Source organism: Phodopus roborovskii, unplaced genomic scaffold (genome assembly GCF_943737965.1).
Source record: "Phodopus roborovskii unplaced genomic scaffold, PHOROB, whole genome shotgun sequence".
Classification (NCBI taxonomy): Eukaryota; Metazoa; Chordata; class Mammalia; order Rodentia; family Cricetidae; genus Phodopus; species Phodopus roborovskii.
Window position 1 is genome coordinate 1 of NW_026126147.1, and position 72,089 is coordinate 72,089.

At 41.1% G+C, this 72,089-nt stretch overlaps 1 protein-coding gene, 1 long non-coding RNA gene and 1 pseudogene across 3 annotated transcripts; 2 read left to right on the top strand and 1 right to left on the bottom strand.

Annotated features, from left to right (window-relative positions):
- Positions 1–6: 6 nt before the first annotated feature.
- Positions 7–11,149, top strand: LOC127218514 (uncharacterized). 2 transcript variants are annotated; one of them, XR_007834201.1, is made up of 5 exons: positions 7–933; positions 1,592–1,740; positions 1,831–1,908; positions 7,405–7,468; positions 10,470–11,149. It is a non-coding gene; the product is annotated as an uncharacterized LOC127218514 (long non-coding RNA). The 2 variants fall into 2 exon arrangements; XR_007834202.1 differs by having other exon boundaries at positions 7–927.
- Positions 11,150–26,960: 15,811 nt separating this feature from the next.
- On the bottom strand, positions 26,961–27,839 carry LOC127218515 (polycomb group RING finger protein 6). Its single transcript, XM_051179546.1, has one exon. The coding sequence runs from the start codon at positions 27,837–27,839 to the stop codon at positions 26,961–26,963; it is 879 nt and encodes a 292-aa protein (XP_051035503.1).
- A 16,821-nt stretch (positions 27,840–44,660) lies between these two features.
- Positions 44,661–45,486, top strand: LOC127218516 (40S ribosomal protein SA-like; annotated as a pseudogene).
- Positions 45,487–72,089: the final 26,603 nt, after the last annotated feature.

Genomic DNA, 72,089 nt, shown 5'->3' on the forward strand with positions numbered 1-72,089 from the left:
ATACTGAATATGTGATCTGGAAGTGTCTGAGTGCTTTTTCCAACAGGACTCAAAAATGATCTCTGTTCTATTGGATGCTTATTTGGTCAAAAGAAGTGTCCTCATCTTACTTGGGTATTGCTGAATAAAGTGTGAGTTTTTTTTTTTAATAAGCATTTGGAAGCATTAAAGTAGCAATGTTTAGGAAAATAAAAATACAGCTGTTACTTAACCACGTATATGGAATACCAAGGTCCAATATCTGGAAGTCAGTAGTGTGGCTTTTAAGGATACATCCTTTAGGGTAAAAAAGCATCAGTATATAAATAAGGAAGAATAAACAGGATGCTCATGCAGCTTTCTTTCAGTGGTAAGTAACAAGAAATAATCTGTGTATCCATCAGTAGAAGAATGTTTGAAAAAGTTTGTATATTCGAGTCTTTGGTATAAAAGATGCTATGATAGCATGCTACATTAAGTAGCATAATCCTATGACCTCATTTTTTTCCATGTATGTATGGGGTGACAAAGGAACGTTAAAATTAACTTTGTTTTTTTTTTTTTAATTATTTTGACGGCTGTGTATATTATGAGCTATTTAAGAGATAGACTAAAATCAAACATTAACATTATAATTGAAGTTTTGCTCTCTCTGTCCATGATTGCGTCTCACTCTTTGGTCTTCCCGTAAAGTAACTATTATTTTTAATTTAGTGACTATATTTACTTTTACCTCCTCCCCCCCCCCCCCCTGCACTGGCTATGGAACTCAGGGCCTTGTGATGCTAGGAAATCACATGATGCTACCACTGAACTATATCTATGTCTTCCCCCCCCCATTTTAAAGAATTATTTCTAATTGTGTATGTGTTTAGGTATATGCACATGAGTACAGTTGCCAGTGAAAGCCAGAAGAAACCATAGGATCCCTTGGAGCTGGAGTTACAGGTGGTTGTGAGTTCACCTTTTGAGACTTGTAACTCCCCTCTTTTTTTTTTTTTTTTTTTTCTTTCTTTCTTTTGAAAACAAGTCTTATGTAACTGAGGCTGTCCATGACTCTCACTCCCCATTTCTAGCTCCCAAGTGCTGGGATTACAGGTTTACACCACCATGCCCAAGCTTGTATTTCTTATTTCAAAACGTTACTGTGTTAACCCTGCCTGCTCTTGAAGTTGTAATATTTCTGCCTCAGCTCCCAAATAGCTGAGATTACAGACCCAACTTCTCCATTTCTCCATTGTTTTGGTGACATATGAAGTTGTAGCATGGTCAGTCTTTTGCAAAGTAGCACACAATCCCCTGTAACTCCAGTTCCAGGTGATCCAACTTGTCTTCTGACCTTGGGTACCAATTACATGATACACAAACATACATGTTTTGCCTGCATGTATGTCTGTGTGAAGGTGCCAGATCCCCTGGAACTGGAGTTACAGCTAACCAGGGCATGTACTTTGTAATTCTTTCTCTCCTACATCTTTGTATGTTTGAAAGTCAGGACAGGCATAATGTAACCTGTAAAAGGAACTCCAGTATATAGGCCATTACTGATGTGGTTGTAAGATATGTGGGGATTTGGCATGTTCTGAGTGCCCCCGACTATTCTGTCTTTTAGTACCTCTCTGCTCCTGGGTTGTGAAATTGCTTTCCTCCCTGATTATCTGACCCTCTCCATGTAAGTGGGATCTGATGACAAAAGAACTGTGGCTTGGATATTGCCTTTTTTTACCAACTGGAAGGTGCAGGCTGGAATTGAGTCAGTGGGTATGCCCTTTTTCCATGTCCTGTAATCCTGATATGCAGTTTGCTTTGAGAGAAACCTTGTTCAGTACAGAATGTTCTGGTGTATTGCAGGATGGCTGAATATATTTGAAGGTGGTTGCAGCTACTTCCCCTCTTGAAGCATATCTTCTTTGATCATGAAAACCTGAGGTAAAAGTCATGGGGTACCCATGCCATGTTGTTGTTGTTTGTTTGTTGCGACAGGGTTTCTCTGTGTAACTCTAGCTGTTCTGAAACTCACTGTCATCCAGGCTGGCCTTGCCTCCCAGGTGCTGGAATTAAGGGTGTGCCTGGCTAGAGCGACAGTTTTCAAGCTCTGAGCATTCAGAACATTCAGAACCCTCTATAAATTTTTAGCACAGCTAGTTAGTTTCTGTAAAATTACTGCTAGGACTTTTGGATTCCTTAGCTTCTGTAGTCAGTCTAGAGAGCATCATGCTTCATTAATGCCCTTTTTTGTTTTAGTTTTTCAGCATATAGATGATACTGAATGTATTTTGTTACACATTCATCATTTTGCTATTATAGCTTTATAATAATGATGGTTTTCCTACAGTTACATAAACGAGACATTACAAATTTTCATTTTATTTCAGTTTGTTTTGAACATATTAGTATATTGATTTTTCTTTTGAGACAGGATCTTATGTAACTCAGGCTGGCCCCAAACTCACCATGAAGTTGAGTCTGTCCTTGAACTCCTGATCCTCCTGTCTTCATTTCCCAAATTCTGAGGTTACAGATGTGCTCTGCTGCACACAGCTTTCACATTGATTTTTATTAGTGGCTTTGTATAGTACCGGTTTGAGTAAACAAGCTACTGTTTATTTGTTACCCTTTTTCATTCTTTGGGGTTTTCTTTTTCCTTTTTTCAACCTCCTCTCCCCAGTGTTAGGGATGGAACTCAGGATGGAACATGCTAGGAAACAATCTACCACTGAATAACATATCAGCCCTTAAAAAGTTTCTTTTGAGGTAGGGAATTTTCCTGCCTCAGCGTCTAGAGTAGCTAGGATTATAGAGATGTGCCACTGCACCTAAGTTGCCTTGGGATACTCAAGACAGTTGTGGACAGTTGTGTCTGTGGCTTCAGTTTTGATCAGTCTTCTGTGGTTTTTTGTTTTGTTTTCTCTCAGTCCCTCTTTTTTTTTTTTTTTTTTTTTTTTTTCAAACCTTATTGCATGGACTAGAACCACCCCTGTTCTAGACCAGCAGTAAGGGACTTCTTTGTTTTACTACTATCTCTTCTCTTTCCTTCCTCTCTCTCTCTCTCTCTCTCTCTCTCTCTCTCTCTCTCTCTCTCTCTTGCTCTTCCTTCCTTCCTTCTTTCTTTCTTTTTTTTTTTTTTTCTCAAGACAGGGTTTCTCTGTGTAGCCCTGGTTGTCCTGAAACTCTCCTGTAGATCAGGCTGGCTTTGAACTCAGAGCTTCACCTGCCTGTGCCTCCTGAGTGCTGAGACTAAAGTGTGGCACTACCTCCCGGTGTTTTATTAGACTCTTAAGTGAAATATTTCACACTTTGAGCATTGCTAACTTCTATGTGCATACCCTTGGTTATGGTAGCATTTCCTTCTATTCCTAATTATCTGATATATGTATGTATGTATAAATAATGTTTATTTTTATGTGCATTGCTATTTTGCCCTTATGTATGCCTGTGTGATGGTGCCCTGGAACTGGAGTTACAGATAATCGTGAGCCACCATATGGGTGCTGGCAATTGATTCTTGGTCCTATGGGAGAACAGACAGTGCTCTTAACCCCTAAGGCATCTCTCTAGCCGCTAGCTGAGAGTTTTTAAGGAAGATTTATTCAGTTACTTCTATGTATATTCGCATGAGTTTATGTACACCTCAGGCATGCATGTGCCTATGGAGACCAGCTGGTATCTGATTCCCCATTAATGAAGTTAGTAACACTGAGGAGATAGAAGCAGGAGAATCAGGAGTTCAAGAGTAGACTCAGCTACATGGTGAGTCTGAGACCAGCCTTAGTTACATAAGTCTCAAATCAAAGTCAGTGAACTCATGTGCTAGCAACAAAGCATTATAAATAGGAATTTTATAAAGTTTTCATTTATAGAACCACAGGAAAAGCATCACCACTACAGTGCTTCAATAGTAAAATGATGAATGTGTAACAAAGGGCAGTCAGCACCAGTTACAGCTGCTGGATATGGTTTCTGGGAACTGAAGCCCACTCCTCTGCAAGAACAGTAATCATTCTTAATCACCGAGCCATCTCTCCAGCTCCTCCTCTGACAGTTTTTCATCACTAGAAGTCCAATGTGCTATCCATTGTGTGACAGAGTCACATTCCTTTGACAGTTTTTATTCTGAAAGAACATTGGAAGGGGGCTGGGGAAATGGTTCATTGGTAAAATGCTTGTTGCATGAGTACCAGCAACTTGGGATTGATCTCCAAGGAGTACAAAAACACTGGGCATGGTGGCTGGCAACTGTAACTCCAGCTGTTGGGAGATGGTTGTCAGAGACAAGTGGATTATTGGAGCTCACTGGCCAGCCCAGCCAAATAATGAACTTGTCTCAAAAAACAAGGTTGAAAGTGATTGAAGATAACACTTGACTTCAACCTTTGACATTCACACTCACAAACGCACATACTATAAACATTTATACACACAAAAATCACACATACATGTATATAAATAAACAAATAGTGATTTTTTTTTTCAAATGATTTGTTGGTATGGTTGTGTTTCTTCTTTCAGCTGTTGATATGGTAAATTTATTTTACAAGAAAATTACAAACCAGGACTGGAGAGATGGCTTAGCAGTTCAGAGCATTGTCTATTCTTCCAGAAAACCCCAATTTAATTCCCAGAACCCACATGGCATCTGACAACTGTAAACTCAAGATCTGACACCCTCACACAGACCTACATGCAGGCAAAACACAAATGCACATAAAAGAACTTAAAGGAAAAAAAACAAAGCTACAAAACTGCTATGCAATTAGAGTCCTTTATTAGCCAGCAATGGAGAGCAAGCTCTTGCTCCAAAGAATTCTCAACACCGAAGCTCAAAGGTAGAACATTTGTTAAGGCAAAAATCACAATGATGTCATTGTCAGGTATGAGTCAAGGGAACCTGGTAACCTTTGTTTTGGTTATATAGTCAACAGATATTTTGGTTATTAATCTAGGGCATGGTCAGGGTCATGTTGCCAATGTGGACATGACTTTTCAGGGTGTTAGGGACTGAAAAGGTGCCTGAGCAAAGCAGAGTTAGGGGAAGATCAGAACAAGAGAGCATTACCAAAGACACTCGATCAGTACTTGGGATTAAATCAGTGGCTTGGAGCAGCCTATGCAAGCCCTCTACCAATGACCTATGTTCCCAATCCATTTTTTAAATTAATTAACTAATTTTTGAAGATAGAGTATCACTTTGTAGTCTACCCCTGAAGTCTCAACGCTTCTGCCTCAGCTTCCCAGTGTGAAGATTATAGGTATGTTCCACCATGCCTAGCTCATATGGATTTTTTTTAACAGTTCAACCTCCCTTGTGTTCTGGCAATAAACTTCATTTGCCTGTGGTATGATATACATACAGAGACACACGCATGCACACACACACACCGGCACACATACATGCATACATATATATGTTTTTTGAGACAAGAGTTTTTCTGTATAACAGCTCTGGCTGTCTTGGAACTCACTTTGTAGACCAGGCTGACCTCGAACTCAGAGATCCACCTGCCTCTGCTGGAGTTAAGGTGTGTATCACCACTGCCTGGCTTAGCATGTTGTCTCCAGCACTGGATTAGTAGATGCTGTCACGCTGTCTTAAAAAAAAAAAAAAAAATCCCAAGCTCTAATTCCTTTTGCACAGTATTTCATTTCATGTTCTGGTACAGGTTTTGTATCAAGAGCTACTGATCTGCATTTTTATTTTTCTTGACTTGCTTGCATTCTCTCTGGTTTTGGTATCTGGGCAAACTGAACCAATAGTTGAGAGGCAGCTTTTGCTTTTCATTTGTTTAGGTAAGCTGATATTTTTGTTGTGTGTTTTCTTCTGGCTTTAAAGACAAGAGTTTTACTGTGTAGCTCAAGGTGTTCTGGCAATCACCATATTGGATGATCACTAAACTTGCAGCTATCCTCTGGCTCAGCCTCCTAGATGCTGAGCTTGCAAATAAGAGCCACCATGCTTACCTGAAGAGCTGGTGTTTGAATGAAACCAAAGCCTGGTGATTTGCAGTTCACAGTGGAGCCTTTTTGTTAGGAACCTGGTTCCAACAGTAGACAAAACCTCCTGCTGATCTTTTTCTTTTAACCAAACTCTGATAATTTGTTTTCCAAAGAAGCACTTCCTTTGTCTTAATTTAGTAAACATTAACAATATCATTGCCTGTAGGATTCATTGGTCACACTTTGTGTTCTGTGTTCTGATAGCTAATCTGTAACTGCTGATGTTCATAAATTATTTTTTCTTTCTCTTGATAGTGGTCATTTTTTGCCTTCCTGCCCTGCAGCCAGAGCAAGGGCATTTCCTGGTTTCTGGTCAAGAACAAAACTCAGAGCTGTTGCTTTTAGGGTTCATGCCCTAAGCTGCTTGAGCATCTTCTAGCTCCTGTCCTCACCAACAGTCCCAGGCTTCCAGTGTAAGCTGTGTTCTCTCAAGTCATTTTCTGTTATTGAGGTTCCTGTTCCTTATATAATTCCTATCTGGTTACCTTGTATATCTGACTTTTTTTTTTTTTTCCTTTTGCTGAAACCTGGAAATTTCAGGTAATATGCGGCACTGGTTTATTTTATTGGAGGGTTTTTCTGAGATGAGGTCTTACTCTGTAGTACAGGCTAGCCTAGAAGTCACTAGTAGCTAAGGCTGCCTCGAACTCACAGCAGTCCTCTTGCTCAGCCTCCAGAATATGACCCACATCCTGCCCAATGTAGTGCTTTTGAGTACTGGTTCTTCCTGTCCTTTAAGTATGGTCTACTTTCTTCATGTAGTGATTTGACAGGACTTCAACTAATGTGTGTTTTACTTACACTGCATCCCTTAGGAGGGAACAGCATTGAAGTTAAGCTTAATCTCTGCTCTTGCTATCATATCTAACCATTAGTTTGTATTAGTTACAAGCTAATCTATTGTTTTTATCCCAAGCACTGTGTGTGTGTGTGTGTGTGTGTGTGTGTGTGTGTGTGTGTGTGTGTGTGTGTGTGTGTGGTATGCTCATTCATTTGGAGTTCAGAGGTTGACTCCAGGTGATTTCTTGTATGGGTGTCGTGCCTGAATGTATGTCATACCACTGTGGGCTTGGTGCCCCCTTGGATGCCAGAAGAGGAAACTGTATCTCCTGAAACTGGAGTTACAGGCAATTGTAAAACACCAAATTGGTGCTGGGAATGAACCTGGATCCTCTGGAAGATCAGCCAATGCTATTTATTGCTGAGCCTTCTCTCCAGCCCCCACCTTATGTTTTTGAGACAGGGTGTGGTAGTTTGAATGAGATGCCCCCCATAGTCACAGGTGTTTGAAAACTTAGTCCCTAGTTGATGGCATTGTTTGTAAAGTCTAAAGAGGAGCCATCTTGTTAGAGGAAGCATGTCATTGGAGGCAGGCTTGGAGGGTTTAAGATCTGCACCATTTTGACTTCTCTGTGTCCTGCTTCCTCTCAGCTGCTGCCCCAGCTGCCAGACCTGCTGCCTCCGGTCCACCATCATGGACTAACCTGCTGGAAATGTAAGCCCAAATAATCTCTTTCTTCTATAAATTGCCTTGGCCATGTTTTCTCACATTAGAAAAGTAATTTAATACACAGGGCTTCTCATTAAACCTGGAGCTGGTCACTTCAGGTATACTGGCTGGCCAGCAAGCCCGTGGAATCCCGCCTGTCTCTACCCAGTATGAAGCCATGCCCACCTTTTACAGATGTGCTTGGGATCTGAACTCAGGTCTTCATAGCAAGCACTTTGCTCATTGAACCCCTCCCATGGCTCTTGGTAAAACTGTCCCACAGGGTGATTCAAATAAATTTATGTTCTTCTGTCAAGGGAGTATTTGAAGCCTATAAAGGAGCCCAAGAATGGCCATTGCCAAATATGGTGCTCTGTTATGCCCACTATATTAAATGAGAGCAGAAGATACTAGAAAAGTATAATGGTCTGCTTATAAAGCCCAGACCTGCTGAGGAATATAATAATTACCTCTATCCCCTATTTTAACTTTCTTTTTTCCTTCAAGACAGGGTTTCTCTGTGTAGCCCTGGCTGCCCTGGAACTTACTCTGTAGACCAGGCTAGCCCTGAAATCAGAAGGCATGCACCATCATCCCTGGATCTTCCTTAGGTTTTCATTAAACTGATTTGTGTCACAGGGAAAAGACTTTGATAGCCCTTAGCTGAACATCATTGCCTTATTCTTAGGCTTCATTCAGTATTCCAAAGAAAACCATTCACAAGCAGTTAGTTGTCCATCTATAACTATGGTTCTGCACCTTCCTAATGTTGCTACCCTTCCATACAGTCTCTCATGCTATGGTGATCCCCAGCCACAAAATTCTTTTCACTTCTACTCCATAACTGTAATTTTGCTACTGCTGTGAATTGTAATGTAAATATTTTTGGAGGTAGAGGTTTGTTAACTGTGCCCCAATCCACTAGTTGAGAACCACTGGTCCACAGATGCAATAGAAAGTCCCAGCCCATTCCCTGTTCCTCTAAATTAAGTGAAGCCCCATAAATATCACTTTACTACTGCCCCTTAAACTGTATACCTCCCTCACTTTCCTGCTCCCCTGTGGAAAGTGGGGTATATGTAAGCTTCTGTAGACTCATGGATCATTTACCTTCCATGATTGCTTCCATGCGTATAACAAGTTTGCAGGCCTTTCCTCTTATTTGATCTGTTACTTCCTTATCGCAAGCTTTCATATAGGGCAGACTGAGTGATGAGTCAGCCTAGTTTTCTTTGCCAAACCGGCCCATGGGTCTTTATTCTTTAGGTCATGGCTTTCAGCTAGGTAGAACTTCCTGTTTAGTCCTCACTACCAACTTCTTTATTGTGATTGGGAGCATCCTTAGGCTTTTGCTTTCGCCTCGTTGTGCTCCAAATCAGTTTTCTTGAGGGTGCCTTTCTGGGCTTTGCCTTCCTGCATCCTGGGCTCAGTCTGCCCCATTACTCTGGACCTGAAGTCAGAGCAAGTGGCTTGCTTTTCTCAGTGTGATACCCTAGCTTTAGAGGGTGTTTGACAGGGAGTCATAGCCTCTTGTTTCCTAAATAATTATGTCACCCGAGGTGCCATGCTGTCTCTCAGAGGTCTTGTTCCATGTAACTGTCTTCACTCCTGCAGTATTCCTTAATTTTTCAGTGTTTTAATGACATTTGTCAACCTTGTGACTGGCAGAGAGTGTGCCTCATCTGCTTGATGTATTATGTCTTGGTCTTAGAAATGATGTTCCTGGATCTTATGGTGGTGCCCTACTCCATACCCTTGGACCCTGCAGCCTCCCCTAATTTTGAAATCAGTATTTATTTCTAGCTTTTCCCTGGGGCTTTTCTTGTCTATTTATCAGGGTTAGATAGCTTTCACACCGGGCCAGAGGCTATAGTGATTTTTGTCCTCTTACTGAATAAGGATTTGTTTTGTCAACAAGAAGTAGATCTTGGTAGTTTTTTTTGCAAGTCTCCCCAAACTGTTCTTGGTCCTGTGCCTCATGATGTGCGGGTCAAGGGTAACTCCTCAGAATTCTCAGCAGTCTTCTGTGCAGTGTGAACACATAAATGAAGAAAATCTCTGAAGAGTGAGCAAAACTCCTCAATTTTTGCAATTTTTATTCTTGTGCTTGTTAGCACACGTTCCTGCTAATGGGCCACTTCACTTGAAGTCCTAGTGAAGAGAGGATCAGCTCCCCTGGAACTCAAATGACAGGTGGCTGTGAGCAACTATGTGGGAGCTGGGAATGAACCCTGGTCCTCTGCAAGAGCAACAAATGCTCTTAACCACTGAGCCATCTCTCCAGCCCCTAATTACCAATTTATTATTTACAGTCTCTCCACTTTTTTCCCTTTGTGATAGCGTCTTATGCAGTCCAGCATTGAACTCCTTTATCTAAGACATACAAGAAGTCCTTGATGAAGTTTCTCAGGGTCTAACAAGAATCTAGGCCTGAGAGTGGAGAACTGACCCACAAGTTTAGAATGCTTGCTGCTTTTCCAGAGAATTCAGGTTTCGTTCCTCGCTGAGACCAGTTTTGGCAGGGGGTGAGGGTGGGTTTCAGGTCCCATACCCGTTCCTAGCACTCACAATTGCCTGTAACTCTAAATCCAAGAGTTCTAGGGATCCAACACACTCTTCGGGCCTCTGCAGACACCAGACACACACATGGTACATATGCATACATGTAGGCAAACCACTCATGTACATAAAATAAAAATTGAAAAAGAAAAAAAGAGCTTAGGATCAGGTAGGTGTTGATTCCTTGGCAGAAGTCACTCTCCAAAATAGAAGAGGCCTAAATCACTTGGCAGTGAGAAGGGGACTTTGACTCTTTGGGGGAAAGCAGCAGAGCTTTTCTGTCAATCATTCTTCCTGGGTTCGGTTGCTATAACAGAACTGACTGAATTTTAAAAACTGGAAGTGGTTATTGGAATTTTGGGACAAATGGTTTTAGAAGTCATCCTGAGTGACCGTGTCATGCAAGCTGTTACCATTTTACTAACCGTTTTGATTTTTACACCCATAGGTCCTTGTCTAGTCTGTCTGCTATCCAGATTTATCCAAACTGCCATGCAACACATGAACACTGGCCCTCTGATGTGTGAATTCACATTCCAGCCTTTGATTCAAAGACTGCTACCTGATAATGGTGTCTAAGTTCAGCAAGAAATGGCTAGAATGATCTAAGTGCCACCTAGCCTCTATCACTACCTGGTTTTCTATAAAATTGTCCTTCTGTTCCTTTTACAGAGAAGGAAGGGCTGAAAATATTATGTGATGTAAGCGAGGATTGTGTCCATCTCAGAAATGGGCCTTCCAGGTGACAAAGCCCTAAACAGAAAGCTGCAGCAAGGCAAGGGCATACTCAGTATCCCTGGTGCCTATGGCCTAGAAACCGCTGGGCACTGGTACACTGCATAAGTCATATACTCACAAGGCTCACTGCCCTAAGGAATTTTCCAGATGCTTTTTTTATCCTGAGATATGCTTGAGACTTACGAGGCATGTGGCTGAGCCCAAACTACAAAGTTTACAGTGCCTTTTAAGCCAATTTGGTAATGTCAACCAACTTGGGGCTTTTTTGTGGCACACTTCTCCATTACCATAGGACCTTCAAAGAATGCCCTTTCCTTTCCCTAGGTGGCCTAAAAAGCATTACCTCAGACCATACTGCGCCACTGGCTTGAATAAAGCTTTTGTCTGAAAGTTGTTCTGTCTCAGTGCCTCCTTTGACCCACAGTGATGGCATAGCCGAGCAATTGTTGAAATAAAACCAGTATAGTTTACTACATCAATTGACTATTCCTTTCCTTAAAAAACTTCTCTGTAGTATGCTATGTTTGAACTTTAATTGTTGTTACTGCTTTCATACCCTTCTCCTGTGCTATCAACTAAGTGAATGTAGTAGTTTAATTCTTTGTGATAAAAAGAATGTTAACAGTATCTTCACCAGGTACAAAAGCCACCTCAAGACACCTGTTCTTTTTCTTGTAAGAAATCAAACTCCTCATCAAATGAAGTTTGTTCATAAGATTGCAGCAATTCTGTAATATTTTTTTAGGATTTATTTTTCCGGGTGTGTGTGTCACACACATGTGTGTGCATGCATGTATGTGAGCCTATGCTTGCCAAAGCTGGGAGAATGGGTTAAGATCTCCTGGACCTGGGAGTTACAGGCAGTTGTGAGCTGCCATGTGGGCACAGGGAACCAAACCTGTGTCCTCTGTCAGAGCAGCTGGTGCTCTTACGTGCTGAGCCATCTCAGTGCCAACTTCTAGACTTATTTCCTAATTCTACTTGTGATATTTTTACCACATGAGGTTCCTTCCTTTATTAAAATCTTGACCCGTCCCCAATATCACCCATTAGGGTTGGAATAAATTTTTTCCAAACTCCTGTTAATTTTGATTTTTTTTTTTTCTATGCAGAGGTTGATAGAACACACTATGCAAGTGCTCTATCACTACACTACTGTCCTAAAGCCCCAGTGTTGCTATTTCAAACACTTCCAAGGAAAAGTAATACTGTTGTGCCTATGGTTTTCCTCAACCTCCAAGGAAATGACTCCTGACTGCAAAAGCAAAAGGTTTTTATTGCTAAGAACCAAACTTTGGCTGGGACCTCACTCTATCAGGAGAGTAAGGTGCCTGCTTACAATTGCGAAGCATTTTTAAAAGCGAAAAGGGAGGCTTGAGACTATTAGTCTTACTTCATGAGGTTTCCAAGGTTGCAGACATTTCATAGAGTACAAAGTTTCTTTACCAGGTCATCATGGATAGGCAAGATTGATTAGCTCACCTGCAAGGTTAAGAGGTTTTCTTATTTTTGTTCTTTTATCTCCTAAGAACAGCATGTGGCTCTGTACTCTGTAGTCAGGGAGTTATCTACTGGCAGAAATTCTTGTTCTCTCTAGTTTTCCCTGCTTGCCACACGCCCTAATTTTTGATTTTTCCACCACAATACATACAGCTATTGTTTGTAATTCAGTGGCAGAGTGCTTTACCAGCATGAATGAGGCCTTAGGTTCAATCCCCAGTAATGGCAAAATAAGAAATAAGAGAAATGTAATTCACAATTAAACTTGCTAGTTAAAATTACTCCTTCATTGAAACATGGGTGGAGAGATGGATATTGTTTTATTAGGCGGAAAGAAAATATCAAGCTAATTGCACATAATCGTCAGAGCTTTTGGGTGAATACACAGCCTTGGAAATTCAGGTTTGGATGGCAGGCACCTTTACCCACTGAACCATCTCACTGATTCCTGTATAGACCCTTTAACTTTGTCTTTCTGAACGCTTTTGTTTTTATGACTGGGCTTCATGATAATATTGTTTTGTCTAAAATATGCTTTATCTGCCAAAAGGAGCAGAACAGAAGAAAACTTGAAGGATAATTGAGGATCAAACGATCAATAATTTTATTCATACTATACAATGTGAAATAAGAGTTGCAGTAATTTTGTTTGCTTTAAGAAACAAGGTTTCTTGGTTTAACCCTGGCTGTTCCAGAACTCATTCTGTGCTGGGATTAAGGGCTTGCACCACCATGCTTGGCTACAGTAATTTTTTAATACTTAACTCCTTAAAGATACATTGAAATCTATGAGTTTAAAATTTAAAAAAACTTTTATGATAAAATGTACCACAAACAATTCAGAAGAAACTTACCTTGCATTGCATATAAACAACAAAGCCTTATGAATTATGGTCTTAAAGCATTAATAGGGAAATAGGTAACTAGGCAAAAGATATGACTAGATGCAAATTAGTGAAGAAAAAGGATACTGAGGGAAGGCAAGATGCAGTAGTAGTAGAGCATCTTCTCATCTGGACTGGGATAAAATTCAGCACACTAGGGTTGTGGGCGATAGTACCACTTTATGTGGTACTAGTGAGGCAATGAATCATCCCTTTCTTTTTGGAAAGATGTCTTAACTTCATGCAGGTAACCCTTCCCCCCAACTCCCCTTTGTGCTTGTTTGACCACATTTCTTGCCTGGGCTTCCCTGTAGTAGCTTTAATTTCTTTGTTTTTGGTGCATGTGAAGTAGAGACCCTTTGATTCTTCTTACATATTATTAATGTGTTCTTGTTTGTATAGTATTTCTACTTTGAGTTGGTTTGCTTAAGTTCACCTAATGACTAATAATCTCCAGCCTATGATATTTTTATAGTATACAACTTGTTTCCAAGTATTAAGGATATAAACAAAGTTTATCACAAGTTAAATAAAATAATTTGTGAAATTAGCATCTATTGGCTCTTGTAGCCATTGCCCTGGTTGTTTGTTGTTTCTATTGCTGCTGTTGAGACAAAAGTTTTGTGTATTCCAGGCTGGCCCCTAATTTGCATTCCTAGTGTAAATAAGGATGGCCTGGAACTTTTGATTTTCCTGACTTCCAAATGCTGAGGTGACAGACATAAACCACCACAGCCTTGCAAACTGTGATTTAGTATTGCAAGCAGAATATGCACATTATTACATTATGTAACAATAACATAAATAATTACCCTACCTCCTTGTTCATGTAATCTTTTTGAAATTAATTTTTTTTTTACTTAGCAAACAAAGCACTGGGTTTCATTACATTACTTGCACCCATATATGACATTACGTTTGGTTCTTTTTGGGAGGGTTGGAGACAAGGTCTGCCTACATAACCTTGGCTGTCCTGGATCTCACTTTGTAGACCAGACTGGCCTCAAAATCACAAAGATCCTGAATGTCTCTGCCTAGTGAATGCTGGGATAAAATCAAATAGCATGTATCTGGCTTAATAGTTCTACTTTGAATCTTTTCAGGACACTCCACACTGACTTCCATAGTGGCTGTATGAATAAGTACTCAACACCAATAGTGAATAAATGTTTCCCTTTTTCCTTCTTTCTTTTCCTTTTTTTAAATAATAGCCACACTCACTGGGGGTGAGATGGAATCAATCTCAAAATAGTTCTAATTTGCATTTCCCAGATGGTTTAGGATGATGAACAATTTCAAATATTGGCCATTTGCATTTTTGTGTGTGTTCAGTACATTAGTAGCTGTACAATTTGTGGGATTTTGAGAGGATTAGTTTTTGGAGTTCTTTATAAGAACTTATTAATCCCTAGTTGATGTGAACTTTTTGCCTAATGTACATTTGGCAAAGGCTCTTTTAAAAGCCCATTTTGCGGGGGCTGGAAAGATGGCTCAGTGATTAAGAGCACTGACAGCTCTTCCAGAGGACCTGGTTTCAATTCTCAGCACCCATATGGCTGCTAACATCTAACTGTAACCAGTTCCAGGAGACATGACACCCTCACACAGACACACATGCAAACAAAACACCATTGCTCATGAAATTAAATGAATAAATGGATTATTAAAAAATTAAAGGCCATTTTGTGGACTGTTCTATCATTCTTATGACAATATTAAATGTTTTAGATGGTATTTTGTTGTTATTTTTAAATTTAGTGTGCTTTTGTGCACACTGCTGTGACAGGTGTATGGACTTAGAGAACAACTTAATGGAATCACTTCTCTCCTCCCAGCTTTGTATGAGTTCAAGGGTGGCATACACATTATCTGCAGAGCCATCTCTATCTGCAGAGCCATCTCTCCAGCCCGGTCACATTGTCCTTACCGTAACATCATAGGCCTTAGAAAACACTGTTTTCATCTATCACAAACTGCAGAGAAAGGCATGTGTAGAGGAATAGCAGCAGGCATGTTACTGTAATGATGGAAGATCTCTGCCTTTCCACAGCGGTGATCATTTCACAAGTCTATGCATGTGGTAACACGCAGTGTTAACATGCTTGGATATTGCTCTTCATTTATGCGAATGTAATCCCATGAGGAAATCTGGGTTTTGTGCGCAAGCTGGCTGGCTATATTGTCTTATACTAGTAATTTCTAGCACACCATGTAAAAGTGGAAATCATCAGGATAAAGGAAAAAGTCTGAATATGAGAGACTAACAGTTTGCACGTAATAAGAAAAAAAATGGAAAGCTGAGCAACAACTTTAGCTCAGTGCTTGCTAGCCAAGCTGTTGCTTCTGTCCTCGGGTCCAGGTTAGGGGGTGGGGGAGCAGCAAAATAACAAAAAGATTAGTAAAGGAAACTGACAACAAGATGGGGCCCATTGCATAGGGGTGATTCCTAAATTCCATTTTAGAGGTAAAACAAAGAACAGAATTTATCATAAATAAAACAAACACTGAACTGAATGGAAAAACTGTTCCAACTTTGTATGTGATTTATGTGAAGACAACAACTCCAGTTTCTCATTATTAATTAAAACCATTTGCCAGGTGGAAAAATGAGGACACACACACACAAAAAAAAGAAGGATGTGTTGGTACACAGAAGATAAGTACACATTCTGATTCAAAAGTGAATGAAATCACAGAGGTGTGTATTAATGTTTTCACATGTATATTTCAAAACAAAAGTGCTAAAATAACTACAGTGATTTATGAAGGTATACATAAAAAAAAAGACTCAATTGTTATTTCACAGATCGACTATCATAAGAAGGAATGGAATAATATGTAGAAAATTAAGTTTTCAGCATCTTAAAATAGAGTATTATAAGTTTAAGTTGTTTTAAGGATACTTCATGTGTATTTCATAGTACAGACAAAAACTAAAGTAAGTAATGAAAAACTAAAAAGGAGACAAACATGGTAGTGAGAGAAGGAAGGAGGTCAACATACTAGCATCAATTTTCAAGTTATTCAGCAAAAAGAATAGCCAGGCATAATAGTGCTTTCCTATAATCCCATCACTGTAAATCCAAGGCCAGCCTGGTGGATACAGTGAGTTCCAGACTAGCCAGAGCTACATAGTGAGACCCTATCTCAAAAAAACAAGAAAAAGAATAAAGGAAGGGGGAGAGGGGGTCAGAGAGGAGTGTAATCCTTCCAAAATCATTCTATGTTGAGCAACATTACAGTTACATTGCTGTGTTACTTTTTCTGGGGTTGTGGAAACAAACATCTATTTACCCCAGACCGAACAGAAAAAAAAAAAAAAGGAAGGAAGGAAGGAAGGAAGGAAGGAAGAAAGAAAGAAAGAAAGAAAGAAAGGAAGGAAAGGATTCCAAATTTGAGGGGCACTGATGAGGGTTTATTTTCAGGAGTGTAGTTATTCCAGAGCAGTTAGGCAAGAAAAAGTGATGCCTGGCACCCAAATGGAAGATGGGATGTGTTGTTACCACTGCTTGTAGATGGCATAGCATTACATAACAGACCCAAAGCCTCCATCTAGAAAGTATTAGAACTCATAAAAATTCAGCAAAGCTGCATGATACAGTATCTGCATAAAATGTCACTTGTAGAAACTTTTTGCTGCTGCGGGTGGCGGGCTCCCCCTGAACATGTTGGCTGCAGCCTGGCTGCAGGTGGATCCTGTCCTGCTCTTGCTCTACACTTTCACCATCATCATTCTGCTGGTGGCAGACTGCAGTGAGACATTTGATCCAAGTGCCTTTGATTTGATGGAGATGCTTCAAACAGGCCCGGGTCCTACTCTGATGGCTGCCAGAGCCTCCACGTGGACTCTTGCAGATTCAGCAACCTGGCTAACTGTTTTGTCCTTTCTCTGTCCTCTATGGCCCTCAAATTATTGTTTTCCTGAGTGCAACTGGAGGACTCCTGGCTCTGGCCGCTGCTGTGTTCCAGATCATCTCCCTGATAATCTACACTGTGAAGGACGCACAGACCTTCAGCTTTTATCCTATGTCAGTAAAAGTTTATTAATGCCATTGATGCACAGGGAAGCATGGCAGGGCCTCTTTGGAAAGATAAGGCCCACATGGCAGAGTGAGGGTCCCCTATCATTTTAGAGGAAAGGAGAGGTACTACACCACATAACTGATGGACATACTTGCTGTCTCATCCTGGCTGGCAGTGTGGAAGAAGGGAGCCTGTTAGCCTGAGGGCTATAAACTGATTCAGCTATGAGGGTGGAGAGAGCAAGAATCTAGAAAAACAAGTTATTAGAAGAATGTTGTAAAGTAACATTACCCTGGCTAGCATTCCCTACTTCTGTTTCACTCAGATAGGTATAAGAATACCCTAAGAGGGCTCATTTTCAAAGGTGCATCAAGCTTAAATCCAGCTACAAATGAGCAGAAAACACTAGTCCCTACTAGGACCTGCTAATCCCTGCTAGTCTAGCTATTCCCTACCCCCAAACTCTACCTAACTACACCCATCACTACTTTTAGGTAAAAGTGTAAATGAATTCAATTACTCATAGCTACTTGCCTGCAAAGTTATGCATCTCATAAGCTTTCAAATAAACAAGACATAAAATGTAGAGATGAACCCATGCATAGCTAGCTTTTCATTGAGGAAAAAAATAAATGTGACACAAGGAAAAATAATACCTAGATGAAATGTTAAGATGGTTCCCTCCAGAGGAAAGGTCATGTGTTGGGGTGTATAAATTTCTTAATGCACGCAGCCCACCTGCCATTCCAGACTGATGCAAAGTCAAAAAGTAAACTGCTGTTTTCACTCCTCTGAGTCTCCAACACTCTTCTCCCCTTCCCCTTATTTTTGTTAGTTCTTTTTCCTACAATGTATTTTGATCCTATTCTTCCTCTGCTCCCCACGCTTTAGATCAATTCCCCCAAAACTACCCACCCAAATTTGTTCTGGTTAAACCCACCTTTAATCCCAACACTGCCCAGGCAGAGGCAGGATCTCAGTGAGTTCAAGACCAGCTTGGTCTACAGAGCGAGTTCCAGGACAGCCAGAGAGCTGTTACACAGAGAAACCCTGCTTGAAAACCAAACCAAAACAAAAAAATCAAACAAAACAAAAGAAACCCTTCAGTAGTCTTATTATAAAGTCAGGTGAAGGGGTGGGTACAGTGGATACAGTTGTCATCCTGGTAACTCCTTTCTCTGGACAAGAGCAACATCCTTATCAATAGGACCTGTTGTGGGGATTGTCCTGGCACTCACTCTGTAGACCAGTCTGACCTCGAACTCAGAGATCCACCTGCCTCTATCTCCAAAGTGCTGGGATTAAAGGTGTGTGCAGCCACTGCCTGACCAGTCTCAGAAATTTGAAGGAGGAAGTATCTGTGAGAAAGCAGTCTCTCCTCAATAGCCTTCAAGCCTGCTAACATCTGTCTAGCTAACCGATATTCTCCCTTCAAGAGTTGAGAATCTTAAAATGATTTAGATACGGACATAAAGTCAATCTAGCTGCTTTACCAGCTGGCATGGGAGTTGTAAAGGGGTTTAGAGTCAGCATTCCTGTTGACCTCCAGGCATTGGAGGATGATCGGGGGAATCCAGATAGATGGAATTAGATGGCCATAGGACCATCTGAATGTGGGTCAACTGTAAACAAGAGCAGATAAATTCACTACTAAGACTGTAACAGATTTAACCCATTTCTCTATGAAGATCCAGATACAATTAGGAAGCAACCAAAGGATGGTCCTGGTCAGTATCTGCATCTATGTCTTTGTGGAGGTAGCCATGATCATCCTGATTGGAGGTGATCTTTTCAGCTGCTGTCACCTAACTACAAGGATAACCTCCGTGGCAATAGCAAGCCCAGGTACTTCTATTTTCTGCCTGCTATGGCAGGGAGACTCTTGAGAGGAACCCTGTTGCCAGATGGAAACAGAGGAAGCTGTTCTCTAAAATATACAAAACTTATGATTTGACAGTGTTTGAATGATCAAAAATGGTGACGTCATGGCTGAAGAGAAGGCTCAGTGTGTTCTTACAGAGGACTCAAGTTCAAATCAAAGCACCCATTTCAGCTCCAAGGGATCCAACATTTCTGCCTTCTGTAGGGACCCAAACAAATGTACAATGTATTCACACGCATACATATACAAAATTATGAATGACTGAATGAATTTAAGGTGGTGAAATAAATTTTTAAATTCTTCTTAGTGTTATAATTTCATACCCTATGTTATGTGATGTTAAGAAGACTTGTTTTTGTTTGCTAGTTATAATATGCTATTATTAAATCGACATTTAGATGGCATTTGTAAAAGCATGTGAACATGAGTACCAAATGTGCCAAAATGTACCAAAAATGATGTTACTTTCTTTTAAAGTTTTGAATTATTTAAAGGAAAAAACTGGTTTCCTAAGTATGTATCAGTTGTGATAATTTCTAGTTAGTATTCTGAACAATCGCTACCTTGCAAAGTTCATGCTGACTTGCAATGACTTGTAGAAAAACGTTCTAACACGGTCAAAGTAAGTTGACATTTTTGTCACTGGCAAGATGCGTAGGTGAGAATGTGGGAACATGGACCTCTTTGACAGATCTGTGTCATTTGTATCTCTATAGACTAGGTAAGAACCTCGACTGATAGATGTGTTGAGGTTATACAGTAAGGTATTAAGAGGGCCTTTACTGCCAATAAAACCATCTTTTCTGAAAGTGAAAGGTTTCTTAAGCTTCTTAAACTCAGGAAGTAAATAGTTCCGTTGTCATTTACACTATTGTCTGGGAACAGTTAAAGCATCCCTCCCTGCTGGCTTCAGCCCATTTAGAAAACTCTGAAAATACAGGCATACTGTCTTTTGATCAAACCTGTACTTTCCAAATATTTTTTTTTTTTTTCAAGAACATTTGTCAACGCTGCACCAGGCAAGCCTTACCTGTCCTCACTATTTTTCTGGCACTATGTTCACTTTTCTTTGTATCATATTCTTAAATTCTCATGGTATTTAAAACTTTATCCTTCTGCCTACATGGTGTAAAGTCAGTTATTTTTGAAGTTACATTGTGATAGTTTTCAGTACCAGGAACTCTGTATGACTATGAACTTAATAAATGAACATGTGGCTGATGGTAATGTTGGCCTAGAATATTTACTTGTACAATGTCCATTTCTTTGTGCCTGCCGTACTGCGATTCTATTTTCAGTTTACATTGTGTAGCATGCACCATGCAGTCCTTGTCTTGTGGAGGGTGGTAGGAACAGTGCCTCCATAGCAGCCACACTGATCCTATCTGCTCCAGTATGCCACAGTGTCACAAACCAGGTTGTGATAGGGTATCATTGCCTGTTTAAAAAGTCTTCTTCCATTCAAGCTATTCAGGGACTAAGAGGTCCCTAGCATCATAGGTGCTTTTGTACTGGAATATTGTTAAGGGCTGCCCCCCACCCGAATGTTGGATCAAAGATTTTCCCTTTTCTATTAAAGAATAGGCGTACAGGGTGTCTTCTCTCATTTCTATCCAAGTCTGCTTCTCTTCCTCGCTTCTTAGTTCTTCCCAAGGGTTCCAAGTTTTTAAATCCCAGGAAGGACTCTTCAGCATGCACCTAACATGTACTTTCCTTTCAGTGCTACAGTTATAAGAAATGGTGAAACCGTCATACACCTTTAATCCCAGAATTTGGGATGCAGAGACAGCACCTCTGTGAATTCAAGGCTAGCCTGACCTACAGAGCAAGTTCCAGGACAGCCAGGATTGTTACACAGAGAAAGCCTGTCACAGAAACAAACCAACACCTCTATCTCATCCTTTCTTTTATCAAATATACTTGCCAAATCAGAAGCTAACATAGAAGATGTGTCTGCCTTTCCTGTATTTCCTCCTTTACACTAACAGGTTCCTGCTGGGCTACAATTCCTGCCTCAGAAGCTTTTCTTATACATAGCAGCGGCCAAGCAACCTCCATTCGTGCTAGCTGGTACTTTGAATCTTCCTGGCTAGTCTCAAAGACTAAAATTTACTCTAAATCTTTCACTGTTCTCAGAGCATCTCCATAGTCAAGCATTAACTTCTACTCATCAGGCAGGCCTGGCACCCAAAACCATAGAGAAGACTGCTTTCCAGGGATTCCTCTCACACTCCAACTCCCACTGACTCAGCCTTAGCTGAATATTTCACCACTCTTAGCAGAAACCATGCAACCATTGCCATAGCAACAAGGCACACTAACGTGCACCACATGGGCTTGGAGGCTCTGGTGGGGCTTGGAGGGTGAGGAAACTGCTGTATGAAATTCCCTCCTCTGATGAACCTCCACCTCCTCTAGCTTGTTCAATTTCCATTGCATGCTTTACTCTCTATAGATAGGACCATGCAATAGCCCCCACCCCACCCCCAACTTATCCTTGGTTCTGTCAAGTCCCTTTTGGGCCACAAGTTCGTTGTGACAAACTTTTCCTGGGGGAATGTAACACATATTTATCTGCTTAACCCAGAAAGGGAATACATGACAGAACAACGTGATGAGTGCCCCAAAGTCCAACTTGATGAAGCAGTTATGAGCTTTAATTGGGGTTTCTAACAGGAATGGGGGTGAGTGTTTAGTTACAGGTATTCCATCAAGAGCAGGGAATGACTCAGGAAGGATGCATCTCTGGAGCAATGCAGTACTTGCAGAAACTCATCTAGCTGCTAGACAGCTGGGCTTCTCAGTCTTCTTCAACAATTGTTTATGCTTCTGTAAAGCGGGGGATAAGTCTTTTGAGAGTCACGAAAGTTTTTATTTGTAAGGCACCCCCTTGAAGCCCTCTCCCTCCTGGAGGAGGAATTGTTTTAGTTCTTTGGAAACTGCTACAAAACATAGGAGCAAGTGGGAGTATGGTTGATGCAAGTGGGATTGTTGATTTGAGCTAGTAAACAATCTCCATGTCCTTCAGCCAGATCAGAGACGGATACCATAAGGCCACTCAGAATGAACATTCTTAAGGTCTTGTGATGTATTTATTAGTATGGCCAACTGAAGCACGCATTCTTGTGTAGCCAGAATGCTGGCCTTTGTGCTGACTCTCGCCACAAAGGCAGTCAATGGAATCTTCCAAGGTGTGCTTTACTCAAAGAGCCAGCAGTGTGAGAAGGTAGATCTACAAAACAAAAGTAAAACAAAAAACCCTGCTCAGCTCCTCATCCCTCCAGGGGAAGCTCTATAGGAGGAGGCAGGCAAAGGGGAAAGACTAGTCAGTCATTCCAGAGCTGTCTTGCCCTCTGGTCAGATGGCCAGCCACGTTTCTAAGTAATGCCTGGGCTTGTCTTGTTACCATCTCCCACATTTTTTTTCTCATTCTGTGGATTTCTGGGCTCAGGCACAAGGACAAACACCAAGTCTAGTTAGCTTTTGCTGATAACATATGGCAGGACAAGGCAGGGCAGGGGTTCCTCCACTTTGGGTTCTTGCTAAGGCCACTTTAGTCTGAAGTTGAATTTGATCTCCTTGATTGAGAATCCTGTGGAAATTTACCCAACTCTATTCTAGGAACCTGAGGTCAAGATGCCCCAGCTAGTTTGTCTTACCTTCAGTTAAACTTTCTGCTTGTGCAGACCTCTCCCTGCAGCTGCTGAGTGAGATACCAGGATGCAGATTTTGCTTTTAAAAGCTCCTTGCTCTAAATGCTTAGGGCTGCACTTATGTCCTAAATACCTGAGTGTGGCCCAGCTGGCAACCATGTGAAACACTTTAGGAGCATTATAGTCAATTCTAGTGATACCAGGGCAATGCTACTGCTTCTGCCCACTGGTTGGGGTGACTGGCATGCTACACTAGAGTACGAGGAAAGACTTCCCATTGGCTATGAACTGTGTCTGTGTCATCTCTGGGGTCATCCTTTGTAACAGTCAACTTGTATTCCTCCAGGGGCTTCTGTCCTAGGAGAAGGGAGTTAAGTCACAATAAATGGTTAACACTGTATATAATCTGAAGTGCCATGTGCCCTTACAATATAGAATATAAATTGTCTCACATTTGACCAAATCTGAAGGTTAGGCCTTAGATGCACAGTGGTGGCACAATGTGTGTCTTATTGTGAGGTTCACACGCCTTCAATTTAGTAATACAAGCCCCACAACTCAAAACTCCAACTGAACAAGCAACTGATGCATCACCACATAATAATAAGCTAGTTTCAGGCCTTGACTATAGATTAACGTTCTACCATGCTTTATGAGATAGGGGTCTCTCATTGTCCTAGGGCTCACCGCTTACGTTGTTTGGCTGGCTGCTTGCTTATCTCCAGTCCTGGTAGTGTTTCATCTCTTAGCTTTCCAAAGAGACCGGAGTTTCGCTGTGTATCAACCCTAGCTGTCCTAGAACTAGCTGTGTGAACCAGGCTGGCCTGAAACTCATAGATCCATCTGCCTCTTCGTCCTGAGTACTGGGATTAAAGGTGTGTGCCACCATTACCTGGACTTTTTAATGTACATTTGGTTTAAGCTTGCATGTATGCCTGGAATTACATACAGTTGTGAGCTGTCATGTGGGCGCTTGGAATTGAACTCTGATCCTTTGTAAGAGCAGCTGCTGGTGCTCTTAGCTGCTCCCAGAATTCCTTTTTTTGCCCTTGGGCATGAGGGCACCATAGCAGGAGGATTTTTTTTTTCCTTTGCAGTTATTCCCTTTAGGTTCACAGGTGTTGTAAGTTGTGTGTCCCCCATCTCCCTACTCCTGACTTTTACCCTCAAAGTTGCAGGTTTTCCTTGATCTTTCTGGTTCCTAAGAGGAAAAGCAAGACAGGAAATGACCTGTTTCCTGCAGACCAGAGCCTTCCTGTGGCCCTTCATCCCAAAGCATAAAATTAAAAAACCAGTATTGCCTCCCCCATCCTTTTAAGACAAAATTTCTAGAGTAGCTTCTGCATCTAGGTGAGTTTAAAGACTATTTCCTCTGCTTTGGGATGCTCACCCAACAACTTCCTAGGGTTTCCAGGGACTGCTCCAGTGGGTGGTGGCCTCCATTTGTGGGTCCCATGGTATCCAATGTTAGGCAGCCACTGCCTTCTCCACCAGGATCCAGTGGCTATCATCTGGTTTAGATCAAGCTTACCCTCCCTAAAGCATGGAGGGCAGGGTTCTTATGCAAGGTCCCCAGAGCATCCTTCAGAGCACAGCGGCACTGGCCAGGCATTTTCCACTCTGTACTTCAGGCTCCCAGGGTCAGGGCTCAGGGGGACATACTTCTGCCTTTTAATGGAAAGCATTAAGTCTTTTGTCATTTTTCCCTCAGAGCCATAGGGGGACAGGTGAGTACATGAAGACACAAGGGGCAAGAGAAGGCGGTGCCACTGTGACGATTATCCCCCTAGTGAATGGGACACTCCTATTTTGCCAGGCTGAAAATTTCAGCCTCATCGACTGCCTCACCAAGTTAGTGGGCGGTCAGAATGTGAGTCCCTCTCTTGCAATCTGCTAGTTCTTACACCTGCCCAGTATCTACCTGACAGCTCCTTACTGGAACCTGCCCTTTCTCCTCTGCCTCTCTGGAACAAGCTGTTGGAGCACAGACAGAGCCTTGAGAGTGGACTCATTTAAACTCTACTAGTAGCTCCATTCAAAATGACCAACAGTACCATGTGGACACCCTCACTGGGATATGAACACTGGAAATGCTTGGGTTCTGGGTAGAATTCAGACCTTCTCATACCCATCCAGTTTACCTAGGCGTGGGTAAGATCTGACCAAGACAACATAATAGGCAGCAGTGGATAGCAACATAGACACACCAGCAAAACCCAGAACCTTCCCACACGGTCTTAGCTAGGTGGGAGGGCCAGATATAAGCAAAATTAGTCTGAGCACATATTGTTATACCTCTCAATTCAGTGGCACACATCTCCATGATATGGCAAGTATTTATTTTCCTCTAACTTGAACTTGAGGTGTCTCTCTGGAGCTCTGTCCTGATGGAGCTTCAGAATTTGTGGCTGTGGAAGATACTCCTGACTCCTGACTGATTTGGTTCCACTTTATTTCTACCAAGATAACCACTACCTACAAAAGCCTTTACCCAACGCGACACAGAAGAAGTACAAAAACAGAGATACATGCATGAAGTCTCAGAATTAATTTGTACTGCTTTAAATTTAAGAGAACAGAGAGCAGCCACAGGCTAAGGGCACTGGCCTGTATAATACACATTCAGCTGCTCAACCAGTGGGCAGGGAAAAAGACTAACTGAAACAACACCCAAATAGCAAAAACAACTAGGCAGGCTTCAGTGCCAAAGCTCCATGGGGTCACTCGTACTGTAACTCAGAGGTCCTTCTTGTGGCTTATCTGCATAGTGGATGCCAGCTATGGAAGTCTTCTGATGAGCCAAGAGTTTGTGAGCTGTCCCATAGAGAAGCAGACTTCAGGGTGCTGTACAAATCTAGATGCATAACACTGGAAACCTGGAAGGAGACAGAAGTAGAAAATGTCCCCACCATTACTAGTCCAGTTTGTATTCAAATGAAACCTACAACAACATGCAATTGTAATAATCATTATAGTTCATTAGCTAATACCTCAACACCAACTGTAAATGCAAGACTATGGTGTTAGTTATCGTTCTATAACTAGAACAAGTAACTCATATAATCAACCTAAAAAGAGAAAAACGTTCATTTGGCTCACAGTTTCTGTAGTTCCAATCCACTGGTGGCTTGTTCCTGTTGATTTGGGACTATGGTGAGGCAGCACAGCATGAAAGGGAGTGTTAAACTCATGGGCAAAAGAAGAGAACAGGGGTATCACCATCTACTTTCAAGTTTACATTAATGTTCCAGTCCCACTCCTACCCTTCCCTTGGTTCTCAATGTCTCCCAATAGGGCTGATGTAACTGAAGGGGACCTTGAACTCCTGATCTTCCCTCTTCTTTCCCAAATTCTGAGATTACAGGCATGTGCCTCCATGGCCAACAGATTCTTTACAATTACCATTCTTTGTGTAATTTTTTAAAGTTTCCAATACAGATTTTAAAATGTGGCTTCTGTGAATCAGAGCCTATAAGATATCTTTTAGAAACCATGAGGATGTCAATTTTTGGGGGAAAAAACAAGTACTTAAAATTGAAGTCTCTACATTAAAGTGAGCCTACAAACAACCTTATTTTTTAATCCCAGTAACAAGATCATAGGAAAACAGATAGCAAGCAAACATTCAACCAGTAAAAGTGACTTGTTGAAGAAACAATAAGCACTCTAGAAACATCTTAATTTAACCCGAACTTTTAAGGTACGTTAAGATATCTTACTACACGAAAGGTTTATTATGGTTTTAGTCATACAACCCAACTGGAGGCAGTTTCTTCCTATAATATATTAATTTCTACCTTTTAGAACTGAATAATACCTCTTCAGGAGTGATGTCAGTTACGAAACAGGTAACTTCAAAATATGCTGACAGCAATCAAAAGTACTACCCAAAAAAGGTGGGTTTTGTGAGTTTACTCTTCAATTTAACGAAGACTTGCCTTGAACCGCTGGTATGTTGTTTTCCAAAAGGACGAACACTGGAAGCCATCGCAAACAGCAGAATCTCAAACAACTTGAAAGAACAGGCTCAACCAAAGAGAAAACTGTCAACAACTTATCTCAAAGATGAGATGCAACATTCAACTTCACAGTTCTTGGAATCCCAAGGAATTTTAAAAGTCAGTATTTTGTATCCCATTCTTCCCTATTAGGGTACAGGTATGTCAGAAACAGTACAAATTCTAATGATTCCATATTTTCAAGAACTCGTCAGTAAGATGCAGTTTTGCCTTCTTACTTTCTGTCCTTTCCTACTACGTTTAGCAAGCCACGTTCAGAGGAGGAAGCACGATACTGTAATAAAGGGCCAGTAGACCGTCCTGCAGCCCAGCCTCCCCTACTGCACACTGCACTTCTTGTAGACTTTGAGAGTTCTTTAGCAACTGACCACCACACATGATATCTACCCGATAAGCTGCAGCAAGCTCCATTTTTCTTTTGAGAAACTTTTCTATGTGTCCAATGGTTGCATTTCCTGAGACTCGCACAAACTTCATTTTCAGTGGCTTAAAATGTTCAATGTCTGCATTAGTGTCCATAGACTCCAGTACTAAAGACATATCAGGTTCCACAAATTCCATAATGTTTCCTTCGCTTGGACCAGTAGCAGGTTTTGAAGTTTCTGGACAATTTTCTTTGGAGAATTCATGCCTTTGCTTTTTTTCTTTTTCCTCTAGGCCTGCCACTAATTTGTACACTATGCTTTGTAAATGTGGATCCAACCTCAGGTTATTATGAGGTTTGGCCTCGTGCACCACAATGTTGCACTTTGGACATTTGTTGCTATGTTCAAAATGTTTTATGATGCAGCTTTTACAGAAGGAGTGAAGACATTCTGTAATAGTTGCTGCATCTATTAAGTAACCTTTGCAAATATAACAAGAGATGTACGGTGTCAGCTGCGAGAGAGGAACAAGGTGCTCTTCCTGGTTGGCCCTCTCCCACCCCAGGTGAAGAAGCCTGGATCCTGAGCGGCCCAGAGTCCCTGTCTTGCTCTGGGCAGACCTGCCCTGCCTGGCAGCTGAGTGGGCTGTGGCAATTACCTGAGGTGAGGTCTGGAGTGGGGGTGACAAGGCCCTTGCTCTCTCTACTCTGGCGTCTTCCAGGCTACCCTTTGGGACCACTAGGTCACTTTCCATGGTTGACTGAGCAAACCACAAACCCGTGGAGGAGAGACAAACCAGGAAGCGAAACCACACGGTCAGGGGAGACCAAGGCGAAACGAGGTGAGGTGACCGAGATGCGAGGCTAGACCGTTGGGCCAGATGAGACCTCTAGGCGAAGACAGAGCTGAGTAGCTATTGGCGGGCAAAGATGTCAGGCATTAAGACCAGTAGCGAAGCAGAGAGGAACAGGGTGGCTAACACACAAGCCGCTTGGCAAAGGAAGGAGAAGAAGCCAAGCACGGGGTAGGCGAGGCAATGTGGGGAACCAATGAGGAAGGTCTTCAAGGTTACTTGGGAAAATCTTGTCTAAGCCAATCACACGTTACAATGTTCAGGATCAACATCCGCCTTTCCAAAGGCTTCCTGTTTCACAAAGCGGAGGTGTATGTGTGTGCGGGGTAGGGGTGGTTCTGGAGGAGTGGGGGTGGGAGGTGGAGCTGTGGCCTGGATGTATTGTATGAGAGAAGAATTAAATAAATCCACTAAAATCACATTCCAGCCTAAGATTCTGTTTGTCTCAATTTATGCACACAACACTGAAATGGATCTCATGTGATGTTAGGAATAATAATGATTTCCAGGCTGGAGAGATGGCTTAGTGCCTAAGAGCGCTGGCTGCTCTTCCAGAGGACCCGGGGACCCAGGTTCAATTCCCAGCACCCACAGGACAGCTCACAACTATAACTCCAGTTTCAGGACCTTCCCACAAATATGGATGCAGGCAAAACACCAATGTACATAAAAAAAAAACCTCTTGCCGGGCAATTGTGACATTTTAATATCAGCACCTGGGAGGCAGAGGAAGATGGATCTCTGTGAATTCGAGTCCAGCCTGGTCACAAAGTGAGTTCCAGGAGGGCCAGACCTATTACACAGAAAGATCTTGTCTTGAACTCCCCATCCCAAATAACTCTAAATAAATAAACCTAATAAATGAATGAATGAATGAAGAAAGAAAGGAAGAAAGAAAGATTTCTGATTGAGCACCAAATATGTGCTCCTCTGGAAAACCATATTAATCCAAGATTACTTTTGTTAGGAAGTATGCTGTTCCTGTTTTGAAACTTGTCAATTTATTTGGAAGAATGATATATTGGACCACCTACATAAGCCTTATTTATTTATTTATTTATTTATTTATTTATTTATTTATTTATTTATTTGAGATACTGTTTTATTCTGCAGCCCAGGCTGGCCTGGTACTCATGATGTGCTCCAAACTGGCCTTGAACTTGAGGTTCTCCTGCTTCACTCTCGCATGCTCTAGGATTGACAGATATGTACTACCATACACAACCTTGTTTCTCTAATCAGAACTCTTTTCACTTATTTTGGCATTTACTTTTGCTACAGCAGCAACATGTCTATGAAATACTTTGTCTCAGTGTGTTGGTTCCAGTTTTTGACATCTTCATTGTGTTCCTGTTTTATTTTGAGACAGAGTCTGCAAATGTAGCCCTGGCTGGCCTAGAACTACTAGGCTGTCTTCTATGTCCAGAGTGGTGGGGATTATACACATGTACCACCACACTCCGGTGTTTGTGTTCTCTGATGGCAGAAGTTTGGTTTTGTTTTAAAAAGGGACAGGGCTTAATGTAGCAATGCTGTAGTTAAAATTGACCTTAAATTCCTAGTCTCTGGCTTCTCAGAAATTTTAGTTTTGTTCTGTCTTGATATATCTAAGAAATCAGTGCCAAGTCTAATGTTGAGAAGTTCCTGTAGTATTTACTTGTTAGCATTTTTGGTTTTAAGTGGTCTATTTTGATTTTGGATGCATTTTTTATTTCTTGTATTTGCGATGTGTGTGTGCTTCCCTGTTTCTGTGCATGTGTATGTACAGGCTAGACTCTAGCTACTATAGATTGCTATCAGATGTTTTCCTCAACCACATTCCACCTTATTTTTGGGGACCAGGTCCATCAGTGAAGCTGGAGCTCACAGGTCCAATGACACTGGTTGGTCAGGGCCTCTGGGATCTCTACCTGTCTCTGTTTCCCCAGCAATGTTATTACAGATAGATGCTTGTGATCCCTCTTTTATGTGGATGCTGGAAATCTGCATTCAGGTCCTTTACCTACCAAGCCATCTCCCTGGCCCTTGAGTTCATTATTTTAAATGATGGAAGATAAGGACCCTACCTCACAGTTTTCTATATGTGCATGCAGCTTAGCAAAAAACCTTTGTTTTTGAGAGGAGTATTCTTTTCTCATTAACTTGTCTTGGAACTTTAATTTTAAAAAATTACTGGACAACACACATTAGGGTTAATTTCTGGGATGTTTATGCTACCTATACTAACTCCTTTCAGTGGGAGATATTTTTTTTTCCTGTCCATTGATTCCTTTTTGTTTTTCCTGATAATATTTTTACATCATGCACCCTAATCACACTCACTTCTCAGTCTTCCCAGATGTGCCCCCACTGTTATGATAGTCTCCCCCCCTCAAAAAAAAAAAAAGAAGAAAAGAAAACAAAAGCACAAGTCCAATTTGTGTTGCCTATATACTCATTGGAGCATGGTCAAACTCCTGTAGCCGACCCCTTAAAGAAAACTGAGTTTAGGGGTGGAGAGCTGGCTGGCTCAGCAGTTAAGAGCACTGGTTGCTCTTCCAGAGGACCCAGGTTCAATTCCCAGCACCCACATGGCAGATCACAACTGTCTCTAACTCCAGTTCCAGGGATCTGACTCCTTCACAGTAATGCACATAAAATGAATTTAAGTAAATTATTTTGAAAAAAAGAAAACTGAGTTCAGGTCTGGCAGTGGTGGCACACGCCTTTAGTCTCAGTCCTCAGGAGGCAGAGGCAGGTGGATCTCTGTGAGTTCAAGGCCAGCCTGGTCTACAGAGTGAGTTCCAGCACATACTCCAAAGCTACAGGCAAACTCTGTCTCAAAGACAAAAACAAAGGGCTGGGGAGATAGCTCAGTGGTTAAGAGCACTGACTGCTCTTCCAGAGGATCTGGGTTCAATTCCCAGCACCCACACGGTGGCTCACAACTGTCTGTAACTCCAGTTCCAGGGGATCTGTCACTTTCACACCAATGAACATAAAATGTACTTAAATAAATTATAAAAACTCAAAGACAAAAACAAAACAAAAAAAAAAAAAAAAAGGAACAGGAACAAAAAACAAAAGAGAAAGAAGAAAACTAGTTCTTTGCCACCCACATCCTGGTCATAAGCCTTCAATTGTGTTGCACTTCACTTTAGCATCTTTATCATACCTTTAAAGAGTTCTCTTCTATGTTGTTTAGGCAGTGGCGGTAGGGTGAGAGTAGAGTTTTTCACAGAAGCCTCTTTCTCAGCTGTGATTCTGCAGTCATCAATATCACTGCAAAAGTAGCTTTCTGGCTTTTTGCAATCAGTGAGAGCACAGATTACGGACTTGCACATGGTTTCTGGTGAACAGCATGAACCATGAACATCCACATGGTCTCCTGGCATCAGCACATGCCAGAGACTTCAGCATGGTCTTCAGTGGCAGTACAGACCACAGATATCAACACAGTCCTCTGCCAGAGCATGGGCCACAGCCATCATCATAGCCCTGGGTGGCAGCAAGGGCCAAAACTTCCACATGGTCTCCAGGGCAACATAGATAAAGGACACTAATATGGTCCCTGGTAGCAGCCTATAGACATCAAAATGACCTCAGATGTCAGCGTAGGCCACCCACATCAACATGGACACCAGCAACATCATGCCCCAAGGATATCAATATGGCTTCATGAGGCTGCACAGACCATGGCACTTGGTGGTAACATTTGGCCCAGATATCAATACAGCCGCTGGCCACAGCAGGACCACAGACACAAACATGGCCCTTGCTAGCAGCATGGTCCATGGATCCCAACATGGCCTTCTACTGCAATACAGGCCACTCATGTCAGCATGGATTCTGGCAGCAACCCAGACCACAGACACTAATAAGGCCTTCTGTAGCACCACAGACTACAGACATTCTCCTGGTCTCCAGTGGGAGCAAGGGCCTTGGAAATCTACACGGCCAGTGGCAGTCCAGACCACAGTCATCCATATGAACCTCCGGCTTCAACATGCCCTGGGGTATCAGGCAGTGGATACCAACACAGCCTCCAGGGGCAGCATGGACCATAGAGGTCTTTCAAGGAGGTCCAACCTAGAAAATGAACCATTCTTCATCTCAGATATCCTGTCATTGCTTAGAACCAGGGTGATGATGCATGCGGCTGGGCAGAGTGTTCTGGCCCTACTCAGCAAGGACATGTTCCCAGTCACCCTCCTCATGTCTCTACTTCTGCCTCTCTCCACCTCTCACTTACCACTCCAGGATGAACTTGGACTGGAGATCCTCCTGCATCAGGCCCCCAATACCAGGATTGCCGGCATTCCACTATGGTGAGGTGTAACTGGGTTTTTAGAAAGGTCTCAAGTGCTGGTTGTACTTCTTCATCCAGGATCTTCATCCAGGAACTCTGGGAAGCCCCGGATGTGCATCTTGGTGTATTTGGTGTTGCCTGTGCTTTGCTAATGTGTCACTTCTTGCTCCTTTCTTCCCTGGTGGCAGCCTTGCCTGTGATGAGCTGGTGGCGAAAGCTTTCATGTCTACTTCCTTGTGGAGGCGGGCCCCTTTAATGGGGGCAGGGAATCTGTTGTGCTAAGGCCAGCACCATTGGGGAGCTCTGGCTCCTGCTCTGGTACTGTGGGTGCCTGCAGTGTTTCCTAAGAACCCCTGGGGTCTGGCTCGCCTCCCCGAATTGTGCTCTTGCAAGTAGGCACCAAATTGTGCCTCTGCACCTAGGCAGCATGATGGGAGCCTTGAGGCACAGGGCGATGTCCCGCCCTGCCCTCAAGCCTGCCGACCTTCTTGCCTTTCTTTTTTCTTTTCCTCTTTATTCTGGGCAGGTATTTGGTAAATGTCTTCATTATGCCTGTTACTGGCTCTGCCACCGGGCCAGAGTGCTAACCTATGTCTAGAATTTTTTTTTTCCGGGTACTGCAAACATGCCTAAGTTTTCAAAGGCCCGTCTTGCGGTTCCCCAAACCACATCCACATACTGGTATCATGAAAATTATGGATTGCAGCGTTATGAAGTCAGGAATCAGAGGATAGGATGTCTGCCGCATGGAAATGCTGCATTTCAGGACCAGTGTTGGGGGAGGGGCTGTAAGCTCAGAACACAGATATGGAAGCTGACTACCTTAGGTATTAGAGGCCACCCCAGAGAATATGCTGAGGTTTCTTGCACTATCCGGTTTATGTAAGAATTTTTTTTTTTTTTTCGCGAAATGCCGTTTAAAAGTTAAAGGGATGCTGTTTTGGCACACATTCCTTTTCATCTTTGTCTCAGAGGAGGCCCTCTCATAGTGGGCCGCCCTACAGCATTGTTATTCCACACTGAAGGCAGGGAAACAAGCTTTTGTATCGGGAGCCTCACGCTGAGCCAGCTGGGAGAGTTTGTGTGACTGCCGCACTCCTGTGCACATCTCAGTTTGTAATTCCTCCCATGTTGCAGCAGAATGCATATGTAACTGAATGACCTAATTTCCTTCTCCACTGCAACTTTTTCCTGTCACGACGCCAGTATCTTCTAGTACAAGGATTTTTTTTTTTTCGAAATGCCGTTTAAAAGCTTACAGCCCCTCCCCCAACACTCGTCCTGAAAAGCAGCATGTCAGGATGCCAGTGTCTTCTAGTGCCTGGCATCCACCTCTAAGCAGGACAGATGGTGGAGGAAAGGGAGTCTTTGTTTTGTTTTGTTTTTGAGACAGGTTTCTTTGTGTAGCTCTGGTTGTCCTGGAACTCATTCTGCGGACCAAGCTGGCCTCAAACTCACAGATCTGACTTCCTGTGCTGGGATTAAAGGCATGTGCCACCACTGCCAGGCAGGAAAGGGAGTTTTTTTTTTTTTTTATTATTTCCAATTCATGTATAAGTGTTGGGACCATAAAGGGAGACTATCCAATGAAGACCAGCATGCTACAAATGGAATTTCAGGTTTCTGTTTCTCTGCCCTACCCCCTCATGCCAGGTGTGTGTGTGTGTGTGTGTGTGTGTGTGTGTGTGTGTGTGTTAGAGAGAGAGAGAGAGAGGATTTGATGTGAGATGTGTGTTGTGAGTGTGGGTGCCAACATGCCATGGCTCACACATGGAGGTCAGAGTAGCAATTTCCTGCAGTTGGTTCTCCTTCCATAGTGCAGTCCACACATGGGACTCAGGCTGTCAGGACCTTTTGGGTTTTGTTTCTTTGTTGCTTCCACCTCCTTGTATTTTTCCTCTGTGGACCAGGTTGGCCTAGAATCACAGTGTAGCTGAGGATGGCTTTGAACTCCTAATCTCCTTTCCACCACCTCCCAAGTGCTGGAGTCACCTGCATGGATCCCCAAACCCAGCTTGAGTGTCTTAGCAGAGAAAGTGGAATGCAGAAAATGGCTCAAGGGAAAATGTAGATTTCCCTCAGTACTCCCCAGGTTCCAAGGCTGGCTTCCAAGGAGGACTGTAGATATTTTGTCAAGGCTTCAGGAGGTTCTGTCATTGCCAGAATTTACAACTAACAACACTAGTGTAGGAACATGTATGGCATGTTTTAAGTGTGGTGATAATAAGACTTCTATGTAGTAAACATGCTGTACTTATAGGTTGTTGTGGTTTCTCATGAGAGAACCCAGTCCACTCAACCCCAGTTTGTCTGTCTTTATTTCCTGACTGCCCCCAAGTCAGGTCAGTCCTTGAGGCCATGCAAGGATGTGGCAGAAGGGCATGGAACAGTTAGGAGATGGGGTCTTTCAAGAGGAAATGAATCACTTGTGTAGAACTTGGAGGTTTTGTAGACTGGTCCTGTTTCCTGTTTCTCTTAACTTCCTGTGTGGGGCTGACATGTGATTTGTTGGCTTCCTGATGGCCGGGTCAAAGTAAGATGCTACTCCAAAAAGGCACAAGCATTTGAAACAGGATTGGGGGAGAGACTATAATGCTACAAAGGGAAGACAGGGAGAAGATGGTCATTTATGAGTGAAGGCAATCCTTTCTTCCTGTGGCACAAAAGGAACCACACTCCAATGCTTGAAGTAGGAGAAAAGAAATGTTATTTGGAAGTATGCATCATGATCTTACAGATCTGTCTCTAGCTTCAATAGTGTTGGGGTTTAAAAAAATCAAGGAGCAGCCAGGCGGTGGTGGGGTACACCTTTAGTCCCAGCACTTGGGAGGCAGAGACAGGTGGATCTCTGTGAGTTTGAGGCCAGCCTGGTCTACAGAGCTAGTTCCAGGACAGACAGGATTGATACTCAGCGAAACCCTGTCTGGGAAGACAAAAAAGCAACCAACAAACAAAAATCAGGGAGCTAGCTGGGCAGTGGGCTCTCTGTGAGTTTGAGGCCAGCCTGATCTACAGAGCAATTACTAGGACAGTCAGGACTGTTGCACAGAGAAACCCTGTCTTGGAAAACAACAACCAAACACGAAACAAAACAAAAAACAAGGAGCTCTTCTTTTTTCTTCCACTAGTTTGTATTCGAAAGTTCTGACCCATCCTGATGGCCATCTGTGTCCTGCACCAGTCAACATCAGTTTTGTGTGTGTGGCCAGCCAGGAACTTCTACACTCATAGTTTTCCCAAAAAACTGGAGGCTGTCACCAACCTCCTGGCAACTACAGGACCCCAACACTTACCTTTCTCCAGACTTCCACTCCCACTTCAACTCCATGGCAATGATGGGCAAGGAGCCTATTCTTTTCTGAGGTAGCTAAGCAGGAGCATTGCGGCAATGCACAGCTTTTGAAAATGTGAAAGCCTTGCAGTGGCAATGCCCTGGGGGTGAGTAGGCATTTGTTCATGTCTTCCCAGGAACAGTGTCTCACAACATACAACACACATATGCAAAGCTGTTTGTACTTAGTAAATGGGTATATAGAAAAGGTATGTTATGTACGTTTTGACATGGAAGTAACCTGAAAGGCTGTTGAAATGACCACTGAACAAAACTGATTGGGTACATCTGTGAGAGTTATAAGAATTATTGATTATATCTGGATGGAAGTGGCAATTTTTAAATATATTTTTATTTTCTTATTTTGTGTGTATGAGTGTTTTGCCTGCATGGTGTGGTACCCGAGGAGGTGGGGAGCCTCCATGTGGATGCTGAGAATCCAAAGTAGGTCCTGGATACTCCTCAAATATATAACTACTTGATCCCTCTCACCTTTAAGTGAGAACTAAGTATAATATGTAGGAAAAGGGATGTGCTTGAAATGTTGATCTTTAGCTCTTTGTTTGACTAAATTTTTCAAAGTTATAACATTAATGCAGTAAAATGTTTATATGGCACATAAATGCTCTCACATGAATAATAAAAGTTGGCAGTGACAAAATGGCTCAATTAAAGGATGATCCAGGCCAGGCATGTGGCTCACACCTTAAATCCCAATATTTGTGAGGCCCGAAGCAGATCTCTGTGAGTTTGAGGCCTGCCTAGTCTACACAGCAATTTCCAGGGCCAACTATAATTTGAGCTACGATATGATTAATCCTGTGTCTTTTGTCAACTGGAAGTTTCACAATTGTTATTTACGTTATAATGCACGTTGTAAACACACACACAATCAGAATGGGAATGAAACCAGGTGGAAGGGCCTTTCCTAGCATTCACAGCTCCCAGCATGGTATAAAAGAAACAAAAGAAAACAAAACTGTGTCCTCTTTTTTTTTTTTTTAGTGGTTTGTTAATAAATTAATAAGTAACCCAGGGCTGGTATTGTGTTTGCTAGACCTAGTGTTTACTCGGTGCTGAAGGTTCAAAGTTTTCTTTCTTCACTTGTGGACTAGTAACTCCTTTAAGCTACAGCTGGTTCTTTGATTTTTTTCCCCTTGTTTAACATCTAAAGTTTACTTTCCTGGCTATGTTTCTAAGTAGGGCCAGAGCCTTCAGGGGTGCTCCCTGAAAGCAGAATAGACCCCACTGCCTCCTTTGGCCTTGTGTTTCTCAGTGAATTCAAATTTTTCTCTTTTGTCTCTGCTCCCTTTAGATGTTTATCTACCACATTCCTGGCATTCCAGTGCTAGCCTCTCTCTTTGATGTCAGTCAGCCACCCCCTCCATAAAGTGCTTGTACCCTTGTTTGAGGCAGACCCACCAGAGCAAGGAGGACAGCATTATTTTTAAGTTCTTGCACTCTGCAGAGCCCAGCAGCTGAGCTCGACAAGTATTTTCAACTTCTGTAGCTGGCCAACCTCTTCAGCAGTCTCGAGGGATATTCCTTCTATATACTTAGTTGGTGGTGAGGAGAAACTCTTTGAAAGAGGATTATCAAAATGCCATACCTGTGAGTCTAGAGAAAGGTAAACACCATGTAGAGGCAGGCATGGCAGCTCATGTTTGTAATTCTAGTACTCAGGAGACAAAGACAGAAGGATTCAAGGCCATCTTTGGGTGCATAGTGCTTTTCTGGTCAGTGTGGGCTCCACAGAAAGATCCTGATTTATTTATTTTTTTTAATGTGTGTATATTTGGAAGGAAAGAGAACATTTAAAGCTGTTGACAATACCTTATAGTCTGTAGAAGGTGTGTTTTGTCCCTTTAGATGAGTAGCAAGCTGCAACTGGATAGGAGCGCAAGACGCACGGAACAGAGCAAACCTACTCTTTACGATTCAAGGCCACACAAAGATTAAATACGTAGAAAGCCACGTTTAACTATAACAGGGACCCCAATATGGGTAACCGATGTCTGTCCAGGTACAATTGAGCAATTACTAACATTAAGCTGTATCTCAAGTATGTTGCACATTTAGAAAACTTGTTATCTTTTTTCAAAATCTTCAAGTTTCATAAATTCTTTACCTTATAATTTAGTATGCAAAATCTTAGGTTTCCAGTTGCATTCAATTATGTAATTTTGTTTTCAAGAAAGGGTTTCTCGGTAGCTTTGGATTAAGTAAGCTACATGTTGAGGCAGGAGTTAGCTCATGGTAGGCAATAAGGAAATGAACCAAATGAACTGGAGAGCTTAGTATAATTAACAGCAAGACACCTGTAAAGTCACAAGGTAGTAATGCTGGGCAAGTGACAAATAAGCCAGACTCAAAAAGGGCCATGGTGGGGGGGGGGGGTCTTCAACTTCCATAACTGAGTGAGCAGGACACAAATATCAAACAATCATGTCTCTCATTGAATCAGGGACATAGGCACATAGATCCTTTATTGGCTCAGTCAATGACAGCCCAGAGAATTAACCAGTCTCAACAGAGAGTACCTCAGTTAGAATTTCAATGGTTCTTTCCTCCTTTTGAAATCACTCACAATTCTAGAGAGTGCCACTCTTCCTTAATTCCTCACTTTTCTATAACTTTTTTTTTTTTTTTGCTTTAAAACTGTTGATTTTGTTATGTGAATTTCAACTCACTTAAAAATCTATCAAATCACAGAGCTCAGGTGGCTGAAGGAAAAGGATCTTGAGTTCAAGGCCAGCTTGACCTACACATCAAGATCCTGTCTCAAACAAAACAAAACTCAATCATCTGTGGGTTTTGCTTTTTGTTTTAGGAAGAGGACACTTTTAGGAAGAGGACACTCGGGAGCAAAACAAGATTCATATGAGAAAAGGCCACCCTTAAGCTCTGAGGGCAAGGTAAGTATTTTGCTAGCAATTTCTGTTCTTCATCAAAGCATGAGGCTAAGCTTTAAGTTGTACAGCTTGTCCCTGTGCTGTCTGTGCATGCTAATGCCTTCAGCAGGGGATCAGCCCTGACTGGCAGGGGGCTGGGCAGCTCCTGGAGAAGCAGGAATGCCAAGCCATCCAGGAGCCCGTCTCTTCTCCATACCCCTCCTGCTCCTGCCCCTCTGCCATGGCGCCACCACCCCTCCTCCTCCCTCTCTTCTTCCCTCTCTTCTGTAACTCTTAATAAATATCACTTGCATCAGCCTTGGTGGCGCACACCTTTAATCCGGGCACTCAAGGAGGCAGAGGCAGGCATTCTCTGAGAATTCGAGGCCAGCCTGGCCTACAAAGCAAGTTCCAGGACAACCAGGGCTACACGGAGAGTCTGGCTCCACAAAAACCAAAACCAAAGCCAGAACAAACAAATAGATAAATCTTACCTGTCACTTTGCATACCCCCACAAAAGTGCACCTTATTCATTGCACTGGTACAACAGTGAGCTCAGAGCTACTGTGTCTCAGGACAGTCTGAGGAATGTGAGTGGCTGACATCTTAGGTATTTGTGGCATGTATAAGTGAGCTGTAAAATGATCTCATTGGTCTGAAAACCCTGCATCAATATGATGGATACATGTGCAAGTTTGTCATGTGTTAGCATTAAAATGATAAATATTATAATTTGATTTTAGTTTCCCTTTGTCTTTTCTAGTTGTTGGTTTATAGAATGGTAAGTAATCTGGAGGAGCAAAATGCTCCCTCTTTGTATGTGGTGTTTGCTCAGTAATTAAAGTTCAGAATTCCTCTTTTCTTCCCTTGGACATGAAGCCACCACAAGCATCAGGTTTAAAAAGATTTTTCCCTTTATGCTTGTAGCTACTAGAGGTTGTTTGTGGAATTCACATAAATATCCATCAGATGCTAGATGCATGCACTTTTTTTTTTTTTTTTTTTTTTTTTTTTAAAGAAGAAACTAGCTACTTCTGGAGCAAACCCTGTGGTGAACCTCAAAAGAGGTAGAACAAACTCTGACAGTCTTCCTTCCTGGGTCTTCTTACTGGGGATCAAGATTCAGAGACTACAACTGTTGCTGAACCATGGACTCTGACATGCCTGCATCCTCTCCCCTTAGCAGCAGCTGGACAGCTGGACAATATCCTGGCTCCGTGTAGAAGCACAGGCCTACCAGAACAGCATGGCCACAGTGGTTGCATGGCTCTCAGGTACCAACATAGCTCTGGGTGGTGGCGCAGACACCAGGAATCCTAATGGCCCTAGATGGCAAAGGTGCCACCTGTCATCAACACAGACCCGGGCTGCAGTAGGGCCACAGACCCAGACACAGTCCCTGATTGCAGCCCTAGCCCAGAAGTAAACATGATACTGGGTAGTACTATGTGTAAATCAAATTTGTATGGCCTCTGGTACAGCATGGACCTTGGATACCAACATGGTCCCAAGTGGCCGACCAGACTCCAGGCATCCACATGGCCCTCCGTGGCAACAGGAGCCACAGATGTTAACTCAGGTCCTGGCTGTTGTGGGGCCACATTCCCAGACATGGCCCTCAACAGTAGCCCAGGTCCCAGATGACACCATGGCCCTGGGTGGCAGCACAGGCCTCTTATACCAGCTAGCTGCGGGGGTGGCATGGCCCATGGACATCAACAAGGCCACAGGTTTCGGCCCAGACACCAGACTTCAATGTGACCTGAACATATATTTTTTAATTATTTTATTATGTAACTAGAAGTATAAATAAGTATTAGATTATATGGTAATTCTTTTGTTGTTGTTGTTGTTGTTTGTTTTCCGAGACAAGGTGTTGCTGTATAGCCATAGCTTTCCTGGAACTCACTCTGCAGACTAGACTGGCTTCGAACTCACAGAGATCTGCTTGCCTCTGCCTTTCAAGTGCTGGGATTAAAGACATGTAACCAGTGCCTGGCTTAAATATACTTTTATATTAGCAAAGTTTAAACTTTTTTTCAATTTTATTTTGATTTACCTAGTTAGACAACATACACAAAAGACTATATAATAGGAGACATAAAATGGCATCCTGTTCAATCTTGTTTTTGCAAATAAATTATATTTATATTTAGCACCTCTATAAACACAGTTTTAAGCATATTAATGGTATTTAATTAAACCTGGCTTTATAAGATGCAGACATTGAACCAAGGGCTTCCTGCATAACAAACAAATATTCTATCAGTTAAGCTATACTCCTAGACCATATTGATTTTTGAGATAGGTTCTCACAGTAAATAGCTCAGGCTGACCAGAATCTCCCAGCATAGCCAAGCTGGCCTTGAACTCATGGTGATTTTCCTGCCTCGACTTTTTTTTTTTTTTTTTTTTTTTTTTCCCCCTTTTTTTTTTGAGACAAGCTTTGGTTGTCCTGGATCTCATTCTGTAGACTAGGCTGGCCTCAAACTCACAGAGATCTACCTGCCTCTGCCTCCCGAGTGCTGGGACTAAAGACATGCACCACCACTGCCTGATGTGCCTCAACTTCTGAGTGCTGGGATTACAGGTGTGAGCCACCATGCCCAGATTACACCTGTCTTCTTTATCCAAACATGTGGTCAGGTTTCATATCTCCCTAGAATCTGCAAATTGTATAAGAATGTGAGGCACAGGACCTCCTTTCCCTTAGAAATAAAAACCTAGTAGAGGACCCCCCTCACTGGGTATGCTTGCCTGATTGATTTGGCAGAGCTATGTACCCTTCTGCAGAAGTAAAACTTTTTTGTCTGACCAAAATAATTTGTATAGTGTGCTCAGTCATTTTCTTGAGACATCAGACCCATTTCTTTATAATGTACAGCTGTCTCTGAGACCAAGCATCTTAGGGACAGATTCCCATCACGGGAGGTGCACATCACAGTTTTATTGGAAGGGTCCTGGATTTGGTCCCTCTCTGGCTCCAAAATCAATGGAAACCCCAAATCAAAAGTAGAGCAGCAAAAAACAGGCCCAGAGCACAAGGTGAGCTCAAGCAGCCAGTTCAACGTGGCCAGTAGCAGCCATAGTACTTTCTTGACCGAGAAGCCTGCATTGTTGGGTTGGGGGTAGGTGTTATTGAGTAACTCCAGGGAGAACTAAGATTTGAAGATTTTCCCTCTAACACTCCTCCATGGTCCATTAAGGTAAATGGTGAGTTTCTCGGAAGACAACTCCTGAAGCAAAAAAAAAAAAAAAAAAAAAAAAAAAAAAAAAATAGAAAATAATAATTGAAATCTTAGAACTACTTTGGTGTTCAGGATTTTGTGATTTTTATTTTTTGGGATTATTATTCAGAAATGTGTTAATCAAAGTGCCTGTGAACTCTCAATCCAAGCTTCTCAGGATGGACCTGGATGGAGATGGAGAAAGCAATTTGGACAGAGTACAAGAAACCAACATATGGACCCTACAAGGGTGCTGGCCTGGTGCACACCCTCATATGACATAAGGAGGTCTACATGCATTGTGTCCTGGAGCTACCTAGTCAGGAATTTGCCATGACCCACCAGGAGCCAAGAAAGGCCTCTGGGAAACTTCCTGACAGCTTTTATGATAATAAAAAGGGGGAAGAAGGTTGAGCCTCTGATCAAGACATCACGAACACAAGATAGGGATGGAAAACTGGGTTTCCAGCAAGGGGAAAGATAAGACACCTGAGACCAATAAGAACAAAATTTCCAGACAGCCTCTGGCACCCATGGCCCAGTAATAGGAAGATAATCCTTAAACAAAGGGGAACTAATGAGTTCGATGGAGGGATCAGTGATATGGGATGGCAGATCAATTGGATCAGTTTGGAGCCCCAATTCTATACCAGGCCAAGCTGATGTCTCTCTAGTAAAGAAAACTAGGATAATATTAGAAATAATAACAATAGGCTTGATAATGGAACTGGAATGATTTCTTGGGAAAAAGACAAAGGATGTTAAACTATAATTGTAATTAACAGCTAACCAGACTTAATTCCCAGCACCCACATGACAACTCCTAACTGTCTTTAATTCCAGTGGCAGCTACTGCTAGTTTAATGAAAAAAGCCAACGAGTTAACAATGGGTCAGAATCTTATTCTCACAGTACTCCCTGAAGCTGAGGACCTCCTCTGAGGAGCATGAGAACTATGGCTGCCTAATGCCTATGTGATCTAGTACCAGGTCCTCCCTACTCCTTGAATTCGGTTTGAGAGATCTTCTGTTGCTATCAATCCTAGTACCCTCTTGCCAGATAATGACCAGCAGGTGTTCATCCATAACTGCCCCAAGATGACAACCCCCTGAAAGATCTCCATACAGCGCTCAACACAGATTGGAGCAGCTTCATTTAAGATAAAACTAGTCACTACAGTCCTCCATAAAAGCTGTCAATAGACTGCCCAAGTCCCCCACCAGTTTCCCTTTGTTCAAGCCCAATGATACTGTCTGGGTCAAGTTGGTAGTTAAAGGGGCCCTGAAACCAGTTTTAAAAGACCCTACATAATGATTCCTCCAGTCCAGTAGCCATGAAGGTAGCTGGCATTACACCATGGATCCACTATGCCCAGGTTGAGAAAGCCAAAGCCATAGATGATGACTCCAAATGGACCGCCTCTAGACTATGAACCCATTAAGATTATTATTGGCTCTGAGCCCTGCCAGCGTAGGCAGAGACAGGTGGATCTCTGTGAGTTCGGGGCCAGGCTGCTGTACAGAATGAGTTCCAGGACAGCCAGAGCTACATAGAGAAACCCTGTCTCAAAAAAACAAAAACAACAAAAAAGAAAGTTCAGGAATAAATGACTCTTTTTCTAATGTCAGGAAACAACAGATTGGAAAGTGAAAAGGGACATTAATGTCAGTCCTGTTATTCTCCGGGGGAATACATTTGAATATCCTGAGATCCTATAGTCCAAAGACTATGTAAAACTGATGCAATGGACAAAATGGTGCCATCATATCAAAATAGGGTTACTGTTGAAAACCTCAAACAGGCAAGTCAGACAATGTTAATTCAATGTGAGGACAAGAATAAAAATGCACAAAGCTAGTCCAAGACAGCCAGGGATACACAAAGAAACCCTGTCTCCACAAAAACAAAAGTATTGTAAAAGAGAAATTGTTGGAAACAAAATGTACTGTCTTTTATATGAAAGGGTTAAATAAGAGAAAATTCCATTAAAAAATTGTCAAGAAGTCACTTGGCAGAAATTCAAAATCCTTCAGGGTCAACACTTCTTGAAATAAAATATTTGCTCAAAAGCCTGATAAAGTGGCACATGCCTTTAATCCCAGCACTTGGAAGGGAGAGGCAGGAGGATCTCTGTGAGTTCTAGACCAGCCTGGTCTATGTGGTGAGTTCAAAGACAGTGAGGGCCACACAGAGAAACCCTGTCTGGGAAAACAAACAAGCGAACAAAACATGCTGGAGTCATTTCTCCCTGGAAACAGTGCTTTTCTGTATGAGCTCATCACAGAACCCCTTTTACCCTAGTAATAAAGAGCAGAATGGAGCCCAATTGGGAGCTCTTTGCTGTTGGTACTTGGCAGAACCATGGACTCTTCAGCAGAAATAAAATGTTTTGGTTTGCTGAAGTACTTTGGATTGTGTGGCCATTTTCTTGAGACTCCACACCCATTTCCTTACATGCTAATATCCAACTATCTCCTATTCCTTTTAAGATAAGAGCATCAACAGATTAAATAATCCTGTTCAAGTCTATTTTAGCCAGGACTAGTATTGCAATGATGAAGCACCCTGATCAAAACAACTAGGTGAGGAAAGGATTTATTTGGCTTACCCTTCTACATCACTGTTCATTATTGAGGATAGCCAAAGCAATAACTCAAACCGGGTGGGAACTTGAAGGCAGGAGCTGATACAGAAGCCATGAAGGAATGCTGCTCACTGCTTGCTCCATTTGGATTGTTCATCCTGATTTTTGTGTTTGTTTGTCTGTTTGTTGATGCTCTCATCTTAAAAGGAATAGGAGGTAGTTTATTCCGGAGCTATTTTGTGTATCCATGATCCAAGAAAATGGATTTTGGTTACCCCAAATCCCATGTTCTGATGTGGAACCAGTTTTGTAAGTTTTACAGAACAAACTTCATATATCAGGGCAAGTTTAAAATACATTGATGAGGCTTTTTCCGTGCTGCCCTGGGACTGGTCCATACGGCGTTGTTCTCGATCCCTGTCATAACTTAAAGGGAAATTTACACAATGTCTGGAGCCCTTGATGTCCTGCAGATGAAGGAGGAAGATGTCCTCAAGTTCCTTGCTGCAGGGACCCACTTAGGTGGCACCAACCTTGACTTTCAGACGGAGCAGTACATCTACAAACGGAAGAGTAATGGCATCTACATTATCAATCTGAAGAGAACCTGGGAGAATCTTCCATCGTGCCATTGAGAACCCTGCCAATGTCAGTGTCATCTCCTCCAGGAACACTGGGCAGCAAGCTGTGCTGAAGTTTGCTGCTGCCACTTCAGTCCTGGGACCTTCACCAAGCAGATCCAAACAGCCTTCCGGGAGCCACAGCTTCTGGTTGTCACTGACCCTAGGGCTGACAATCAGCCCCTCACAGAGGCGTCTTATGTCAACCTGCCCACCATTGCCCTGTGTAACACAGACTCTCCTCTGCGCGATGTGGACATTGCCATCCCGTGCAACAAGGGAGCTCACTCAAGACCCAGAGGAGATTGAGAAGGAGGAGCAGGCCGCTGCCGAGAAGGCTGTGATCAAGGAGGAATTCCAGGGCGAATGGACTGCACCAGCCCCGAAGTTCACTGCGGCTCAGCCAGAGGTGACTGACTGGTCTGAGGGTGTGCAGATGCCCTCTGTGCTCATCCAGTAGTTTCCTACAGAAGACTGGAATGCCCAGCCAGCCACTGAGGACTGGTCAGCAGCTCCCACAGCGCAGGCCACTGAGTGGGTTGGAGCCACCACTGAGTGGTCCTGAGCTGCTCTGCAGACACCCGAGCAAAGGGAAAAAAGGTGGAAGAAAAAAATTCTCATCATACAAAAAAAAAAAAAAAAAAAAAAACCACTGATGAGTATACCAAAGAGGCAGGGAGAATGAGATGGGGAGCTGTTCATAGGCCCAAGCTACTAGCTGGTGGCATTCTCAGCTCTTGGATTGACGGGAGCTAGTGTCTTGCTTAGCCATCTCCTCTCTGGGTACAGCCTCCATCAGAAGGCTTACAATTAGTAATGGCCTCTGTGGCACTCAAATTTAAGTGCAAACATCACAGGTCACAGGTATTTTATATAGGTGACATTAGAAAATGAACTCCAGACAAGGAAAAAGTTCCAGTGGGGAAGAAATTAGGTCATTCAGTTACACATGCATTCAGCTGCACCAGGCCAGGAATTACAAACTGAGATGTGCACAGGAGTGTGACAGTCACACAAACTCTCACAGCTGGCTCAGCAGGAGGCTCTGGATACAAAAGTTGCTTGTCTCCCTGGCTTCAGTGTCTACCCCTCAGCATTGGAATAGCAATGCTATGCTGTAGGGCGGCCCACTATGAGAGGGAAAAGGCTGCTTCACAGCTACTCCTGAGACAAAGATGAAAAGGAATGTATGCCAAAACAACAACAACAACAAAAGAATATGAGTCCTCAGGCTGGAGAGATGGCTCAGTAGTTAAGAACAATGACTGCTCTTCCAGAGGACCTGGGTTCAACTCTTGACACCCACATAGCAGCTCCCAACTGGCACCCTTACACCAATGCAATTAAAAAAAGAAAAAAGAATTTTAGTCCTCTAATAGCCAGACCAAGAGTAGACCAACACCTCCAAAATGTGTCTTGCTGCCAAAGCTCAGGAGTACAGCATTTTAAAGACAAAACCCTTAAAAACTATAATTACATTGGCATTCAAGGGGGTAGGGGGTCGGAGTAACCATGTAACATCTGTCTCTCTCTCTCTCTCTCTCTCTTTTTTTTTTTTTTTTTTTTTTTTGTCTGTTTGGTTTTTGAGACAGCCCTATGAAGTCAGGAACCAGAACATAGGATGTCTGCCACGTGGAAATGCTGCATTTCAGGACCAGTGTTGGGGGAGGGGCTGTAAGCCCAGAACACAGATACCTAAGGAATTAGAGGCCAGCCTGAGCTGTATCAATCACGGTTGTGGACAACAAGAAGCCACCCCAGAGAAAATGCTGAGGTTTCTTGCACTATCCGGTTTATGTAAGGATTTTTTTTTTTTTTTCGCGAAATGCCGTTTAAAAGTTAAAAGGATGCTGTTTTGGCACACATTCCTTTTCATCTTTGTCTCAGAGGAGGAGCTGTGACTCAGGCTTTTTCCTCACAGTGGGCCGCCCTACAGCATTGTTATTCCAATGCTGAGGGGTAGACACTGAAGGCAGGGAAACAAGCTTTTGTATCGGGAGCCTCACGCTGAGCCAGCTGTGAGAATTTGTGTGACTGCCGGACTCCTGTGCCCATCTCAGTTTGTAATTCCTCGCAGGTTGCAGCAGAATGCATATGTAACTGAATGACCTAATTTCCTTCTCCACTGCAACTTTTTCCTGTCAGGATGCCAGTATCTTCTAGTACAAGGATTTTTTATTTTTCGAAATGCCGTTTAAAAGCTTACAGCCCCTCCCCCAACACTCGTCCTGAAAAGCAGCATGTCCACGCTGCAGCAATCCATAAATTTGATGATACCAATATCATCAAATAGTGGAACAGCAAGACGGGCCTTTCAAAATTAGGCATGTTTGCAGTACCGGGAAAAAAAATTCTAGACACGGGTTGGCACTCTGACCCGGTGGCAGAGCCAATAGCAGGCATAATGAGGCCTTTTTACCAAATGCCTGCCCAGAAGATAGGAAAGGAAAAAAGGAAGGCAGGAAAATCGGGCAGTCGTGGGGGCGGGGCGGAACATCGCCCTGTGCCTCAAGGCTCCTTTCACGCTGTCGACGTGCAGAAGCATAATTCGGGCGCCTACGTGCAAGAGCACAATTCGGGCAGGCGAGCCAGACCCCAGGGGTTCCTAGGAAACACTGCTGGCACCCACAGTGCCGAGCAGCCAGCTCCCCAATGGTGCTGGCTTTAGCACAACAGATTCCCTGCCCCCCTTAAAGACATGAAAGTTTTCACCACCAGCTCATCACAGGCAAGGCTCCCACCAGGGAAGAAAGGAGCAAGAAGTGACACATTAGCAAAGCACAGGCCAACACCAAATACACCAAGATGCACATCCGGGGCTTCCCAGAGTTCCTGGATGAAGAAGTACAACCAGCACTTGAGACCTTCCTAAAAACAAGGGTTCCCTGCAACCAGAGCGGGAACGCGCGCGCGGACACACAAACACACACATGAACAACACACTACACAGACGAAGGAAAGGAGAAAGCATTTTTCCCCCCTATCCCCAATACAGGGTTTCTCTTTAGCCTTGGAACTCACATAGATCCACTGGCTTCTGTCACCCCAGTTTAAATGCATTTGCCCGCGTGCCCTTTGTGCCTGGCTGATAGAAGGTATTTTGTAGAGTGATTTGAGGGGGAAGTTGGTGAAGCTCTGGTTTAAGAGGAAGAAAAAACCTCCCATCAGCTTCTAACCAATGCTACCTATACTTCTTCCCCAAGTCCTTCAAGAATGCCTTGCTGTAGGAGCTAATGACTGTTGGAGCCTTTAGTCAATTTCTGTAGGTCTCTAGGTACCTCAGAAAAGCTGAAAAGAGTTGAATGGTAGCAGTACAAGAAGTGGAAACAATAGTGAGGGAGGCAATGATCCATAGACTTATAAAAGAAAAACATGCTTGCAGGGTATTTTATAAACAGTGCCTGGGGACTGGAGAGATGCTTTCGTAATTAAGAGCACTGACTCCTCTTCCGGAGGATGTGGGTTCAATTCCCAGCACCTACAACATTGGAGCTTACAAATGCCTGTAATTCTTGTTCCAGGAAATCCAACACCCCCACAGACACGTGTGCAGGCAAAACACCATTGCACATAAAAGAAAAATGATAAATGTAAAAAATAGAAAAAATATTTTATCTTTTTTTGGAGCTGAGGACCAAACCCATGGCTCCACCACCGAGCTAAATTCCCACCCCCATATCTTAAAACAGTGCACAGCCAAGAGATTTTTCTCAAACGAAAGTGTTTCTTACAACCATGCCATGCAAAGTCTGTGCATTTCCATGCAACCAACACTGGAAGCAATGTTTAGGGATAGGCACAGGTCAACTTTGGTATGTGTGAATTCAGACAGTTTCCACAGTCAAACCAGTGTTTATGGCATGTGTCAGGTAACCTGTTACTCAAAATGAGACCCTGGCCTAATCAATTGGCAGTACCAAAGAGCAATGTGCCAGCAGCAACAATAAATCCTTCTGAGATATTCAGGAGGTTCCACAGAACTCAAGTATTCTTCCATACAGTACAGTTAAAGAGATGTACTGGGTAGCAGTGCCCATCTGTAGTCCCAGCACTTGGGATGCACAATAAAGATGATTGGTGAAAGTTCCAAGCCAGCCTGGCTTACATATCCAGTCTAAAAATAATGAAAGAGAAAACAGCTGCAACAACAAAATGGAAAAGAAAATAAAAAAGGAAGATGGATTTGAAAGTCATTTGGAGGAAGCAGCTATGCTGTGTAAACAATGCAGGCTCCCACTTTGCAGATGACAGCAGTGATGCAGTTATATAGGGAAAAAAAAAAAAAAAAAGACACATCTATCATCCTTGAATGAGAGCTTGTTATAGCACAGTGGTACCAGGCCAGCAAATCCTAGGAGAGCGGTCATGCCAGAGGAATACCACACAGTTGGACTAGATCGTCAAGGCCAAAACTGCTGATGACAAGTTGACACTACAAACAGGGACAAAATGTAACAGAAGGCTGATGGGGACTGAGAACCTTAGTGCACAGTAATGAAATCTAGAAAACAAGGTACTCATTGAGTTTGCCACAGGCCTGGCTCAGTAGTTGAAGCCTGGTTTCTTCTCAGGTCCAGCTGTTAAGAGAAGCATCTCTCTGTGGCTGGAGAGATGCTCACAGGTTAAGAGCAGTGTGGCTGCTCTTCTGGAGCACCTACATAGCAGCTCCCAACTGTCTGTAACTTCAATTCCAGGGGATTTGACACCATCACACAGACATGCATGCAAGCAAAACACCGATCAACACACACATGAGCCATGAAAAAAAAAAACACAGGTGGTAGTGGTGACTGATGCATTTAATCTCAGCCCTTGAGGGGCAGAGGCAGGTAGATCTCTGAGTTCAAGGCCAGCCTGGTCTACTACAGAGAGTTCCAGGATAGAGGGGGGAACACAGCATATATGGTGGCATAGCAGGGAAACCTCTGACAAGAATCTGTCTCCATGGCTGACAACATATCCTTTAGTATGTGACCTAATCTATGAGTACTGGAGGAAGCTACAGCACCCTGCTCATCCGCCTTTATAACTGCACTGTAAGAAATGAGAATTTAAAAAAGACACTAGAGCTAGGCAGCGGAGGCACATAACTTTCCAGCACTCAGGAGACAGGAGTATCTCTGTGAGTGACCTCAGCCTGGTGTACAGAGCAAGTGCCAGGACAGTACAAATATATAGAGAAATTCCATTAACCCCCCCCACACACACATATGGTTTTTCTATGTAGACCTGGCTATCCTGAAACTCACATCTGTTTGTAACTTCAGTTACAGCAAATCATACATCTGCCAAAGACATATAAATACAGGCAAAATAACAATACACATGAAAGCAAAATAATGGCCACACTGACAAAGCTTATAGCCAACTGAATGTTTTTATTGCAGCTGACGGGGACCACACTCATGTATACAGAAGCCAAGTATCCAGAGCACAGGGATTGCTTTTCTCTATGTAACAGTCCTGGCTGTCCTGAACTCACTTTATAGATCAGGATGATCTCCAACTCACTGAGATCTGAGTGCCTCTGTCTCCCAGGTGCTGAGATTAAACAGGTGTGCCATTATCACCTAGCTGAGTTTTTGCAGGCAAAGTCCAGATCCTAGGATCTTTCTAAGCAGCTGAAGAGGATAGGGGGATCCCAGAAGAAAGCAATTCAATACAACCCATTTTAACAGAAGCTAAGCTAGGTGGGGCATCTTGAGATCGAGTTCCTAGAATAGACTTTGGTAATGTTCCATGGTATTCTCCATCAATGAGATCCAATTTAAGACTGAATTTGCTTTATCAAGGATCTAAGATGGCTGGGTAGTGGTAACACACAACTTAAGTCTGAGCACCAAGGAGGCAGATCTCTGTGAGTTCCAGGAAAGTCTGGTCTACAAGGGCAGCAGGGATGAACAGTGAAACCATGTTTTGAAACCAAACAAGTAAAGATCGAAGAACTTTTGCACTGTCTCACCCTGTCACAAAGGTCAGCAAGCACAGAACAGCAAATGAATTACTGCACTGAATATTTTAACTGAACTCAACAATTCAATGGAAAGTTTCAACAGCACACTATATTACTTGAAGTTCAGTTGAAATTATGTGCTCAAAGAAGCAAAAATAGGGATCTAGTTCTCTGGGGGAGGGAGAAAGTTCCGAGTGAAGTCCCAAGTGAATGTTCACTGTTGCCACCAGCACAGCAGGTCAATGACACTAGCCTCAGGAACATGGGGAAAAGGACAGAGCCTTCACCCCCAGGGTCAGAGTGAAATAGCAAAACCATCCTTTCTGGTGCATGTATGGTGGACAATATGTGCAGAAAATGCTGACAATAGCTTTCTCCCACTGAAATGTATAGCAGAAAACTCTTCCTATAGAGGTCATCCAGCTATACACCACAAACCCCAACTTCTGTTCAACTCTACATAACTGAAGTGCCTGAGGTAACAGTCTTTTCCTTATGCTACCCTGCCTCCATTTTGTGTCTGCTCAGTCACTTCTTGACTTTGACCACTCCTGCAGTGGCTTAAGGGAGAACATTTCCATGTTTGATCGCCACTGGTGGAACTGTTCGTTAGCGATGAGAAATGTGGCCTCAATGGAGGTGCGTCACTGAGGGGGGGCTTTATATTTCCAAAGCTAAGTCCAGGAGCAGCCCCCCTTCTCTCTGCCTGCTGCTTGCAGATCAGGGTATACCCTTTTAGCTAGTGCTCCAGAACCATGTCTGTCATGCTTTCCACCGTGATCATAACTAACCATGTAAACAAGGTCTTGTTTATGGTGTCTCTTCATAGCAATAGAATAGTAACTAACATACTCCCTCAACAGTCATATCTGCATAGGCAAATATTCAGAAACATCCACGACCGACCCTGACCGTGTCCCAGATGTATTACCAAACAAATGATATGTTTTGCCAAAGGAAATGATACAAGGTGCCCTTGACCTACATCGGACAATGACATCATTGTGGGTCTTGTGGATTTTGCCTTTATAAAAATTATAATGAAAACTTCAGTGCCAACAGTTCTGTGTGGCAACAACATGCTCTAGATTACCAGCTAGTGAAGAACTCTAATTAATTAACTTTCTCGCTTGGACTATAACATAAATTTCTTCATTCCTTTGTGGCCCTAACCACATTTAAGTCCCTGTAGGCCATACAAAGACTTGGCATAGTTAACTGTAGAGACCTTGTCTATCATGAATGAAGCCAAATGCAAAACCACCTATACTGACATTTTCATAGCCCAACAGCACAAGATGAACTCAAAGAAGACAACACAAAAGGTCAAAGGTCAAGGACAAAGTCAATTTGAAGTCCTGAAGGAAGTAAGACATAATCAAAACACAGAAAGTAGGACCTAAAACTACAGATAGCAACTCTAATACATTAAAAGGGAAGCATACTGGCAGCTCATCCACAAAATGTGAGAAAGCATCTAGTTGGGTCTGGTGGCATAAGGATGGAATTCCAGCTACTAGAGAAGCTGGAGCAAGATAATCACAAGGCCGGTCGGGTAACTCTGTAAGTCCCTGTCTGAACACTAGCAAGTATATAAGAGAGCTGGGGATATAGTTCAGGTGTAGACTGCTTGTCATGTGTGTGTCTATATAAAATCCTTAATACCTCAAAGAAGGAGGAAGTGGAAGAGAGGCTGGAGAAGTGGTAGCTATGGCAGCAGTAACAACAGCAACACCATCCAGAAACCAGGAAAAGGAAACATTCCAGGAGTTATTCTGAAATGTTATGTTTTATGAAAAGGTCAATTAGAATACAATAAAGAGAATTGAAAGCACATACACAGAGCCAGATATGTTGTCACACATCTTGAATACGAGCACGTGGGAGACAGAGGCAGGTGGATGTGAGTTGGGGGACAGCCACATCTACAGAGCAAGTTCAGGCCTTGGTAATAACGTGATGAGAGTAAAGAAAGAGGAGAGGGAAGGAGATGACATAAAGAGTCTGAAAGCAAGAAAAAGATAAAGTGAGAGAGAGTGAGTGAGGGGGGAGGGAGGGAAGAAGGAAGGGGGTAAGAAGGAAAGAGGGAAAAGTGCAGTTGGGGGAACAAAGGGAGAGGGAAGGGCATGAAACTGGAAAGCAGGTTGCTATGAGAGGGAATATACAATGCAGTATAGAATAAATGCATGGGTAAAACCTTAAGAAACGTTAATAAAACTTTCAGATAAAAGATGAGGGAGTTAATCATATCTATCCGGGTATTTCTCTAGGTTAGAAAATTTTTCTTAAATTTAGGATTACACATAAAAGATGACAATATAAAAAACTATTATAATTATAAAATTTAAAATCATATAGAATACAAAAGATAAATTACATAAAATATATAGTATTTAGATATGAGTGATATTAAGCTCACATTAGCTTTTAATGTGGAGATATAATATCCTTAATATGAGACTAAGGGTAAAACTCTGGAAGGGGGAAAGTCCATAATCAAAGAATACCACTACAAAAGAATTAACAAAGGTGGCATGGTGGTTCACATCTGTAATCTCAGCACTTGGGACCCTAAGACAGGAGGACTACTGAAAGTTCAAAGTCAGCTGAGCTACATAGTTAGTTTCAAGCCAGCCTGGCCTACAGACTGAGGATCTGTTCCCAAAAACCAACTACCTACCTATCTACCTACACATTCAAACACACACACACACACACACACAAACTAATAAAACAGTAAGAAAGTAAAAGAGAAACAAATGAACAAAAAAATGAAATGGACATGAACATTTTACTAAAACAACTACATTAAATATAATCATTTAGGGCACACTTATGCTGAAGATAAAGGGATGGAAGATACTTGCTATAAGGGTAATAAAAATATAGGTGCTTATGGTATTGTTGGATAGATGTGAGGTAGTCGGCATCATCACAAGAGATAACTAAGCCCATCAGGAAGATATCAGAAACAGAGATGTGCTCCCAAGATGTAAGCAAACAAAGCAAATATTCAGCAATGCAATAAAAATGTTACACGTCACTTTCAACAGCAGATAGAGCATAGGTAGAAAATTCTCAAGGAAATACTGACAATGCTAGTGAAAATGCTCTGAAAACACAGACCATTCTGCCATTAAAATCTTTTTCAGGCACATACATAAAATACCAGAACTGATTACTTGCAAGGCCAGTCTCAACAAATTTAGGAAGACTGAAATAATGTAAAATAATGTCTCTGACCTCAAAATGATGCAATGAGAAATCATAACAGGAAGAACTTTGGAAAAATTACAAATACATGGAAATGACACAACATACTCCTGAATATCAGTGGGTAAGAAGAAATCTAAATGGAAGTTAAAACTGTCCAGGAAAAAAATGAAAATGTAAACACAACATATCACAGCATTTGAAATGGAGGAAAAGCAATTTTAAAAGGGAAACTTACAGTAATAAACACCAAGATCAAAAAGAGAGGAGAAATAAACCATTCATCTCATGGAATTAGAGAAAGGAACAATCAAAGGCTAAATTTAGCTGAAGGAGGGAAATAATAAAAGTGAGAGCATAAATAAGTGAAACAGACCATTTTCCTGATGATCAGTAAGAATGTTTTCTCACCTATGAGAGAAAATATGTTTCATGGGAGGGTAAACATTGACATTTTGGAGAAAGTGTTTCATAAATTCAAAGCTTGAATTGACTATGAACTTGAGAATATCTCTGAGCTGCTGCACTTTCTGCCTTACCCTGCTGAGTGCAGGGTTTACTGGTGTGCACAACCTGGTTTATATGGCTCTGTGTGCTAGGTAGCCACTCTAGGTAAAGTCCATCCACAGACCATACTTTTACATTTTCACATCATCATTTTGCTACAATATAGATCAATTACCTGCTCGCTACTTACTGCTTTTTCATTCTACAGCCATTACTTTTCCACTTTTATTAAAAGTAAAAACTAGCAAAGGGAGACATGGTAGCATATACCTTTAATTCCAGCACTCAGGGGGGTGCACACAGAGCCACACCCTCACACAGATGGTTAAACACATAATAAATACATACACATAAATGGTAAAACACTTAACTATAGGGCTCATAGGGGCTGGGAAGATGGCTCAGCCGCTAAGAGCACTGACTGCTATTGCAGAAGACCCAAGTTTGATCCCTAGTACCCAACTACATGTAACTCCTTTTCTTGGGAATCTTCTGCCTTGCACTGAGAACAGCACACAGGGGATGAATAGGCATATATGCAACGCAAAACCTACAACTACTTAAAAATATAAAATTAAAAAAAGAATGATTATAAAGGCATAAAAATTCTCAAAACAAAACAAACCCCAAAAAATAAAAAAAGGGGGGGGGAGAAGAAATAAATCAACAGTAGATACACAGAAAGTGCATAGTGGGAAGTTAAACAATTGGAAGAAACGTTAAATCTCTGGAAGAATTAGAAATATTCTCTATGTAAGACATAAAAATGTATGTAATAGCTATGACAGTTCTTAGAAAACAATTTTATGTACAAAGTTATAAAAGAGAATGAAAACATTTTCCAAAGAACTTATGATTGTACCTTTAAACTTTTTAAAAAGTGCCAGGGATATCTCAGTGGGATAAGGTGCTCCACCCGCCCCTGCCTGACAACTTGTGCTGGATCTCTATGATGCACTTAGGAGGAGTTGTCATGAATTTCAGAGCAGTCTGGATTACAGAGACCCTGTCTCAAACACAAACTGAACCCTTACAAAGTAAAGTATTGGTTTATGGTGGTACACACCTTTAATTTGAGCACTTGGGAGACAAAAGGCAGATTTCTAAGGAATTAGGGGCCAAATTAGTCTACATAGCAAGTTCTAGGCCAGCCAGAGTCACCAAAAAATACCCCATGTTGGAAGCAGAAGGTGTGTGAACAAGACATAAGTATTGGCTGTGGTGATGCAGCTTGAAGCAAATCCAAACACTTCTAACAAGAGAATAGCTATGGCCTATAGTTACAAATGTTTATAGTGCAAAGAACCTGGAAAAACTGTGGAGGCTATTGTCTGGCTTTTTCTTTTTCCTTCTGTGAAATAGCTCTTGATGTCTTGGAACAGGCTCAGTAGATCAGGCTGGCCTCGAACTCACAGAGAACCACTTTCCTCTGCTTCCCTAGTGCTGTAACTAAGGTGTGCACCACCACTTTTCAGCTGAAGGAAAATTCTTGCAATGAAGTGTCTCACTCCAAATGAAACCCACCCAATGGAATCAGATCATATAGATTATGATTGGCTCCAAAGAGCTTGAAAAAGTACTTGAGGTAAAATTGAGAGTGAATGTTTTTATCAGAGATGATTAGAGAATACTAAATAGGAAGAGCCAAATAAGTCATACACTGGCAACCAATGACCAGGTTGGAGGCGAACAGATGTCCATCTCTTTACTGAAGTGCTAGGAATGAATGAACTCCAATGGTAGGATAATACTCTACTGCTAAGGTACATCTCCATTCTTAGGTCCTGTACTCCCTGGTAGTGATGTCCTGTATAATCCAGCCTGCAATCAAGGACTTTGGATAAAGCCCCATAACAGGACCCTCATTAGGCTTTAGTCATGAAGTCCTTGCCTAGGTTTCTGTAGGTTCTTGCTGATTCAACATGCTGATGAATTTGGAATAGTTGATACATACTAATTAGGTGGTAGTTCAACTGGATCTAGCAGCCACGATAGCTACAGATTCCAGGAGACTTACTGGAGGAAATAACATCTCTTCTGCCTGACCCACAAGTCTGTCACATGGAGTACCAAACACTGAATCATTATTCCCCACCACACAATACCCCAACAAAAGGGCAATCTTAAATGATGTTGCTTAATGGAGACTAGTTTGTGTGGCACTTCACGGGTCTCACATGTACAGGGCTACATTACATAAAAAACAAAGCAAACCAAAAAACACATTAAAAAAAAAAAAAAAAAGAACCCTGGAAAGGTCCAAAAGGTAAAGTAATATGGTAGAATCAAAATAAATCCAGTAAACTCCGTATTATATGTAGGCTTCATATTATATTTATCAAAGAATATAACAGAAATACTTATAAAATTTGGAATGAAAAAATACAATAAAAATATACAGTAAGATGTCTCTTCTGCTATAAAATAGTTTTCTACTGAAAATAATCATATGTTATAAACAATTACTTCCTAGATATGCATGTTCTCTTACATTCTAAAAAAACCCAGTCCAATAGAGTCAAACTGTTTTCTCAATAGTCTTCACTCAAAAGGCCACATTGTTGTCCACTTTAGGTTGTTCCTCTTGTTCCTCAGGTACTGGAAGCCATTGATGAGCAATACCTGCCAAAGTGATAGGGCAGAAACATGAATGAGACCATCAAACATTTAAGTCCAACTTGTCTGGTTTGCTGATAGTGGGAAGAACCCACAAACACATACAGAATGTGAAACTAGGAATTTCCCTCCTCTACTCTACTTTTAAGGGAAAGAAAGTATAATCCTTCTTCAGAGCAGCATTTCAGAAGGCCAAGCATTAGATCCCAACTTGATATTTCAGGTATGGCAGGTCTGTCTACTGTACATGGTAACCCACATTTTACGTTCTTACTCAGTAAATTATAATTAATACTTCCTATGTTATAACTTCGTTTCACACCTGAATTAGATTCACTTGATATCATGCTGCATGCAAACTGCATAATAGAAAACTCCATAAAAGCAAAGACATTTAAAAAGTGAGAAGACATTAGAAAGCTATTGGTATACAAAGTTGATTGTGTTCCCACACAGAAGAAATCATATTCACTTCATTCTTCTCAATCACTTTATCCATATGGGAAACAAACAGTTGCCTTACAATTTCATTTATAAATATTAAGACATCACAGGTTATTCTTTAAGAGTTTGGGGTACAATATCTGACAAAATTATCAAGCATTTATTATTTAGAAATTACAACCTTCCTCTGATCTGTGTGCCACTCCTGTAGTTACATCAGGTGAGCAACATGTGCTGTACTCAAAATACACATTGAGTTTTGAATTCACAATTCAGCTTTTCACACATCCAGTTATCAGCAGGGAAAGGAAGAGAGATTGCTGAAACACATCAGGGAGGGGAAAGAGAGGGAGAACAAAAGCTATGTTAGAACACAAGACCAGACACAAGACCAAAATGTCGTGTCGTGTGAATTCACTGGGAAAGTATTTGAAAGTCACAAGACTTTCCACATCTTTATCCTATGCCAACCACCCCCATAGTGTTACCATAACTCCAAAGGTCTGCCAATTAACCACGCCAAGCTAGAAGGACTAAGACTGTTGTTTAATCTTAGGTAGAGAGCTTCTCCAGTTGCCAAAATGACAACAGGTGAGTGTTGTTGGTCTAATGAACATGAGAATTCTGTTGTTTAGGAGTATGACAAATTCAGCTTTCATAAATGAAAGCAGTTACTACCATATCCACTGGCCATCCTCTTCCTGCAAAGCTGACATTGTGGTGCTGAAATACACACATATCTTTTGTCTTCAGGAAGTGGAGAATGGGACTTTTGACTGTGGGGATGTAAACATGTAAGCAGTCCACCACATTATAAGGATATTGTATGTTGTGTATGTAAAGCCAGGAGCAACATGGGAAGGAATAGTTCAAATACAGAAACCAAGAAGAAGGGTTAGCATGTAACTGAAAAAAGCCACCTGTTTTCTGGTGAGGATCCCAAGGCTTGGGCAGCCCTGGTGCTGTTTTCTCTATTTTCCCCTTGTCTAAATACAAAGCAGCACTGGTCCCCAAAGTAGTAGCCATGAGGGCAATGATTATTAAATCTTCATTAAAATATGGAGACCATTTAAGAATGTAACAAAAGTAATGGATTCTGTACTTGGGCAGGAGGAAAGTAGTGTTAGTATAAAATGGACCACACAATCAGGCCACACAAAATAGAAACAGGAGAAAGTCTATTAAAGATATAGAAGGTAAAGCATTATCTTCTAAATCTTTAATGCCATTCCTGTCCTAATAATAGAGGGCAACTCTACCACATGACCAAAAAAATTGGATGTTTCTTGATCCAAGAATGGCTTCTATTCTAAAATACCATATACACACCCCTCCCCATACTGGGGATTGACTCATACAGGTCTTGTTTTGCTAGGCAAATGCTCTGCTACTGACTATGTTCCCAGCACTCAACATCCATTTTTTTATTTTTGGTGGTCCATGTCGATAACTGTAATGATTGAAAGGCAGAAGAAGGATTGGGGTCTGCCTAATCTATGTGGGGACAGCCAGGACTAACCAGCTGAATCAAAAGAAATAAAAGTTTTAAACACAAATGTTGTTAATACCAATGATTCTTAGTCTACCCCTGACCTCACATACTTTCTTGCTGCCCTCCTTAATTAGGGTAACCAAATGGTACTTGTGACAAATGCAAAAAAGCAGTACATTTTTTTCCAGAGTTGCTAGATTAGTGGTCTATACTTTGCTGTCAACTGTATACTCAAGCAACCCATTCCTGATACCAATACCCTATAACCCTCATATGCATCAACAATGTGTTTTTCTCCAAGGTCTGCAAACACAATTTTCTACTATATCAAAAAGTTGGTTATGACTCACTGTAGGACCCTGAAGGGGTCAGTTAACATACATTCTCTTTGGCACATATGGTAACAGAAAGATTTCTCACTGGATAATAGAGATTACGTACACAATGTAGGAAAATGGAAATATGAAACATAGACAGGAATGTAGAGAGATGGACAAACATGAAAAAGAAAAACTAAATACCAACCATAACAGCAGAACCCAGATTGAAATGAAGTTTTTAACACAATGATCACTGTGGTCCAACCTAGGGAGTAAGTGGTAATAATCATAGTAACAAAAGAAACCGTGCAACATCTACAAGCAGGCAATTCCAAAACAGAGGGATATAAATGGAATATTTCATAGAAAACACATTAACAAATACAACAATTATGACACTTGAGTTGCTATTCTCCCTTTTATATCCTCAGCATAGATTATAAAACACCAACACATTATCAAGCAACTAAAAATGGTCCACACTTCACATACTGGTCCTCATTACAAGTGCGAGAAGACAGGATTAAGCTTCAGAAGTAAGTACATTGATGAAATCTTGGATGCTGTAGGGATCTGGCAGGAACAAGCTGAGCCCATGAAGATGACAGAGCAGGCACCCAATTAATGTCTGTTGATGATTCATTTTTTTCATTCAACAAGCATTTAATGAGGCCTACAATGTGTACCGAATTAGGCACTGGAAATATAAAGATGAATAAGGCACTGTCCTTGCACTTAAGGACGTCTGCTAGACGTGAGCCATGAACACGGACAATGATAATACAACCTGGTAAGTGCTATTAACACTTAGCAGGTTGTATTATATCCATCCGAGTAGGATTTCTTCAGAAGAGCACCACTCCGGGTTGAGGCTGGATCCATGAAGTCCTCCTGAGCACCAAGGTGTGCTGTTGTTTCTTTCTCCCGTGATGAATGTCCCGATAACTAACAAAGCTTTAATTTGTAGAGTACCTTTGATTTACTTTTTATATATGTCTTCATGGAAACCCTGAAAGTTAAGCATGGTATGATGAAACCAAGGTTCAGTGTGTTGGGGCAGAGGCATTAATAGCTATTAAACATTTCAAATCTGCTGTGACTAAAACCTTTATTCAGGTGGAATGAAACCTCTCAACAGATTTTAATTTAGTATAAAGATTACCAATCAATATGTATCATCATGGACCAGCAGGTAAAAAAAAAAATCTGAGATTACGTTACACTAGTTTGTCACTAAAAACAGTTTTCCTGCTCTAATGCTTCTTATCCCTCTTCTTTTAATACCTGTCATAGTCACCACCAAGAAACATAGCTGATAACAGCTTTAAGTGTATTCTACAGACTTGATTATATTCTAAGCAATGCTAAAGACTGGGAAAAAAAAAATCTACAACAGCAACTGTGGAAGCAGTTTAAGGATAGACTAGCTAATTAATGGCAAGGCCCAAACCCTAGAATCACTGTTTTCCTGTGTACCTCAGATCTCTTTCCAAGATATTCCCTTAAAGCACTTGAAGTTAGTGAGGTCTTCTTAAATAAGGTTATCTACTTAAATAATACATACTGACATTATTTGAATCCTAAAGGTCAATACTACAGTTCTTTAGTAGAAAACATGTTAATGGTGTTTTTGTTTGAGATGAGGCTTGTTATAAAACCCAGTCTGGCCTCTAGTCAAGATCGGCTCCAATGCTGTTGTTATATGGATATGACAATATGTCAGGCTTTGAGAAGAGAAAGTCAACACAGAATATTTTCCACTACTGTATATGTTTGATGTCTGAAAGTGAAGCACTATCACATCTTATTTAGAATATATACAGAAAGCCTGACAGTGAAAGTAGGGCAGATGAGAAAGCCCAGGAATATAGCTATGCTATTATTTCAATACCTCATGAGAATCAACACGTACTATATGCCCATTTCCAAGACCTTAATGTATCCTCTTGAAAAGAAACTAAACACCATCATCTATGGAACAAGGAGGTGGTTTTATATTTTTGACAAGTAGGAAGCTTGGGACTCTTTCTTGCTTTGCTCCTCTAATTTTCCAGTAAGTTGCCTCTAGCTAACCCTAGTTGTCAACTCTCACAACTTTTGCCTGTGAAGACTCGTTACTACCACTACAATATTAAGAAGTTACATTATTATCAAGGTGTCTTAGAAGCAAATTCTGTGAGCTTGAAGGTTAGCCTGTTGCAAGAGGCTAGCCTGGTCAACAGAACTAGTTCCAGGACAAACTCCAAATCCACAGAGAAGCCCTGTCTCAAAAAAAGAAAAATAAATGAAGGAAATTATATTCAGGAAAAAAAAAAAAAAAACAAATTTAAGTTATAAGAGCAGAGAATGAAGAAAATAAAAGCCTGTTTCAAAAAAGTTAACAAAAAACTCCTAAACCAAGTTAACAGGACAGATAATGGTAAAATTCAATTGACTTAAAAAATAAAATCTAAGAATGAACAAAACATGAGACAGCAATTCAAATGTATCAGTAAAGTTAATACCATTAACAAAGAGTAAGTCAAGTTTTCTCATAGTCAAGTTGAAATGACTAGTTAATGAAATAAAAATTCCATAGTAATGTGGCCAGTACACAGAAATATAATTTACACTGTATGGAGAAATAGTGGATATTACTATTAAACTGAAAACAATGATTTCAAGGAATAAGATTAAGAGAAATACTAGAGCACCGGGGGGGGGAGGGGGGGGAGAAAGGGATGGAGTGCAAAATAATATACTAACAGAAACATCATTTTACTCAGGATAGCTATTTAAAGAACCAAGGAGAATGAAGACTCTCGTATACCTCTATGAGCTTAAAGTCAGTCAGGCCTACATAGTATTGAAAACCTAAATAGGCAATGCTGTAAAAGATTTGTGACAGCATTAAACATCAATATAAACATCCATTTAAAATAAAAAAAAAAAAGACAGATAAAGAATACAGATAATAATAAGATAAGGTCATTGTTCGGCAGCTGGATAGAGGAACAAAGACTCTTTCACAGTGTTCTACAAAGTATAGGGATCAGCTATCCCCCTAATTTTCTCAACAACAAAGACAAAACTAAAATCACTGTACCCCTAAAAGCAGCTAACATTTTGTATTCCATAAGATAGCCTGCACTGGACCTTGAAAGCTTGTTTGGACATTCTGGCAGGGGAGGGGCCACAGGTAATTGGCATACCCTGACCGAATACCGGTGCTGTATTCGGGAATGGTTGTCCTATTTGCCCGAGCATGACCGCGGAGCATCGGAAGGATGCATGTACAGCGGTGAGGGCGGAAGGAGACACCGGCAGCCATCCAGATAAACCCTGGCTATCAATGGGGTGACGGTTGCAGTAGCTAAATAACCCTGTCTCGAAGAACCAAAAATTGTCTGCAGGGGGAATGGTGTTAATCATGGAGAGAAACCTCAGTCGTTACTCAACTGACAGTCTCAAAATTCTCATTTGCAATTAGATACATTGCTCTGCCCAGGACTCTCGATTTAAAAGTACAGCTTTAGAGGTTGTAGAGGCTTTGTTGTTGTTGTTGTTTTTTTCCCCCCAAGATACAGTTTTTCTGTAGGGCTGCCCGAGAACTCCCTCTGTAGAACATGCTGGACTTGAATTACTGCCTCTACCTCCCAGAGTGCTGATATTAAAGGCATGCACGACAATTTCATCTGTTAAACTTGATTATTTTTGAATAGCAAATTTATGTCTTTCTCTGTCTCCTTGAATAAACCCATTGAAGACAATTTCAGAGTCTTAACATGTTTCTCTAGAAACAGTAAAATAAAATAAATCCCTCCAAAGAAAGAACCATGAACTGTTTTAGATCAAAGGCCTCAAACACAAACAAACAAGCACCCATAAAAACTGAATAGTTTATTAACAGTGGGTAATACACATAACTTGCTAGACTAAGCAGACAATACATTGTTCATAATACATCAGAAAATCTTACAGTAACTTATTAAATGTACGGAAATGAAAACCAAACTTTTCTTTTGGCTGTATGTGTTTTATGCACATATGTACATGCATGATTGAGTGGAGGTCAGTTGTTCCTTTCCTTTGTCATTCTAGAGCACCCCAAAACTTGAAATTACAATCCTTCCACTAGCACATAAGGCAGATACCCCATACTCTTCATATATAAATGTATGAAATAAGCACTGTCCACCTAAGATCTCACCCGATTTTAACATATGTCCAAAGCTTGATAATAAGCATGCTCTTTTTAGTGCTACTACTAAGGTCTACTTGATCACTTGAATACGCTAAAAAGGCCTTGACCCTGAGGCAAACAGATGGTTCACAAAGGGCGGGGATATTGCATACCAGAAAGAATTCTATCTGCACTTGCCTTGATAACACATTTTTGGAAGATAGGCAATGACTGTTAGGAATCCCAAAACTTTAGGAACTGCTTTGCATTTGTGATAAAGTGATCTGCTTTTGTTGGTTTCTTGGCCTTAGTCAGATTTCACATATTTTTGTAAAATTCTTAATTCTTATTAGGTATGATTTCAAGAACCTCACTTGGAAGCATCTTAGGTGGAGAATCTATAAGATTTATTTCAAGGCAAAGAGCAATGGAAATATATTCCATGTCACACAATGGGCACTTTGACATTACTAAGGCAGACAATTACAGAAATAAATACAGAAATGCCCTTAACGTAGATCCCTCTGTTCAAGCCTGCCCTTACAGGTACTGACAGACAGCCTACTGGGGCATAATTCTGTTAGTACTAACCTGGAAAATTGTCTAGTTCCAGGATTTCATGAGGATGTGCTGCCACCATCTTTAAAAACAGATAAAAAGAAATTCTATACTATGCCCTAAGACCCAGATTCTCTTCAAAGATGCTGCTATATATCTGTGGTGCTGGGACGAAAAATTTTCCCAACAATCCTGGATGAAGCTGCTCAACAGGCTATTATTCCTATTTTCATTTATCCATGACATTAATTTAACTCAAATAATAAACTCCTTAGTTACAAGTCATCCTTGTCCTTTCCTAAAGAATACACTTTTTAGGTCCCCTATGTAGAAAACCCAATGCTTCTACTTCAACATTTGATGTGCAGGAATGTACATTTAAATATCAAGAAAGGAACCTCTTGAATGCATAGGTAACAAGCATTTACTATTAAGCCAAATTTTTAAATTATTACCATTTTATGTGAGCATGTGATGTGTGAATATAGGTGCACACATACCACAAGGATCTGAAGGAAAGGACAATTTGGAAGCATTAGTTCTCTGGATGACAAAAAAAAGATACTACTATATTCAGGCTCATTCCTCCCCTGATAATAAGCATCCTTTATTGTTGATTCTCTTTATTATAAATTTTTTCCTTAACATGAAAGTTAATTAAAACTATCATATTATAACATGTCTACAGAGAAAGTTACTGGTTTCCTAAGACCACCTATTTTCAAGTCCAAATTCAAACCCTGTCATTCAGAATACATACTACCACACTAATTTAAACGGGACACCCAGAAAATAGCATTATAATGAACAACTCTTGGTTCTTACCTGGTAGAGAAGAGTGAAAACTATACCCAGGACAAAGAGTCCTTCTCTAGTTTCTTAAAAAGAGAAACTTGGGAGGAGATCTAGACAAAAAGCAAGAGTTTTCATTCTCATGAAACCTATAGCACCAGGGTAAACAGAGATGTGGAACTCAAAATTAGGGGGATTTTCATATTTTTTAAATAAGTAAACTGGGCTGCTAAGATAGTTCAGTGGATAAATGTGAAGGCTGCCAAGTTTAATCGCTAGGATCTACATGGTGAAAAGAACTGACCCACTAATTTAACCTCTAACCACTTTGTAACACAAATACACAAAAAACAAATGTGATTTTTTTTGAAATGTTTACGTAAACAAGCTTTTCTCCAGAAATGATTGACTCCCTGCAAAAAGGAGTTCTATTAAGAATATTATAGTACCATGGAAAATATCTCATGTTGAAGAGTAGTTGTATTGTAAGGTACTAAGACAGAGTGATCATGGGAATCAATATCAAAAATATTAAGACTATTTTTGCAATTACAAAGACAACATTATAAAACAAATGAAAACTATTAGCATGGCATGCTATTACAAGATTAGGCTTAGGTTCAGAAACAGCATCTATTGTTATGAGAAATGGTCAAATACTTGACCAAAGGACTTTAATTCAGGAAGGCAGGTTCACCTTAAGCCATGATAGTTATAGGAGTTGTAATCAGCTACAAGGGTTTGTTGTGTCTCTCCATAGTTTGGGAGCATAGTCAGGTTCTTATCAGAGAAGTACCACAGCAAAACTAAACAGCATGAGTTACCAACTTTTTTTCCCTTTTTACTAAAATTCTCCTATAAGCGCCAATGACCTCCCTATTATTCCAAATTTAGCATGACTGAGAATGAGACTTTCACTCTGTGATATTTGAAAGTAATCCTACAAGCAAAGAGAGACATATTAGAATTTACTTTCTAAAGGCTAGGGATGTGAAATACAAGAGCACATATGTAGCATGCTTTGACCATAGTTTACTCTTGGATACCAGGACTAGAGAAATAACAACAAAAAAACACCCCACAAAGTAAAACAAAATTCTTAATTTTGACAAATTTGTAAAAATCAAGTCATTAATTTAACTTTATAATCATCACCAATAGGAGTTTTTAATCTAAGAAACTATGTAGCCTCATGATAACTTTGGCATAACTGGAAGAAAAAAGGAAAAAATATACATTAGGGAAGTGGAAATAAATTTTATAATGTCCTGAACTACTTTTAGCCAGGCAGTGGTGGCGCTGCCTTTAATCACAACACTACAGAGGCAGAGGCATCCTGGTATATAGAGTTCCGTGGAAGTCAGAGTTACACAGTTAAGCCTGTGTCTTTAAAAACAAACCAACATGCCATGTATTGGCAAAGAACGTATCCTTATAACTTTTCAACAACTCAAAGAATTAACAACTAAGCTACAATATTAGCAGAATGATAACATTTACACCTTCCGAAAATCTAACATGTAACTAAATCAACACAAACTTTGATCTTTGTATGCTGAGTCATGGTGTGTAATATTTTTAGAAAATTGTTTTCATGATACACTATTAAACGGCAGGTAAAGTAATCAAAATGATGTATTTTTAAGGGAACATTTTGTTATCACTAGAAATCAGATCCCAAGAACATGCATATTGCAGGCAAGTGTTGTATTGTCAACAATAGTCCTCAATGAAAAAAATATCTTAGGAAAATAGATAAAAAATAAGCCTGTACAACATTTTGGTATGGGACATGACAGTCATGTTCAGTCACCTCAGCATTCATGCTAGAGCAAAACTGCTGTTTCAGGCCCATAAATTCCAGTCAGGAGTATATAGGAAAACCCTGACTTAAAACAAAAATACTTCTTAGGATGCAAGAGCTCAAGGTCATCCTTGGCTATATTATTAGTACAAGATGGACTATTTTAACATTATACCCAGTCTGAAAAACACAGCCAAAAAAGAAACAAAAATTCTTGATTTCCTAGAAAGGAAAATAGAAAGAAGGTAAAGGCAGGTGTGGTAGCACAAACCCGTAATCCCAGCATTAGAGATGCTGAGGCAAAATAAAGAGCTCTAGGCCAGTGTGTCAGACTGGTGAATAGGGAGATCCTGACAGAAAAGCAAAAAAGCCAACCCTGGTGGGATAGAAATTTTTAATCACAGCTACTGAGGAGCAGAGGAGTCTCTAATTTAAGACCAACAGGAGGTAAGTGAGTCATAGAGCAGAATTGAAGTTCTGTCTAAAAATAAAAAGTAAAAAGAAGCCTGGAGATTTAGTGGTGTAATACTTGCTTGGCATGTGTAAATCTCTATAATCAATCCTCAATGCTGTGAGAAAGAAAACTAACAAAAATGCAAAATGGATCAAGTAGAATGAGAGACTAAACAACATGAGAGAGAAACCCACAGCAGTATTTAAGCAAAAACACCCTGTATAAGACTGTAACAGTCCAAGAAATGACGGCTAGAAGCAACATATAAGAGTGCTTAAAATTAAACTTCAAAGGCTTCTACACAGCAAAGGATACAATCAACAACAGAATTGGAGAAAACTTTAGCCATTGTAAAAGGGAACTCTGAAAATTAAATACTGCTAGGTTAACAGCTACTGAATGTATTCCAACTATCAGGTAGTATATATGTATTTTTAAGGTATCCTGCATTATACCTTAAAAATCCTGTCAGACCCTGTCTTTAAACCCAACACATTATAAAAGCTTAAAAATTAACTAAGAGCAAATGATCCAACAATATCAAGGAACAATTAATCTACTCACTAAGCTAAGAACACATGAATGCTGGGTTTGTGATGTCACAATTTTAAGACTATTTCACCAATTACTCAGGTATGGGAAGTGAGGGAAGTTGGGAGAGTATAAACGGTTGAAGTAGGGATATTAACAGTCAAGAAGTGGAATACTCACAGAACAGACCAAGAAAATCAATGTATTTGGCATGACAAAGAAAGGAACTGTGTGATAAATAGGTAATGTGTGCAGAAGATCCACCTAATATACAATTACACCCATTATATGAGGAAGAGAATAATATAAACCAGTGAGTCTAGACAGTGCCCTGAAAAGTGAGAATACAGTAAGTAAAACATGGAACTTCAGGCAGTAACTATAACAAAGGAGGATCCATAAGTATCTAGAGTTGAAAAATTAGAGGCTTTTATCTTAAGCAGGCAAACTTATAGGCCTAGTGCCTGTCACTCTATTATAAACAGTTCAGAGTAAGGAGTCTCCTTTCCAATCTTTCCTGTCAATATAACAGAATGAGGATAGTCCCCATTGGCCTATAATATAGACTCTAGTCTGATATTTAAAGCTACTAAAAACAATGTAGAGACACATGACAGTTCAGTGAACATTCCTTTAGGCTTTTGCAGGTCTCTGTGGTCTCAGTTACTCTGTATTCTCATGTATATCAGCATCAGAGTACCACAGTGTGTACAATGTATGAGTAAATGTGGCTAATTTCCAATTGTTTCTTTTTCTTAACTGACATTGAAATGTGAATTTTTAGTTATTATGTGTTATGAATACTTTGCTTTTTTCAGGCAATAAAATGCAAGTATTAGTCTTTACCAACAGATTGCACTACACAAACATACATGTGACAAATAAGATAGTTGAACCCAGATAGTCAGAAGACAATGGTTGGAGAGATGGTTCAATGGTTAAGAGCACTGGTTCTCCTTCTAGAAGATTTATCACCCACATGGCAGCTTCCAACTATGTACAACTTGAAGAACTGACATCCTCACACATACATACATGCAGACAAAACAACAATGCAAATAAAAATTTTTAAAACATGGCAGACTACAAAGGTGGTCATGTACGTTTTATTTTTTTTAAAAAAAATTTATGTGTGTGTCTGTTTTGTATATGTTCACCAAGGAACATAATACCTTATAATATATTGATTCTATTCAATGAAATGCCATACTTTTCTTGATAACAAATACTTAGAATTTCTCTTGCTTAAAGGAATGGCTCCAGTACTCACCTTGGTCTAGAAGGTCACTAAAACCAGGACAGAAGCCTATAATCTTTGTCTCTAGTTTCTGCTTTCTTCCTTTATGATTAGATAAATGGCTGATGTTAATCATTCAAGCCTATCTAAAACCTGGAGCCACCTAACCTATCTTATCTTCAAAACAGAAAGGAACAGAGATAAGACTAAGGAATTTCATTGTCAGCTTTCCTAATTCACCCCTGCCAGACCCCAGAAAGGTGCCTCAAAGTCTGTCCCAGGTCTTTGTCCCAAAAGCTAGATTACCCCATGACAAAAATCACCTAAGCAACAACAAAAACAATGAATCAACAATCCTTCCTTGCAACATTGTTAATCAAGGAGTCCTTGATAAGAAATTCAAAGCAACCCAGTAGAATCACAAGGAAGATTAACCTCAGCAGGACCAGAGTTATGCAGATATCTTAAGATACCTCCACTGCCCCTTTGATCTGTAAAACCATTAACAACTTCAAAAGAATTTAAATTAACTCAGGAATCTCATACTTAGGAAGAGAAAGGCAAGAATACAATAAAATGCCTCCTAGGAAGGGGGTCTCAAAGTTGACAAAATTGACATCTACATAGGCACATCATAGAATTTTTGCTTTATCTTTTGTGTGTGTTGGGGGGGGGTACTGAGACAGGGAGTATGATATTAATTTTTAGCCTTCCTAGGCTGGCATTAAATCCCATCTGACTGAATGCTGGCATTACAAAACATGAATATGGCCTGAGCTACATCCCCAACCCCTTCTTCTACACTGTATTGTTTCCATTAAACTGTATCACTACTACAGAAAAGGGGGGAAAACTTTTCTCCCTGGTTTGGCCAAACAGTTAACTGGTCCATTTCCCCCAAAAATCTAAGTGCTGTCCAAGAACAGTTTATCCAAAATGGATTACCTGGGTGCCATTATTTTGATGTGAAGTATCTAAATATAGGCTATAATTACAATCCAAAGTTCAATTCTTAGTTCTTTGAATGGTCACTTTGGTTAAAATCCCATTCTAACCTTTTATCCTATTTTTGTTTTTTGGGGGGTGTGGGTGGGGGAAAAGCATTTGGCCAGGTGTAGGACTGTAGTATTCAGGCTTAGCCTAAAACATTACCACTCTATTAACCATTTTATGGATGTAGTTTAACAGTGTTAATATATCCATGTTGTTTGTGGCTTTCTACAAAATTTTTTCATTTTGTAAACCTCGTGTTCCATATCCTATAAGATCCAATAATCCACTGATTCTGAATTGAGGCCATATACCTTCCTTTTGTAACTATGCCATATGCCAAATAAATATTTTAGAAAGCCAAGTGTTACACAGTTTTTATGCAGTTAGAGAGGCAGGTGACTATATGCAAAATTAGCATTGTCCTTTGTTAGTTTATTTACTCACTCACATACTTTCAGTATTTTTTCCTTTTTTTCTATACAAGGTCTCTCTACTGTATCCCAGGCTGGCCTTGAACTCAAAATATTTACCTGTTTCTCCTTCTTAGAGGATTAAAGGACTCTGATAGCATTAAAAAAAAACACAACAACAACAACAAAAAAAAACCTACCAAACAAACAACAAAACAAAAACCCACCAAACAAACAAATAACCCACAGAAGTTTACATTTAAAGGAAATATGAATTGCACAAAATTCATACTAAGCATAAAGGGCAAAAAGGACAGAAAGACATGAAAAATTTAGGGGCATGAAAAGGGATGTAGTCTTCCTATACCTCAGCACAGCCAATAAAGCCAAACTGCATCTCAAACAAGAATCTGATAAACGCTGTAGTATCTATGCTTGCCTAGGTCAAGAATGTTTTTAACTGTGAGGTTACCTCATAGAACCTCCTTATAATTTTACTTACAAAGGTAAATTCTCAAAGATATGAAAGTATACCAGCTCAAATATTTTTAGTAAACTTCTCAACTTCAAAATTTAACCTGATTAATCTTCACTTCTTATTGAAATCCTTTGTCACAAGTAATCTAAAAAGCTTTAGGGCCATGTATATATAAAATACATCTATCTTTGTCCTTCCCCCCACTCTGTGAACATACATATTTTCTATGGATGTTGACTAACAGTGCCTCTCAGTGTTTGCCCTAAAATTGAAGTATCCATCTTTGCCTGCATAACATTCTCTTAAGTGGAAAAGGCCTTCCTCAGGCTGCATGGTTATGTCTCTCCACCATCCTGTCAGACATAGACACATTTTTATCTGCCACAGTATGGAGTCAACTATTAACATTCAGAGGTATGCAGACAGAAACATACCCTGCCATGGAGTACAGGCCCTAAAAACAGAACTGAAAGAAGCATGGAGCTCACTCAGTAGTAGAATGTTTGCCTAGCACACACTTGGTTCTATTGTGTGTGCTCCTGGGTTCAATTCTTAGCACCACAGGGGAAAAACAAAATAAAAATCCAAAAATCAAACGTATGGGGGCAGTGCGATGGCTCAACAGGTAAAGGGACTTGCCATAAAGCTGAACAACAAAGTGTAGAGAACAGTCTCTGCAAGTTGTTCTTTGACCTCTACAGCCTGCTATGACCCTTCCACTTATGTACAAAAAACAAAACATACCTAAACCAAAAACATGCTGCTACGTGCTTGTTCCTTGGCCTCACTTGTCTCTCCTCTCTCCCATGAGTAAAGCAATAACAAAGAGATGGTGCAGTAGACAAAGCACTTGTGGTAAAATTTAAGAACCTAGGTCACAACCTCGAGCACAAACTGAAAGCTGGGTAGTGTGGGTATGATAGCTCACTTGACATTCCAGTGCATGGGAGGTAGAAACAGGGACTGCCCAGAGCAAGCTGTCTACCTAGACTAGCCAAATTTGAGGCTTCTGTGTTCACTGACATATTCTGCTTCAATTATAAGGTAGTAAGAATCGGAGGAAGACAATTGATATCAATAAACAGACACATTCACAGAAATACAAATACATGGTCACATACCACAAACACACACACACCACATAGAAAAATTTAAGAGCATTAAAAAGTAAAACAGGTTAGCATACAATATGATAAACATTACACGTCCTTTTGAAGTGGCACTCCCAGGGAATCACCTCAGTGG

Bases quoted from the DNA above. Each gene is read 5' to 3' on its own strand.
- LOC127218515 (XM_051179546.1), bottom strand. From the start codon at position 27,839: ATGGAAAGTGACCTAGTGGTCCCAAAGGGTAGCCTGGAAGACGCCAGA.